This window comes from Psammomys obesus, unplaced genomic scaffold, assembly GCF_907164565.1.
Source record: "Psammomys obesus unplaced genomic scaffold, mPsaObe1.curated_primary_1811, whole genome shotgun sequence".
Classification (NCBI taxonomy): Eukaryota; Metazoa; Chordata; class Mammalia; order Rodentia; family Muridae; genus Psammomys; species Psammomys obesus.
The window spans coordinates 1,599,983-1,669,528 of NW_026596345.1; the positions used below are offsets into that span (position 1 = coordinate 1,599,983).

Below are 69,546 nucleotides of genomic sequence, written 5' to 3' on the forward strand. Positions count from 1 at the left end.
ACACACACACACACACACACACACACACACACACACACACACACACACACACAAATTACAGTCAATTAAGGAATGCTGAAAATGATAGAAATGGTCTTCCTCAGGGAAGAACACACCAATGAATTTTCCAATACCAAATGGTCAGCAATGAAAGCATACATAGAAGTAACGGTGTATTTATGTGCTTAGGAATATATATACATGTACATGTATGAAATAACAATTAATGCAAATACAAAGCCACGATTTGAAAGAGAGCAAGAAGGGATATATGGGATGGCTTGAATGGAGAAAAAGGAAAGGAAAAATGGTATAATTATATTATAATCTCAAAGACAAAATAATAAAAATAGCCTTATAATAATAGACAGTTAATATTTAGGACCATGTTTATATAAAGTCAATATACTAGCAAGAATATGATAATAGTCATTCATTTTTAAATGTATGTCCTAACAGAGGTATTGATACATGTATGCACACAGTTCAAACTACAATTGTGATGTAAACTATAAATGCCTTTTCTCCTGGGGATCACTTAGTAAACTCAAATTCAATCATTAAATTGCAATCTCCCTTCAAAGGGTTTCTAGAGGAAAACAACTGGAGAATTGCTTCCATTAAGAATCTGCGAGAAATAATTAATCCACTAAGAGTAGAAGATGAAATCCCCACGGTGGCTAATGCTGCTTGCTCAATAAGAAGCTACTAGTGCTAGGACAAAAGGGACTTTTAGAAGCAAATATTTTACTACTTTCTTTGCCAAAACAGCTCAGTCTCTTAATTTTCCTTGGCTCTATGTCATTCTTCACTCTGTCCCTATTTATATATATAAATCTGAAACCTGAAACTTAAAGGTATTTTCACAGTTCCCTTATTTCACTGTGAAAAATTTTTTCCAAGGAGGTTAATTTATAAACCTATTGCTTAGAACCTTAGAAGTTTCTGAAGAAACTGTACTGGACTTTACTAAATCTTATGCATAGAACAGAGTGCTGTTAAAATGCTTGTTGACTAATATATCAAATCATTGTATTTATAAACCCTTTATCCTAAGATGCATTACAGTAGTTTATTGAATTTCTTTAATATCTCCAAATACGCTACAATTCTTCTCTATTTAACCTTTTCAAGTCAACTAATTTTGACAAAAGGCCATTCTTGTGGCAGCTTATTTTAAAGCTTATTTTTTGTTAGTTATTAACACTTTTCTTACAGTTTGTTTTGTAAACTTCTTTTAAATTTTAATATCAAAACATACTTTTGCATCCAAAATAATCTTTAATTCTAATGATATTGTCTTAATTGTAAATACTAATAAAAGTTTACATTAAAATAATATATAAATACACGGTGAATCATAGCTTACCTGCTTTTTATTTTTCAGTATCACTTGTTTTTAATTTTCTTAGATGTTGATAGCTACACTTGTACATGTTTATTATGCACAATATAATGTTTTGAAGTAAATGTACATTTTCAGTGGTAAAATATAGTTAATTAACAAATGTATGATTATACACTTATCATTTTTATGGTAAGAACATTTAACACTGCACTATTTAAGGCTATGGTTTACTGCAATTGAGTGTAGGAAGCCTACTATACAATAATTCTCTTGAACTTATTCCTCCCACGTATAATTATGTGTCCTTTGACCAACAATTCCCTATCACCATTGTTCCTTAATTCCAGCAGCTATGGTTCTCTTTTTGTTTATGTTTGTGTAACTTATTTCATTTTCCCCCTGTTTCTATACAACAATTTTCTCTTCTACAAAGTTTGGACACATGACACATTTTTCTGGTCAGGTTGAACTGACCAGAAAATTTTCATCAATTTACATGACTGTTTCCATCTATATTAGACTAAATCAGTCACCTCTGTTTTTTTTTTTTTTTTTTTTTTTGTTGTTCAAACTAAAAACAAGTTGTTAGAGGCCAAAATATAATTTTTCAAAAAACAAAAACAAATTTTGTGCTAGATATCAAATGTAGACATTATAGAGGTGTCTCCTACTGGAAGTTCTTCTGTAGGACTTCTTTCATCTGAACTAGATAAAAGGTAAGACTGAGAAAAATCTTGAACCATCCATGGGTAGTTGTGTGTAGCCTTTGTGACATAAGAGCAAGGTGTATATTCATACATTCACTTTGAAGCTAGAGATTCTATGGGAACAGGGAGGAACTTCTGTCCTCAACATGTCCTTAACATACATGGTCAGACACAAAGTTCATAGCATGTCTCTATTGATTGAATGGTTGAAAGAATGGGCATCTTTTCAATGTGCAATTTCAAAACTCTCTAGAACTTATCATTGAAGCTTCTTTCAATATCTGGCTTATCCTCTATCCCTGTCTTGTTTTGTCAGACTAGACATTCAAATAGTTATTTGACTGATTCATCCTGATTATAGCTACAAAGAGTATAATATATAGCCAAATCTCACCATGAAAGAATGTGTTTCTTCTTCTGCACTCCAAAAAAGAAAACCTTTAATGTGTGTGATAACTCAAGGGCAGTAAGCAGCCCTCCTTCAAAGGAACTCCCAGCAAGGTGGGAGGTGACAATGATTTCTCAAAATTGTGCATATCATTTTTAAGCTACATTACTGTATTTGGGAAAGAATCATAGTAGTTTTACATCTCTAGAATGATATCAGAAAAATTTTTATGGAAGGCCATCAGATTTGTGGTCGGATGACAACGTATTTACTGTAACAGACTTTTGGCTACTTTGTGGGTTCTTCTTTTTTCCACCCTTCTTCACCTCTTCTTTTCTTTCAATCCCCTAACACTAAATACGAGGGAGGGAAACAAAACAAAAGATAGAGAGAAAAAGAGCAAGATCCCCAAATAAAGACTACTTCCTGCATATTAGGGCTGTCTAGCCCCTTAGGGCAAGTTTGATCTTCGCTGTCAGGATATCAAACTTGTTGTTGTTGTTTTTTTTTTCTTTGCACATGACTACCGAACAAACAGCAACCAACACTGCCAACATCCCACCCGGGCTCTTGGAACCCTAGCCCCTATATACCTTCTGAAAAGTCCCCAGAATTCCAAATGTCACACAACGGCAGAAACTATCTGCAGCCAGTAAAACCACACCTCTGCTAGAGCAGGTAAATTACTGGAGATGGGGTCTGGGACCAAGCAACAAGTTGGGGGGCATAGATGAGGAGCAGATTGTTTGTGAGGTCCACAGGAGATGTGCACAACGAGAAAGGAATGCTGCAGCTGGAGTTCTGCTGCGGTGCTGAGGATGAGCCTGGGGGATTGAGACTGAAAGAACAGAGAGAGAGAGAGAGAAGCTGTGTGAACAGCCTCCCTGGTTTTCTAGCAGGCACGGCCTGTGGTTTAGTAGGGAGTGTCTCCTGGGGTTGGAGGCTGGGATACTGTTGTACTCCGCTATTAAGATCGAAGTTTGGCATTACTGGAAACCCCCTGAGCTTGGTGCCAAATGATGGATTCCCCTCCTAACTAAGTTCCCTCCTCTCTCCCTGACCTGGGGAAACGTCAGATGCTTTAAGGAGTAGCCAATGCTCTTGGTTGCCCAACAGAACTAGAAGGTAAGATCCTATGGCTAAAGATACATTTTTGGAACACATAGCATAGATAAATTAATCTGGAAATCAAGTGGAAGATTCCTCCATGCTGGCTAATTTCCAGTGTCTGAAGATGTTATGCAGGCTGCTAGAGGAGAAAATGGTCTTATCCAGCTGTATACCTTGTATGGTATGATACTAACCTGTAAGAAGTGCCTACTGGTTCAATAGTTTCATGACTGATACAGAGATAATCAACTGCTTTCTGGTTGGATTTGAGATCATGGGGAAATCTTTCCTGGCACTGGACACCTTATAAAAAGAAGGCCACATCTATGGAGGTTATAGGTTCTAATGGAAGCCCACCACTGATGCTTTGCTGAACGAACATGATCTCAAACTGCCTTTATCTATGTTCATGCCTATAGTTTACTGCTGCTCTCAGCCTTGGTCAGAGAAGACATTTTGGTAATGTTATAGGTGATGCAGAGACGCACAATATTCAGGGAACCATGGACTGGGCCTGGGCTGGCTGCCCTGAAAGTCACGCATCGTGGATTTTTTTCAGGTTAGAGTCCATGGCTCCTGGGACACAATGTGTCTTCCAGTTGCTGGGAGACAGACACACTCTCTCAGGCAGCGAAGCTTTGAGCCCACTTTGTGTTTCTCAGTTTGTTATCTCAGTAGTCAAGAAAGCATGGAGCTTGTCAGGACAGTTGGTCTTACACATTAACCTTATGTACCCTGTGTAGTTTGCATACACCATTGTATTGTGGCAACTACGACTGTATTGATCCTGGCAATTGCCATTATGTTCTTTTTCTGATAAAGTTATATTAAAAAAAAAAAAAACCTGATTGCTCTCAATGAATTGTCACAAGTTGAAACTCACTTTCAAATTGCTCTTATGACTGCTAAAATATTTGACCCATTCTGGATATTTTATATAAACAAGCGAATAGTAACTCACTTTTGTATCTGTGACAGGCTAGAAGCTGGCCCAAGTGATCGAGCAAAGGAGAGAGTCAAAGTGAGAAGGGAGAGACTTGGATGAATCCCCAAATCTATACATTTCTTTTACATTTCCCAACCTTCTCTTATAATGCTCTGAATTTCTTTGATGTCTATTGTAATGTTTCCTTATTTGTACCTGATTCTGTTAACTCAGGGCATGCCTTTCTTCTGGTTATTTCTTGCTTTTCTTTTTGTTGTTTTAATACTTGAGTTGCATCTTAAAGTCATTATTTGTGCTTTTTGTGATTTTTTTATTTAAACTTTTGTTTTTCATATTCATTAGAGTTTATTCAATTTGTATCCCAGCTGTACCCCCTCCCTCATCTCCTCCCAATCCCACCCTCCCTCCCTCTTATCCTTCCATGCCCTTCCCCCAGTCCACTGATAGGAGAGGTCCTCCTCCCATTCCATCTGACCCTAGTCTATTAGTTCTTATCAGGACTGGCTGCATTGTCTTCCTCTGTGGCCTGGTAAGGCTGCTCCCCCCTCAGGGGGAGGTGATCAAAGAACAGGCCACTGAGCTCATTTCAGAGACAGTCCCTGTTCCCCACTTGGACACTGAGCTGCCATGGGCTACATCTGTGCAGAGGTTCTAGATTATCTCCAAGAATGGTCCTTGGTTGGAGTATCAGTCTCAGAAAAGACCCCTGCACCCAGATATTTTGGTTCTGTTGCTCTCCTTGTGGAGTTCCTGTTCTCTCCAGGTCCCACTATCTCCCCCTTTCATAGGATTCCCTGCACTCTGCCCAAAGTTTGGTTTAGAGTCTCAGCATCTGCTTTGATACACTGCTGGGTAGGGTCTTTCAGAGGCCCTCTGTGGTAGGCTCCGTCCTGTTTCCTATTTTCTCCCTCTTCCGATGTCCATCCCATTTGCCTTTCTGAGGATTGATCATTCAACCCTGAGTCCTTCTTGATTAGCTTCTTTAGGTATACAGATTTTAGTATGTTTATCCTATATTTTATATCTAATATCCACTTATAAGTGAGTATGTACCATGTGTGTCTTTTTGTTTCTGGGATACTTCACTCAGGATGGTCTTTTCTAGATCCCACCATTTGCCTGCAAATTTCATGATTTCTTTGTTTTTAATTGTTGAGTAGTATTCCATTGTGTAAATGTACCACAATTTCTGTATTTATTCTTCAATTGAAGGACATCTGGGTTGTTTCCAGGTTCTGACTCTTATGAATAAAGCTGCTACAAACATGGTTGAGGAAATGTCCTTGTTGTGTACTTGAGCATGGGTTTTGTACCAACAAGAAATGTTTGTGGTTTTAAGTTTTATTGTAATTTTTATAGCAATGTGGTCAAATAGGATATATGGAGTTATTTCCATTTTTTTGACTTTGTTAAGACTCTGTATGTGAGCTATTTTAAAGAAGGTTCCCTGGGCTGCTGAGTAGAATGTGTGTTCTTAGTGTTTGGGTTCAATAACCTATAGATATCTCTAAGGTCCATTTGATGTATTAGGTCATTTGAGTATGTGTCCCAGTTTGTTTTGTCCAGATGAGCTATCTATTGGAGAAAGTGGATTATTAATATTTCCTACTGTTATCAGGATGGGGCTAATCTGTGTCTTTAATGCCAGTAGTATGTGTTTTATGAAACTGGTTGCACCAGAGTACAGATATGCATAGATGTTTAAGATTGTAGTATTTTCTTAGTCATTTGTCCCCTTGATTAGAATGAACTGTCTGTATCTCTTCTAATTGGTTTCAATGTGAAGTCTATTTTGTCAGGTATTAGGGTAGCAGCACCTGTTTGCTTCCTGGTTTTATTTGCTTAGAATACTTTTCTGCATCCTTTTGCTTTAGCATAGTACGTATCTGTAAAGCTAAACTGAGTTTCTTGTAGACAAAAAAAAAAAAAAAAAAAGTGGATTTTGTTTCTTAATCTATCTACCCGGCCTGTGTCTTTGGGTAGAGAGTTAAGGCCATCTTTGTGTTGCCTGTAATAATTTTGTTGTGTTCTGGCTGTTTGTATTCTTCTTTGTGTACTTTGTGTTTCAGTAATTATAGATTCATTTCTTTTCTTGCTGTAGTCTTTTGGCTATACCTTGCTCTTCAGTGCAAGGTATTATTTCTAGTAATCTCTGTAATGTTGCTTTGGTGTGCATTAATTCTTTTAGCCTGTTGCATTGTGTAAAGTTTTTCTTTCTCCTGCAACTCTGGTAGATAGTTTTGCTGAGCACCATACTCTAATTTGCTGTACACAGTCTTTAAAACTTGGAGAATTGCTCTGTGTATTCTTCTGGCTTCAAAGATTAAGAAATTGGCTGTTATTCTGATGAGTTTTTCTTTATAAGTGACTACTTTACTCTCTTGATGCTCTTAATGATCTTTTGTACTTTATATTTAGTGTTTTTAATTTTTATTTAATTTTTATTTTGTGTGCATTAGTGTGAAAGTGTCAGATGCCTTGGAACTGATGTTACAGATAGTTGTACACTGCCATGTGGGTGCTGGGAATTGAATCCGGGTCCTTTGAAAGAAGAGGGAGTACTCTTAACCATTGAGCCATCTCTCCAGCCCATATAGTTAGTGTTTAAACTATGATATGGATGAAGAATTTCTTTTCTGATATTGTATACTTAGTGTATGTGTATTTGTATGTCTTTCCTTAATTTGAGAAAGTTTCCTTCTTTTTTGTTGGCTTGTTTTGTTTTGTTTGAGACAGGTTTCTCTGTATAGCTCTTGCTGTCCTGGAAATCACTCAGTAGACTAGGCTGGCCTCAAATTCAAAGATATAACTACCTCTGCCTCCCAAGTGCTGGGATTAAAACACATGCACCACCATCTCCTGGTGAGGACGTTTTCTTCTATGATCTTGTTGAAAGGCTTGTCTATAATATTGAACTGTAATTCTCCCTTTTTATGCTTATAATTCAAAGATTTGGTTCATCCATGACACCTCACAGTTCCTGCATATGTTTTAATGTTTTTCATATTGTTTTCTTGTGGTCTAGTTCCTCTACTTTATCTTCAAATCTTTATCTTATATCTTCTACTTAATCCATTTTACTTGCACGGTTTTCTGCCTGGCTTTTCTAATTGTTATTGAGTTTTTCTAACTTCTACTCTTTTCCTGGCTTCACTGATTATCTGTCTGATGTAGTGTCGGGAGCCGTGACTCCAGCGGCCTGCTTTGATATTTAAATCTCAGCGGAGAGACTGCTTTTACCAGACCTTCTCTAAAGGCAGGGTAGAATTTGCAAGTCCATCTCCTTTTGTTTGTGACAGCAGGTAGGATAGCTTGTGAGGATCACACCTCTTCCTCAGGCTCCTCATGGAATTTAAACCATTGTTCTGAGATGTTTCTACTCTGGCTTAGAAACTCTACAATAAAAAGACAGGCCGACAGTTACTGCTGAAGAGGGCTGGAGGCAGAGGAGGAGGCAGAGACTTGAGACTTGCTGCCTGCTGCAGCAGCCTGCCTTTTGCTGTGGCTGTCGAGTCTGGACCTTAAAAAAGGTTTCCTGTGTGCTGTGTGTTTATTTTATTAATTTTAATCCTCACTCCCGACTCAAGAACCGTTCGACTCTGCTGGCTGGCTCCGGCAATGTAGACAGAGTGGGTTGGGCTGGTGTGTGTGATGTACCACTCAGCCTAAATATAGAAGTTGGGAAAGGTTCAGGCAGTACTTGCTTATCTGGTCCAGAGCCATGGTGTTAGGACTAAGTTAGTCAGACTTACCAGGCTGGGCCAGAGAACAGGATGTGCAAGTCAGGCTGATTCTAGAAAATACGGACAAAATGCCACAGGGCAAGTAGTTTGTGGGCAGCTGTTCCATGGAGCATGAATAGCCTGTCTACATGGCTGTGCCAAGTGAGTGGCTCAGGAGATCCCTCATGAAATGGAGTTTGTGGTCTGATGAGTGCCACAAAGGGGGTTCAAAGAGGTCAAGATTGTTGGCAGGCAGCTGGGTGACCAAAGTGAGAGTGGATGTTCAAGGCAAGCAGGTAGTGATGAGAAAAGTAGTAAGCAGCCATGGACAGACACCCACTGGTGGTGAAATAGAAAACAGTTGTATAAAAGATTAAAGAGGTTAAGTAAAACAAGAGGGTTAAATTGAAGTGACTCTAACGACATTTGGAAAAAGTCATAGGGAATCTACTCAAGGACATTTCTATTAGTGCAGAAACTTTCTAAACTGTGTATACAACACGTGTGTGTGCATATGTATGTATGTATGTATGATGTAGCTAGTCTGTGATGTGATATCAATGAGCATACTAGACACCACAGGGTAAAAAATAAAAAGCCCAGGGATAGAAGTGGGTTTCCTTTTGGGGAGCTGTTAGCCAGTGGGTTCGCATTGCTCCCTAAACATTACAGACTATTGCCAATGCTATTGATTGTGCTTCAGTACTTAATAATAAGGGCCTAATACTGAATAGCAAGTACACTTGACTTACAGAGTATGGACATATTGGGCTGGGGCTGACTTGGAAGTTCCATCCTGCTAGATCGCTTTCACAGTGCTGGAAGGTGCAATGCAGGCTACCAGAGAAGAAATGCAATCATCAGTGTTACCACCTATGGACTCTGTGAGACATGCCTCCTGGTATATAGTAGCATAAACCTCTTGGAAGTAACCAACCACTTAGTTTTGTATTTAAGTCCTGAGCCACAAGATGAGCCTGGCAACACTGTTGAGCTAAGAGCTTGTAGCTAGACAAATGAAAGACCCTAGGGTATAATCTACTACTATTATTCTGCTAAGTGAGCATAGTATTAAAGTGATTCTTAATTGCTTGCTGCATGCCTATCCATTAATGTATCTCTCAATCCTGCTTCTATTGGCAGTAGATAGTTATTAGCACAGAACGCAGAACTAATCAGAGCTCCAGAAGTCTTGGAAAGCTGGGAGCAGAAAGAAAGGCAAATAGAATCTGTGTTGATAGGGTAAGAAACCAAAGTTACAGTTTTTGCTGAAGAAGTTGCAACAGCTTCTAGCTGTTGGCCAGTGGCCTGAAAGTCAAGCTTCAGGGCTAGAGCTGAGCTGAAGGAGTGAGCTGAAGGGAAAGTCAGGACCAAGTCCCAAGGAATTGGGCAGACAGAAAGATATTGGGTCCAAGTGGACAAACGAGAGGATGGTGCAGATGGCAATTCAAGTAGGCCATGTCAACAGCAGGGACTAAGTTGAACTAAAGTCCTGGACAATTCTCAGCTTGTCCTTCTTTGACACATACATCAGGAAGTCATGTTAGTGGCAGTGATTGCCATCATAATGCTAAGTGTAATCTTTATGGGATCCAAATGAGAACATTGCAAACTTTCCTTAGTTTGTTAATACAGAAAGTTCTTGGGCCTGGATTTCCTGATATGATTCTGAAATTGTTATAAGCCCCTCTAGTCTCAATTTACTCCCAGTAAGTTTGAGTTTCCTTTCTACTTCCAGGAATAAGCCATTTGTCAGTCTAAGCTTCATGGATGTTGCCAGAAAACGGGTGCCATTGAAATATCCACCTAGGTGCAGAGTCATCTTCCACCTTTAAAACGAAATCTAAAATGGCTGAGAAAATGAAGTGTTTCGGGGAAAGGCACAATATGAGAAAACACTGGTTTACACAGCATGAAATAGCTTAGATTGAGGCACCACCTGATCTCAACAGTTGTCAACTTGATTGATTTTGGAATCAATTAAGACACAACTCTTGTGGGCTTCTGGGGGTAATCTTTAGAAGAATTAAACAAGGTGAGAAAAAGCTTCCTTCAGAGAGTGTAGTACCTACCAGCAGCAACCTAGATATAAAAAGTTATAGGAGAAAAAAATTATTGCTTTTACCTGCCTGCCTTCATGGCTTGCTGGTGAGCACGTCTACCTACTGTTATCATTGCTGCTATTATTCTTCGGTGCCATCAGAACCCAGCTTCTTTAGTCTTCAATGTTCAGTGTTCAATATTGACTAAGGACTAAGAATCCTGCAGGCCTTAGGTACCAATTCAAGGTTACTAAGACATCTACCCTTGTGGACTGAATAGATCCTGTGTTCTCTACCACTTCTGGACTGCCCAACACATATTGCAGTCCATGTGTAAGTCAATATAATAAATATCATTTGTAATACATATTAATTCTCCCCTTTTGTTACTCTAAAGAGCCTTAATTAAAAAAAAAACACTACCAAATTCATTCTACAAATACAGAATTATTCTGTGTATTGGTTACCTTGTCTGATGATATAATAAAATACTATCACCGAGGCAACTTGTAGAAGAGTTTATTTTGTCTTAATTTCCAGAGGAAGAGTCTATAATGGTGAGGAAGAAATGGCAGCAGGTGCAGAGAAGGAATCTGAGAGATATCTTCAAGCACAAACACAGGTAAAGAAAACTGGACATGAGACAAAGCTATAACTAGTAAAAGCCCACAAGTAATGACATACTTCCTCCAGCAAGTCTCCACCTCATAAAGGTTCTTTAGTCTCCCTCAAATAGCACCACCAACTGGATCCAAGTGTTCAAATACCTGAGTTAATGGGAACATTTCCCATTCAATCCACCATCCTGATAACAAAAATAATACACAGCAAAGAAAAAAAAAACTATAAACTAATTTTTCTAATGCATATAGATTTTTTTAATTTAATAAAATTATGACAAAACAAATTAACCAAAAGAAAGATACAACCTAAGTTAAGTTGGAGATAAAAAAGAAAGACACATATACATAAATTTTTTTAGAGAATTGTATGGACATACTATAAAAATCTGGATTCCCCCAAACTGAAAAATTTAAAAGAAGTAGATGATAGGTAAATAGGTAGGTAGGTAGATAGATAGATGATAGATAGATAGATAGATAAGTATATGTAGATATATCAAAGTTAAATCAAGATGAAATAAACAGCTTGAACAGACCTATAAACCTATAAATTGAAAGCAGCAATGAAAAATCTCTCAACTAGAAAATAGTCAGGGTCAAACAGATTGAGATAGAATTTTATCTGACCTTCAAAGAACTAATGCCAGTACTCCTCAAGTTATTCTGAAAAATAAAAATTGAAAGAACATTTCCAAGTTTTTTTTTTTTGCCTGTTTTTAAATTCTCTCATACAACCCAACCACAGCCTCCCCTCCCTTCACTTCCCAGTCCCCCTCACCTCCCCTCTTCCCCAGACCCAGTATTCGCAAGAATATCAATCGAACGTAACATAACAAGATGCAAGATGTAAGACGAGACACAAACCCTCATGTCAGAGCTGGATGAGGCAACCCAGCAGGCTGTGTGCTTGGTCGCATACAGTCAGGAAGTACATAAAGAGGAAATACGTAAGAAAGTATGCTTGTGCCTGATTGGACAAAGGCAGGAAGTAGCCTTTGGAGTTTGCCTTTACAATCCCCAGGCTAAAGTAATTCAGGAATGTATTCTGGGGATTTCCAAGTCTGGTTCTAGCGAGTACGTTCCTGGCCAGTATTTAGTGACGCTTGCTTCAAATTTGTCTCAAAAATTGTGGTAATGGTCTTACCCTCACCAAGTAGGGTTAATATTTTCTAGAGGCCTTAGTGAGAGCAGACCACCTACTCTAATTCTAAAGCCAGACCTCACTCTGGGACTCTGAACTGAAGGGCCGCCTCAGGGGGTGCTCATCTTGAAACACTCCAAGCTCTGAGGCCAACTATCAGAGTATACCATGGTGCTAAGAAAAAGCAGCAAGCACCTACAGAACATCCCTGTTAAGGCATAGTAATTTTCTGCTACATCTAGTTTTGGAGGGGATCCTGATCTTGGATGACGAGGGGCTCTAAGAAAAACCAATATTCCCCTGTACCAGGCAAAAAGCAAGGGGTTGCACCACCCACCTGAGCGTTTGGGTCTGGTTTTGTGTCTTGTTTGTCCTGCCTTTGTACATCTTGTCTTTGGTTTTGTATTTACTGTCTCTGTCTCTTGTACTTTCTGTGTTCTGTGTTTATTGGTTTTATTTTTGCTGTCTCTCCCTCCACTTGCAATGGCTATTTTGGTGGCCATGGCTCAGAATTGCTTTGTCTTTTTTCTTTTATTCCTTTTCTTTCTTTCTTATTACTTCCTTGTGAATTTCAAATCATGCACCCTGATCCCACTCATCTGCCATACCCCTCATACCCACCTTCCACCCTTAAAACCTCCTTACCAACGGAGAAAAATAGATTGCTATAGAAGCAGTAGTGTGTCACAGTGTGTCCCACAGTAGACCCTTTTGTCCACACTCCTTTGCTTGCAAACGTTCATTGCATTGACTCATTGGTCTGGTACAAGACCTCTGGCTTCTGCTACTCTGTCAACACTGGAACCTCACTGGGACCCCTCCGAGTTATCCTCTTGTTGCCCTGTGTCATTAAGATCCTGTAGGTTTAAATCTGTAGGACTGGTGCTTTCATGCACTTCAGCAGTTCTTTGATGGGGTAGATGTTGGGGTGGACCAGTTCAAAGCCCTGGATCTAGGCCTGATAGGTATTTGAGCTGCTCAGTCCACCAACTTTCCCACCCTCACACTCTCAGGGCCTGCTCAGCAAATACCTGCAACCAGGGCCAGCTCTATCCTCTGGGTGCAGGGCCTGTTCTCCCCGAGTGTTGCACCTGGTGAGAGACAGGGTCAGTTCTCCCACTCTCATTACCCATTGGCCAGCTCTCCCCCATCATGGATGGCTAGAAACAAGAGGAAGAAAGAGGGTCGCTCTCTTCTCTCTCTCTCTCTCTCTCTCTCTCTCTCTCTCTCTCTCTCCCACTCTGTCTCCTTACCCTGCTCCCTGATGCCATCACCCAGCAGACAAGAAAGTTCCAGATTGATTTTCAAAGTGGTTGTACAAGTGTACATTCAAAGCAGAGGCTGAGACTCATAGCCAAACTTCGGGCAGAGTGCAGGGAATCTTATGAAAGAAGGGGGAGATAGAAAGACCTGGACTGGACAGGAGGTCCACAAGGAGAGCAAAAAAAAAAAAATCTGGGCACAGGGATTTTTTCTGAGACTGATACTCCAACCAAGGACCATTCATGGAGATCCTAGAACCCTTACACAGATGTAGCCCATGGCAGCTCAATGTCCAAGTGAGTTCCCTAGTAATGGGAACAAGGACTGTCTCTGACATGAACTCAGTGGCCTGCTTTTTGATCACCTCCCCATGAGGGGGCTGCAGCCTTACCAGGCCCTTACAGAGGAAGACAATGTAGCCACTCCTGATGAGATCTGATATAGGAGGATCAGATGGAAGGGGAGGAGGACTTCACCTATCAGTGGACTGAAGGAGGGGTGTGGGTAGAGAAGAGGGAGGGAGGATGTGATTGGGAAGAGATGAGGATACAAAGTGAATAAACTGTAATTAATAAAAAAAATAAATTTTAAAAAAGAAAAAACTTTTATGATATTTAAATTTTAAGTCTATGGGACATTTTAAGTTTATAAAACATTTTGTGCTATGATGTCTTTATTAATATATAATTGTTATAGCTTGCTATTTGAGAGAATGTTTCAGCCATCTTTGTATTCAGCTTCCATTTTGTTTCTAAGGTGAAATTAAGTTCAAAATGTTAAAAGTTTTCAACTCTGCTTCCTGGTTCATAGCTGACCTCATGATTCAATAGAGTCATAACTCATACTCTGTTATCTATTCACTTGGCTACAGTCTGGACACACCCTTCTTATCTATATACCTGGCTACACTTTGGATGTACTCTAGAAGACCCTAAGCCCTGCCTCACTTCCCTCACTTAGAACCAATCAGCTTAAAGATTAGCTGATAATACTTTGTCTAGTTAGCCAAAAATCTAATATGACTTTGTACATTTAGCCAAAATGTGTACTGTTCTCCCCATGTCTTTTGACTTGGTTCTTTCTGTAAAAACCCTGCTGTGGAAAGATGTCACAGTTAGGCTCTCGAGTCCTTACTGCTGCCCTGGATATCAGCTTGGAAAAGGCATTTCAATAAAACCATCCATATCCCACTAGGACCAGAGGCTGTGGTGTGTGCAGCTATTCTTATACTAGAACAGTAATCTTTGAAAATAAATAAATACAAGTCTAAAGAGTTAGGTAAGTACCAAACACTAAACACTAGATACTGGGATATTTGTATTTTGTGATGCAGCAAGACAATGACCTAAGTAGTCTGGCAAAGAACGCACAGAAGGAGAGTGGTTAATATGCATACTGGCATTCCCGTGAAGACAACTATTTTCTCTTTCTCAACATCTATCAGTTGAAAACGGCTTCTTGATTAAGGGTGGAACTTTGTGTCCCCTTCCTTTCTCAGTACTGAAATTCTGTTTGGGTTGAAGCTGTGCAGGTCCCATGCATGTTGTCACAGTTTCTGTAAGTTCATGTCATATGTGTGTCAACCTTGTGTCTGGAAGATACTGTTTCACTGAAGTCATCTGCCATTTCCAGCTCTGACAGTCTTTCCTTCTCCTCTTTTTCATAGATCACTAATCCTTGCAGGGAGGGGTTTGATAAAGACTGAGTGCTCCAAAGTGTCTCACTCTGCACAGGGTCCAGTTGTGGGTCTCTGTATTGATTTCCATCTATGCTAGCGTTTCTGTGATTTAGTTTAGTGATGTGCTGATCTACAGGTGTAATAGTCTCTAAAAGTCATTTTATTGCTATGATCCTTTAGCAAAATAATTGTAGTAGCTTTCCCCCTAAACCAATTACCTATCTAGTCTTGGGGTACCGGCCACCTGAACAATACTCAGGTATGGTTTCCATTTCATGAAGTAGATCTTAAATCTAATTTGAAAAATGTTATGGTTTCAATGCAGCCACTCCTGATGAGACCTGATAGACTAGGATCAGAAGGAAGGAAAGGAAGACCTCCCCTATCTGTGGACATTGAGGAGGGGCATGTGTGGAGAAGGAGGATGAAGGGAGGGATTGGGAGGGCAGGAAGAAACTACAGGGGGGATACAAAGTGAATAAAGGGTAATTAATAAAAATTAAAAAAAAACAAAAAAAATGTTATGGTTTGTTACTTCCATAACATTTGCACCAGTAGGAGATTTTTTTTTTCTTCAAATTAAAGGTGGTTATTTCACCAAGGGCCAGTATTTCACAAATCTCCTCAGTCTTGTTGAACTCTTGTGTGTGTCTGTTTGCCCTACCCCTAAACATCCCTGAGAATTGACCATCTATCACATCCTTTCCATTTGCATGAATTATGAATCACCCAGACTCCTCAGATTGTGAAGTCAAACTCCTGCCAGTGGGATGAAACACAGTCCTGCCTGAATTAAACTAAAATCTCAATGAGTTTCCTGCCCCAGTGTTGGTTTTCTAGCCTTATTTGAGTCACGGCAAATCCATTTTCATAAAAGAAGTTACCGTGTTGGTTTACTTTCACTTTGTTCATGTGATTCTTTACACAAAACCAAGAATGTTATTTTGCAATAGTAATCAGTTAAATGCTTCTCTGAAGTAATAATATCTTAAAAACAGTTACAAGAAACAACTTAAAGATGAATCATGCAGACAAAGAAAACCAAGATAAAGGAGGAGGATAAATGGACTGGGCAGGTCACTGTGAAAAGAATTAGTTTTATTCTAAGTGCATGAGTCATCCTGGAGATAGCAAATAAGTATATAAAAATGTTTTCTGGTTCTTGTAAGAACAGCTGTTAAAGTTGAATTATTTTAATTGTATGTGCATGAGGATATGCCTGGGTACAGATGCCGTCAGAGGCCAGAAGCATTGGATCCCCCGGGAACTGGGCTTAGAAGTTGTGTGAGCTGCCCATCATGGTTTCTGGGAACCAAACACTGATCATCTAGAAGAGAAGTATGCACTATTAATGACTGAGTCATCTCTTTAGCCCTTGTAAAAACACTCTGACTGCTACTCGGATAATAGACTGAAAAGGAAGCCAATTAGAGTTAAGGAAATATGACAGAAAGTAATTGGGTAAATGTGTTTGTGAGCAACAGTTGAAATGGATAGAAGAACTGGAACAGTGAGACAAAAGTAGCAACAGGTTTTGAAACCAAAATGACAGTAAATGCTAATATCACTTAAAGCACAGAATAAGAATAGGGATAACTGATTCCATGTAACAGGAATAAAGACTTCTATATTAGGTATGTTCAAATTCATGTTTTTGTTACACATCGAAGTGTGAGCGCAATGAGATTGAATTACCTTTTTGATGCTTAATTGAAAAATGAAATAATTTTGAAATGTATTAAATATATGATGGAATATAATATTGCCTAGGAAGAGAACATAAAAAGAGACCAGCACTCCTGATGAAGGAGTAGGAATGTCAAAACTCTATATTTTTAAAATTTCCAAATAGAACAGTTTTTTACTATGAAGCTAATTGTGCAACACCAATAATAATCTCACTGTATTTGAGACAAGGTCTCAGCACACATCTCTGGCTAACCTGGAACTCCTGAAGTAGACAAAGCTAGCTAAGAATTCACAGAGATCCACCTGCATCTGCCTCCCACGTGTTGCATGCAGCTAAAGGCATACCTGTTTGTTTCATTTCAAAATGCTTTCTTAAATAAAGGTTATAAATAAAGCAAGAAAGAGACAGGAAACAGAAAATGAACAAGAAAATGTGTTTAATTAAAGGAGTTTATAAAGGAGTTCTAAGTCTCAAGTAAAAGCACTGTGTCAGAACCTGGGTTCACCAGTTAGAACACTGTCAAAGATTGACTTGAAACTCTTAATGACTTATCTCTAATTTCTCCAAAGTATCAAACCTCTGGGTACAGTTACAGAAAATAGAGAGTGACAGAGAGAGAGATAGGGAGAGAGAAAGAAAAAGTAAACCACTGTGCTTATCAATGTGATCAAAATAAAAACGGTGTGCAAGATAGCTTGAATTCATTTTGTCCCTCAAACAGAAATGTAATATTTTCCTCAGGCAGACTTCCATTATGAAATTAAACTTTAACTGTTATGCCATTTGTAAAGAAAGACCGTGGAATGTTCCTGGAGAAAAGAGGACACATGACTGCAGCACGTCAAAGGGAAACATGAACAGGTCAAGTGCCCAACTACATAGAGGCTAGACAGACGAACCACTGAATTTATATTTCTTATAGCAATATTCCTGATGTTGCTTAAAGAGTACATGTACAAAAATATATATACTATAAATGAAAACCTAGGGGAAGTAGAAAAACATTATCTTGAGTGTTTTATGAAGTATTGGTATCAGCTTTCTCCAAACTGATAAAAAGTAAACACTACTGCAGCAGAAGGCGCCTCAATGGGTTGAAATCAGAAAACACTTTTATTTCCACAGTCACTATGTGCTAGTCATCAGTGTATTATTATCTATCTCAAACTTACTAAGTCTTTATACTAAATCTTTAAGGAATGTTCTTTCACAATCTAGATATTGAGATAAAGCACAGGGAGATAAGCAATTGTCTCAAGTTTATATAACTGATCATGGGAATCACAAAGACTTGAAGCCCAAACTCTTTCCCACAACTGATCCATGTAAGCAACACACTGTAAAATGGCCACTTCCATGCAGAGGAAAATAGTTTAGGTTGTTTTCTTGTTCAGTGACAAAAAGCCATTCACATGTGATCATTGGCAATTAATTTGTGTCATTTTATTAAAGTAATTCTTAGTGACATGGAATTAGAGTTCAAGGAAGATAACATTGCTGATGATTACAAACTAACTCATACAACATCTTTAGAGCGCTCACTTGTCCAGCACCTTGTGTTGAAATAAGTGTCCCATGAGACAACAAAACTAACAGTAATGGGCATGATGTATTTAATCATACCTCATGATCACCAAGACAACTGAGTGGAAATGGAAATATAATGAACCTGAACTTGCTGCTTGGGGCTTTGGAGCAAACACCTTCTCTTTCAGGAATAACAGTTCCAAACCTGGGTGTCTGAGGCAACTACTGAGACATAGAAGAGGGAAAGACAGATTAAAATGAAAATGCAGTACACTATCTAAGTGAATCTACTCAAAGCAAACTTACTTCTATCACCAGTGTGTTCTGTCACGGTAAGGTCATTTCATACAGTTAATTTTTGTCAGAATCTTAGTTTTCTTTTTTAAATATTTTTTTATTTTTAAATAATTTTATACATTCACTTGTATCCCAGCTGTAGCCCTTTCTTTCTTTCCCTCCCAATCCTCCCCTCCCTCCCTCATCTCCTCCCTGCCCCCTTCCGAGTCCACTGAGAGGAGGTGTCCTCCTCACCTCCATCTGGCCCTAGCTTATCAGGTATCTTCAGGATGGTTGCAATGTCCTTATCTTAGGCCTAGCAAGGCTGCTCCTCCCTCAGGGGTGGGGGGAAGCTCATGAGTTCATGTAAGAAACAATTTCTGTGCACCTTTCTAGGGAACCCACTTGGATACTGAGCTACCATGGGCTATGTCTGAGCAAGGGTTGTAGGTTAGATCTATGCATGGTCCTTTGTTGGATAAACAGTCTCATAGAAGACCCCTGTGCTCGGATATATTTGGACCTTGTGGGGCTCCCTGTCCCCTCTAGGATATACTAATTCCTCCTTCCCTCATATGATCCCCTACACTCTGCCGAATGCTTGGTTATGAGTCTCAACATCTGCTTTGATACATTGCTAGGTAGAGTCTTTCAGGTGCCTTCTGTGGTAGGCTACTGTCCTCTTACTTTCTCCTATTTCCAATGTCCATCCCCTTTGTCTTTCTAGATGAAGATTGATCATCTTACCCCTGGACCTCTTTCTTGTTTATCTTTTTTAGGTGTACATATTTTAGTATGTATATTCTATCTTATAGGTCTATATAAGTGAGTATATACCATGTGTATCTTTCTGCTTTGGGGATACCTCACTCAGGATGAGAATCTTACTTTTCAAAATGTCCATAAAGGGAACACATTTTATTTGTAATGCATTCATAGCCTAAATGAAATAATTCTGAAAATACATCCTTTAATCGTCTGTCCTTCAGCTTTCCTGCATGCTATGCAAGTTTTCCACCTTAAAACGTCTTAGTGAAATATCAAGGTGATTGTGCCAGTGTTCCCTTGGCTAGTCTGTCCCCAGCACCTCAGGAAAGTCAACGGAAGGCTGGTTTTTCTGGGCTTTCAGAAAGATTTTACTCAGTGTTTATGCTGGATTATCTGGCTGGTTTCCACATTTCTCTCCAATTAAAATATGTTTCCATCTTCATCTAAACATAAAAGAATCAAGGGGAGACTGTGACAGCTGCAGCCCTGGGCTGGCGTCACCTGCAGAGAATCCTGAGGCAACTCCACCATCAAGAGCTTCCTCACAGAGACCCAGAGATGGTGAGAGAGCTGCAGCCCTGGAGAGGAAGCTCTAAGTGGTCCCGCTCTCAACATCCTGGACCCCAGAGGTAGGACGTGGGGGTCTTCTCCAGCATAGTGATGTGAATCTCAACACTAATCCGGGAAAATAGTATTTCTTGGTTGCCAAAAACATCTGAGAAGTAAAATGAAATAACTCAAATTGTTTAAGGACAGCCTGGTCTACAAAGTGAGTCCAGGACAGTCAAGGCTACACAGATAAACCTGTCTTGAACAACCCCCCTGAAAAAAAAAAAACTCAAATTGATGTGAAAATATTCAGGCTTCTATCCAGAAGTCTGAAATAAATATTGATAAATATTGTAAATATCTACAGAATCTATTCATTATTACAAGAGAACAAAAAGCTATATCTTAACTTTTTGTTTCATACATTTTGACACAGCAGAGTGTAAACAAGAAAGGCGGATTAAATTTAAATGAAGAATATATTTCATTCTTGAAAAAATGTAGTTAGACAATATTCAGCTTTTTTAATCCATTTATAATTCACGCTATGTGAAATACTAAAAGTTATTCTAAAGTTGTATGTATATTTTTTATTTGGCAGGAGTATTTTTTTGCTCCTTTTTTTCATTTTTTTCTTTATTAATTACACTTTATTCACTTTGTATCCCCCCCGTGGTTCCCTCCCTCCTCCCATCCCAATCCCTCCCTTCCTCTACCCTCTGCATGCATGCCCCTTCCCAAGTCCACTGATAGGGGAGGACTTCTTTTCCTTCCTTCTGATCCTAGTGAATTAGGTCTCATCAGGAGTGGCTGCCTAGTCCTCTTCTGTGGCCTGGTAATGCTGCTTCCCCCTCAGGGGGAGGTAATTAAAGAGCAGGCAAATCAGTTCATGTCAGAGACAGTCCCTGTTCCTATTACAATGGAACCCACTCGGATACTGAACTGCCATGGGCTACATCTGTGCAGGGGTCTTAGGTTATCTCCATGCATGGTCCTTGGTTGGAATATCAGTCTCAGGAAAGACCCCTGTGCTCAGATTTTTTTGGTTCTATTGCTCTCCTTGTGGAGTTCCTGTCCTCTCCAGATCTTACTGTTTCCCACTTCTTTCCTAAGATTTCCTGCACTCTGCCCAAAGGTTGCCCATAAGTCTCAGCATCTACATTGATAGTGGCAGGAGTATTTTTATTCTTCCTAAATTCATCTCTGAGTTATAGTAATAGTGAAATGTATTTTTAAAGTTGACAGTATGAGATGGACTTCAATTTTAAGAGAACGTTCGCTAAGAGGGTGAGAGAAGTCACTGTCAGCAGGGCCATAAAGAACACACAGACCAGAGCAAGAAATCTATGCTCAGCTGCAGTAACCAAAGCTACAGCTCTGCTACTTTCATAACTCGGTGTATCATAACCCAGCAGGGGAGAAAACCTTTGTTACAGCAGCAGGTGACACAAGCTCATGTCCCATAGCTTGTCCCAAAGATAGGATTCTATGCAATTTGCATGCATCACACAGTCAGGGTTTTTCTTTTGGAAGTCAAACTCTCAAACACAAGTTCTTTAGCTCCGTATCACACCGGCTTTCAGTAGGAGCTATGCGTATACATGGCCACCGATATAGAAAGAATGTACGAATGTGTGCTACCATGTGCCTGTTAAACAAGTTGAACATGAACAGGTTATCTAAAAATAAAGAAAAGTAATACACAGAGGAAGAGAAGATAGGGTTTAGATTAAAATGATGTTTGAAATGCTTGAGAAAAGAGAAGCCCAACAGGGACTGTACAAATTGTTATGGAAGGTAAGAAAAATGAGGCTTACACAAGTATCGAAGTATGCAGGTCTACCAAGGTAATCTTTTAAAATGAGAGTACTTCTAGAATAAGTTGGTACATGTTAAACACATGGATGACAAGACCTCAGTGAACCTTAATGATAGTGTGAAGGCAGAAGACAAGAACTGACACAGGGTATCATACTAGTTTCAATTAATGTGATAATGGCTGAAGTACTTTAAAATGAGAAAAATAAAATATGCATTTGTACTCAAATATATCAGATTTAAAAAGAAGAAAGGGCATATATAGGAAAAGATAGAGAAGTCTAAGAAAACTTCTAGGTCACTTACATAATAAACTGGAGCACCAAGGCTCTCTTAGAAATGCAAAAAGAAAAATGAAGAACACTTTTACTTTTAGTCTGACGTTAACAGAACAGCTAAACTTTATACACGACTTCACTGACCAGGTTGGACAGTATCTTCACTATGTTCTAACAAACTTGATAAGAAATCAAAAGGTCCAAAGTGCAGGAAATCTTATGAAAGAAAGGGGAGATAGTAAGACCTGGAGAGGACAGGAGCTCCACAAGGAGAATGACAGAACAGAAAAATGTGGGCACAGGGGTCTTTTCTGACTCTGATATTCCAACCAAGGACCACCATGGAGATAACCTAGAACCCCTGCATAGATGTAGCCTATGGCAGCTCAGTGTCCAAGTGTGTTCCCTAGAAATGGGAACAGGGACTGTCTCTGACATGAACTCAGTGGCTTGCGCTTTGATCACCTCCCCCTGAGGGCAGAGCAGTCTTACCAGGCCACAGAGAAAAACAATGCAGCCAGTCCAGGTAAGACCTGATAGGCTAGGGTCAGAGGGAAGGGGAGGAGGAACTTCCTATCAGTGAACTTGGAGAAGGGCATGGGAGAAGATGAGAGAGGGAGGGTGGGATTGCCAGGCATGAGGGAGGAGGCTACAGCTGAGATACAAAGTGAATAAACTGTAATTTATAAAAAAAATAAATAAATAAATTTTTAAAAATTTAAAAAAGAAATCAAGGGCCATGTTATTTTACAACCCTAACATTTCAAAACATTAAAATATGCACATGAAGAATGCCAGACCCTGAGATCAGAGTCAAATCTTCAAGATCACCTAGATGAAAAGAATAGTATAATAGAAAACTCATTTGCCAACAAAGAATCCTCAACAAGCACAGGACAAGTTGACTATAATAGCCACCCTGCATTCATTAATTCTTTCTATTATTAACTATTTTTCCCAAAGCTAAGTTTGTATTTTACCAGTTATTTTCATAGCCTACACTCACAATTTATTTCGTGTTCTTCTTCTCACCCTACCTGCTAGTTTCCTCTACCTCCCTCTCCTTCTCTTCATACTGCAGAATATAAATACTGAAAGACTATGGACACAAGCAACTACAGTGCTCTGCATGTGTTTATCCTGCTTGGCTTCTCTGACCACCCTCAGCTGGAGATGATCCTCTCTGGAGTTGTCACCTTCTTTTACATTATTACCTTGGTGGGAAACACAGCTATCATTCTCGCCTCCCTCCTGGATCCCCATCTCCACACACCAATGTACTTCTTCCTCAGGAACTTATCCTTCCTGGATTTGTGTTACACCACAAGCATTGTCCCTCAGATGCTGGTTAATCTGTGGGGACCTGAGAAGACCATCAGCTCTGTGGGTTGTATTGTGCAGCTTTATGTATATATGTGGCTGGGCTCCATTGAGTGTCTTCTCTTGGCTGTCATGTCCTATGATCGTTTCACAGCCATTTGTAAGCCATTGCACTATTTTGTAATCATGAATCCACGTCTGTGTATCAGAATGATTGCCATGGTCTGGGGTGTTAGTTTGGCCAACTCTGTAGTGTTATGCACACTCACTGTCAATTTACCTCGGTGTGGACACAACCTTCTGGATAATTTCTTGTGTGAATTACCAGCCATGATCAAGATCGCTTGTGTAGATACCACAACAGTTGAAATGTCTGTTTTTGCTCTAGGAAATGTCATTATCCTTCTGCCTCTCATCCTTATTCTTATTTCCTATGGCTACATAGCCAAAACTGTGTTCAACATGAAGTCAAAGGCAGGGCAACAAAAAGCTATGAACACCTGTGGATCTCATCTCACTGTCGTCTCCATATTCTATGGAACTATTATCTACCTGTATCTACAACCTGGCAACAGGGCCTCCAAGGACCAGGGAAAATTCCTCACCCTCTTTTACACCATCATCACTCCAAGTCTCAACCCCCTCATTTACACCCTAAGGAACAGAGATATGAAAGATGCACTGAAGAAACTTGTGAAGTTTTACTACAGATTTGCAGAAATAAGGAGAAACTAGAAGTCATAGAAAAGTATTGGAGAGGATAAAGCAATGATAGAAATTCTCTGATTTAGATTTCAATGAGATGAATAATCCTTGGATCACACAGACCAATGGCTGAAGTAATTCTTACACACAGATCTTTATGGATGCAAACAACTTGAAGACCATGAGACAGATCTTTCAGGTTTCTAACCATTGGCATACTCTCAAAGAAAACATGCCAGTAAGAATCTCTGTTTGCTAAAATGTAATACAAAAGGGCTCTGGATATAAACATGAGTGAGTTTTAATTTATTTGGCATCCCCATGAAATCTGTTTTCTTTCTTTGTATATTTTCAGTGGTGGTGCTTACATATCCAAAATATTGGCCCAGGTGATTCATGTGCAATATATTTTGTACATTTAAATAACAATCTACAAGTAATTTGAAGTATGCATATGTTTGTCTGTTTTTGAAGCAGGTTTTCATGAATTGAAGTTGGTCTCAAATGCCTTGTGTATCTGAGGATGATCATACTGCCTAAACCTCCAAAATGCTGGGATTACAGGCATATGCCACCACACAAAGTCTGTGTTACAGGCATGTGCCACCCTGCCCACTCTGGGTGTTGTCAGGGATTCAACACACAAGGCTTCATACATATTATGAGCACAATCTACCAACTGTGTTATATCCCTAGCCCTATGAATAATTTTAAGTATTTAATCCTTTGTGATCTCATCTAAAGATTTATCCAGATTTGGCTCAGATAATGCAATATGTAGGGCAGCATTCATCTCAAATCCCACCTAAACAGTGGCCTCTTTACTCTTTGTTTATTGAAATTTGGTACTAATATCTTGTGCAACTGTCTACTACTTTCTCTGAGATGAGAGAATGAAATGGCACAAGTTAGTGAGTTTTAAAAGTGATGACACAGAGCTGAAGAGACATCTCAGTGGTTAAGACCATTTGTTGTTCTTCCAGGGGACCTAAGTTTAACTCCCAGCACCAACATGGCAGCCAACGACTGTCTCTAACTCTAGTTCCGGAGAATGTGATCTTTTGGCCCTCAAGTGCAGCAAGCACCCATGTGGTGCATGTAATGCCAGGTTCACGGGACCCTCAGAGACCACCAGGAGACGACTCGATGCAATAGCAAGAGAGCTTTATTACGAGAGTGATCGAACTCGGGACCCAAGTCTCACTGACGCAGCAGTAGAGATGTGGGACTCCGAGCTCTGAGTGAACAGGATTTTTAAAGGGAAAGTCTGTGAGCCGGGGGTTTCCATGGCAGCAAGCAGGGGGTACAAGCCTTGGCGTTACAGAATTGGGTGAAATGATGGGCGGGTGACCTTCTCTGAGGCACACAATCATAATGGCTAAGGCATATAATCACAATGGTTATTTTTCTAAACCACATCTGAAACATTGGGAAGAATTTTTCCACCTGATTTCCAACCAGTTCCCATTGATTATTGTCAGGGAGTTTGTCTCTATTTTCTATGAAGCATTTATTCTGTTATATTTCCTGGAGGCTGTTGCTAGGAGAGTTAACTTTGTTTTCTGCCAGTTGTACATTCTGTTGTATTTCCTGGTACGTGAATTCAGCTCCCAGTCAAGATCTTTATTTCAAAATGGAGTTATATTCAGGCTAACTTAAACTCTTCAGTGCACAGCAATTATTCAAGCAAAACACCAATACATCTAAAGTAAATTTAAAGGTGACAACACAACCTTGCTTATTTCTCACCCATTTATTAAAAATATATTCCATGGGTATTGTAACTTTAATTAAAATGGAATATGATGAATTTTAGACCAGTCCCACTTTTGACATATGTTTATGAAACTTGCAGAACTATTAAAAGCTATAGTAATGCTTGCATGGGATAAAATTTCACAAGGTAAATTAAATTCTTATTTCCATGTATTTAGCCTTTATGAAAAATAGTATTTTATTTAAACTTTGATATTTTCTGTTATCATATATCTGTCTCCAAATGATCTATTTTTAGCAAGTTATATGAATCAAGGTAAATTTAGCAGGATACCTTGGTACAATCTAAGTGTCATAATTGTTTTTCTTCCTCTGTTGCTTTATAGTTCTTGAAATGTGACGAGGGAAGGGTCATTGGGTTATAACTTACTTAGCCAGTCAGATGATACTATAACATCTCAGGTAAAATTTTAATTAATATTGTCAATTTCTTTGTCTTCCTCTTCATACCTCTTTTAAAGATGTTTTCAAACAATTTACCATCCGATAAAATAAATCGTAAGTTCTGTGGGATGGATGTCGCTGTACTCAGTATTCTATTTTTCTAAGTTTTCTCTAACCTTTGTGAGGTTTTACTACCAATTAGATTCAGTTATATAGGGATCATTTCGTAGCTTCAATAAATTAAGTCTAAAAACATACAACAGTTATAGACCTCCAGAAGAGTGGTACACTGCCTACCTAGAATTGTTTCCGTGTGTGTCTGATTTTCATTGCCCTTTAGATCACCTTTTCTGCATTTAGGCTAGAAGTTAAAACAATTTTGTTTATCTGAATTTAGATATAAACTTAGATAATTGCATGATGTTTATCTTTTGAATTATTATTAAAATGTTGAACTTCTAAGAACTAAAAATGCCTTGAGAGCTAATCAACCTGATTTCATGCGAATAACCTAGGACTGGAGATGTAAATGACATTAAATAATAATGATGATAAATCAACTGGATTTTCAATTTAATAAAAAGCTTCTTTAAGCAAGGAACCGGGTCAATATTCATGAGATTCGCCACATTGGCAAAAGCTCCACACAACTGGATCAACACTTTCCAGTGATTAAAGGAGAAAGTAGAGAGGCTAACCTCAGATATTTCCTCTCCCTCCATTCCTCCAAATCTCATCCCCCAGTGTCCTCCTCAGCTCTGCAGAAGAACATCTGCTGGAGCCTTCTCCCCACCTCATCTCTTCTGGATCCCACAAACCTTTTCCTCCTAACCTCCTCACCCTCCCCATATGCTTTGCTTTATTCTATTCATCAGCTCTAGCAGGAAGTCCTTCCTACTCCATCACAATCCCTTCCAACACCCCAGAAAGTTAGTGGGGAGGGGAGACATTGTTTTCCTTAGCTACTTCCTGCTGGTTAGGGATGTAGTTCCTAAGGACAAGTTCAGTCTTCCTTTCAGGATATCTCCACGTTCTTTTCACACTGCATCAACCAGGAGCAGTGAGGGCCTGGGTAGCACCAGCAGCATTCTTATTCTTTAGAGCCCCCTCAGCACACTCTGGGCTCTGGCAGTTATTCCTTCTCCAGAATCCTCAGATTTGAACTATCTGAGGCTAAAAAGAGCCTCTCTTAGAGCCTCATGAGGCAAAGAGTTTGCTTCTGTAGACAATCTGTATCAGTCTCATATCCCACATCTTCAATTAAAACAAACTCATGTTTGCATATCATAAACCAAAATTTCCACATTTCTCCCTTTCCATTTAAAAAAAAAAAGGCTTTTCTTTTCATTTGAATGAGACTTGCTGTTGCTTTCTTAAAAGGAGAAGATCAAGGAACCAAACACTTTTTGGATCAATACTTTCTGCTCTAACTGGCAACTCTCAGCTGCTCTTGTCTAAAACGGATTGTACTTTTTGTTGTTGAGTCTCAAGCTAGGACTCCAAAGCTGTTTCCTAATGCCAAGGAGCTACCTCATATGTGTCCTTTGAACATGCAATCAATGGTCAAAAGACCTCGTTTATCACAGTCTCTACAAACTCTGCTTCTTGCTGAAAACCAAGTGCTGCCAAAAATGACTCGTTCACTTCTCAGATTTAACACACTAGCAATTTTGAGACCTGAGGCTTTTAGAAGCTTGGTCATATCTCTTTCCTCCTCCTCCTTCTTCTGCTTCTGCTGCTTCTTCTCTTCTTTCAAAATGGCTTTTATTGAGACACTTTCAGAGCTTCCACATGATTTCCAGTTGAAAAGCCATTTCCACGATGGCTAAACCCCTTTTGGTGCTAAGGTTTCACACCCATCCACTTGGCAAGATATCACCCAGACACTGCTTGCATGTCCAGGCAGCACAAACCCTATCTCACTTCCATGTTATCTGAACCAGTTTCATTAGATTCATGTAGATCTTAGGCTAAATTCCCATGAGTGAGAGGTGGCGTAAACATCAGCCAGTACTTCTGCCTGGGTAGGTGTCTGTAGCATGTGGACCCTTCTCAGGTATACTCAGTAATGAAGTGTGAAAACCGTAAGCTGGTGACTCGTGAATGTACAGAGGAAGAAGCAGTTCATTACCTACTCGCCTTCCCAGCATTTCTTTCCCTCAGTAAGATGTTTGGTTGGATGCCCTGGAAAGCCTTAGCCCAACAAACCAAGTAATCCAATTTAAAAAATGGGATACAGAGCTAAACACAGAGTCTCAACAGAGGAAAATTGAATGGCACATAAACACTTAAAGCAATGCTCTAGTAAGGGGAACAGGAGCTGTCTCTGACTAAAATCTAAAATCTATAAAAATCTATAGCCTATAGTCCTCAAGAAGGCAAACAACAAGGAGGACCCTAGGGAAAAGGCTGAAACCTCACTCAGAAGGGCAAACAGGATAGACATTGGAAGCAGGAGAAGGAAAGGAACCTTCCACATAGGACTTCCAAAAAACTCTACCCACCATGGTATCAAAGATACTGAGACTCATAACCAAACTTTGGGCAGAGTGCCAGAAACATTATGGAAGAAGAGAAAAACAGAAAGACCTAGAGGGGACAGGAACTCCACGGGGAGACCAACAGAGCCAAAAGACCTGGGCCTGGGGAAGGGGGTTGCCAAGACCGATGCATGGAGAGGACCTAGACCCCCTGTTCAAAGGAAGCCCATTGGCTGCTCAGTGTCCAAGTGGATTTCCCTAGTAAGGGGTACAGGGGCTATCTCTGACTTTAACTCAGTGGCTGACTGTTTGATCACCTTTCCCTGGGGGTGCACCCTTGCCAGGTCATCAAGGAAGTCAATGCTGCTAGCCTTGATGAGAACTGATAGGCTAGGGTCGAATAGAAGGGGAGGAGGTCCTCGGCTATCAGGGAACTAAGGAAAGGGCATAGGAGGAGAAGAGGGAGGATGGATGGGACCAGGAAGAGATTAGGGAGGGGCTACAGCAGGAATACAAAGTGAATAAATTGTAATAAATAGATAAATAAAAAAATAAAATTTAAAATTATAAATAAAATATCTCAGAGAGATCAAGCATAGCTGAGTAACAGGAATACCATTCTAAATTTCTGTTTCAAAATCTGCCATCAAAGAGTAATTAAAAATATTTTAAAATTTCAAACAAATATTTTATTGTGTTTATTCATTTTATATTATGTGTGTTTTCTCTGCTATGTGTATGTGCACTGCGTGAGTACTTGGTGTCTGCAGAGGCCAGAAGAGAGTATCATATCTCCTGGGACTAGAATTAGGGATGGTTGTGAGGCTCCCAGTGAGTGCTGTGAACCAAACCTGGTACTCTGCAAGAGCCATGAGTACTCTAACCACTGAACCATCTCTGCACCCCCAACTTAGATGATTTTAAACACAAAAGGTGAACAGTTATTTTAGATAAGTGTAGTTGATATGCTATTTTGATGTTATTAGAGATTAAAGAGATTCACAAGATTAAAGAGGTCACACGAAACCTAAATTCCATTTGGTAATCTAGAAAATGTTGAAAAGATGCACCCTAAAACACTGTAAATAATGCAGATGGTTGACTCTGCTGCTTGATGTGTGGTGGCTGTAGCCTACCCTGAGTACACCCAGAAGCATGGCTTCCATTTGACTTACAAAGTTTAACTCGCTTGTTTTTATTGTGAGCACAACAAGCTTTTTAAACAATATGTGATTTTCTCAAGTCTATGTAAGATACTTGTATAAAAAAGTTTTAGGTACCTTCTTACCAGTTTTCATTTCATAGTGGCTTGTTGTAACTATAGTCTGACAAGTAAAAAAGAGCGATGCACCGTGGATATGCTACCTCTAACCATCTCTGGATAGTTCAGATGTATGTTCTTGTGAGCAGTGTATAAGGAATTTGGAAAATCCCTAATTTTTAATTTGTTGAAAATTTTGCAGTGGAAATTGATGACCTAAGATTTGTTAGAACAGTTGTGTGTGTGCTATATATGTGTCTGTATGAACTACCTCTGTAATATATAATTTCATTCATCCAAATCACACAAAGTATTTGCCAGTATAAAATCACTACAAAAATGTGTATCCATTGATTTCTGTGAATGTATGCCTAGACTTCACAGTCTGTATTACTTTGAAAAATTACAACTATATTTTGCATACAGAATTATTAAAGTTGTAAACACCTAGACATATATACTAAAAAGAAAATTACAATATTATGATTTCACATAACAGTACAAAATGTTACAAATTCGACCACCAAAACTGTAACATTTATTTGATAATAGATATTTTAATAAACAGGATTTCTCCATCTGTAAGACCCTGACAATGCCTTTAAGAAAATCATAGAAAAATAAAATACAATTTAAAAAAGCAGAAAATATTTTCAACAAACTCATAGGAGAATTTTTTTCTAATTCCTGTGGGCAATTTCTGAGGATCCACAGGCCAGTCCTCTCAGAGAAGGTCGGCTAACTGCTCATCTCTTCTCACTTCTCTTCCATTCCTTCAAGCCCAATCCCCAAGTCTAATCTCTGGCTCTATAGCAGACTTTCCCTAAAAAAGGAGATGCTTATCAAAGCACAAGAAACATACAGAACACCAAATACACTGAACCAGATTAGAAAGTCCCCTCAGCATAATACTAATCAAAACACTAAATGTACAGAACAGAGAAAGAATATTAAAAGCTACAGGGGGAAATGACCAAGAAACATAACAAAGGCAGACCTATTAGAATTACACCTGATTTCTCAATGGAAACTCAAAAAGCCAGAAGAGCCTGGGCAGATGTTCTGCAGACTGTAAGAGACCACAGATGTCAGCCCAGATTACTATACCCGGCAAAGCTTTCAGTCACCATGATAAGACATTCCATGATAAAACCAAATTGAATCAATATCTATCTATAAATTCAGCACTACAGAAGGTGCTAGAATGTAAACTACAACCTAAACAAGTTAACTACATATAAGAGAACACAATGAATAAATAACCCAGATCAACAAACTCAAAGAAGTGTATGCATGCATGTGTGAACACACACACAACACACATACGCACACACAAAACAACAAAAACAAAATAACAAAATATCAACAATCACTGTTGATTGATATCTCTAAACATCAACCGTCTCAATTCCTCAATTAAAAGTCATAGACTAAGATACTAGATGCCAAAACAGGATCCAAGAAACCTTGTTGCATCCAAGAAATACTCCTAACCATCAAGGATAAACATTACCTCGGGATAAAGGGATGGGAAAGATATTCCAAGCAAATGGACCTAACAAACATGCTAGTATCTTGTTAATATTAAATATTAAAATATGGCACCATTTTAATATCTGACAAAATATACTTCAAAACTAAACAAAAGAGATAGAAAAGAATACTACACACTAAGCAAAGTAAAAATTCATTAAGAGGATAGTTCAGCATCTCTGCCCTGAACACAAATATCTCAAGAGTATCCACAGAATCATAAGGACATAATTTTTAAATGTGTACTCCATCAAACTGGAAAATCTAAAAAAAAAAAAAAAAAAAAAAAAAAGGGTAATTTTCTCAATAAGCACCACTTGCCAAAATTATATCAAGGTCAGATCAGTAATTTAAACAGACCTATAACCACTAGTGAAATAGAAGCAGTCATTAAAAGTCTCCCTACCAAAAACAAAACAAAACAAAAAATAAAAAAAAAATAAACAGGATCAGATGGGTTTGGCAAAGAATTCTACCATGTTTTCAAATTAGAGTTAATGCCCATACTCCTCAAATTATTCCACAAAATAGAAACTGAAGGAATGTTACCTAATTCATTTTATGAGGCCACAGTTACACGGATACATAAACCACATAAAGACTCAAGAAAGAAACAGAAATCCAGACCAATTAACTCACGTTTGAATGTTTGGTGATGGGGTAGTGGCATGGCTTGCCAGGAATTAAGAGGTATGGACTTCTTGGAGTTTTCATGGCCTCTTGGAGGAAGTATGTCATTGGGTGTGGGCCCTAGAGTTTCAAATGCTCAAGCCGAGCCCATTGTCTCTCTCCTTCCTGCTGCCTATGGATCCAGATGTAAAACTCTTAGCTACTGCTGCAGTACCATGTCTGCCTGCATGCTGCCGTACTTCCCACCATGCTGATAATGGATTAAGCCTCTGAAATGGTAAACAAGCTACAGTTAAATGCTTTCCTTTATAAGAGTTGTTGTCGTCATGGTGTCTTGTCATTAATTATTAATATTTATTATTGATTTGTCTTTTAGTTAAACAGCAGTTATTCGTAAACCAGCTGTATACCCAAATCACCACACAGTGACTAGAATTTATTTAATTAACCTAGAGCACAATGCTGGGCAACACTTACTCCATCCTAAACTTCCAACCGCCATTTTCTTCCATTCAGGTTTCCCACATTATGCTTGCTTTTTAGTCATATTTTAGGTCCAGTTCATCTCTCCTCCTGGTTTCACACCCTCTCCTGCCTATTTCTGCTCTCCCAACTCTTCCCACTCACTTCTTTCTCCTCCCCTCCAGACCAGGATGTCCCACCCTATTGTCTCCATTGCACCGCATTGGCTGGTTGTTTTATTGAAAATACAGAGTATAAATGGTGGCATGTTTACACAAACTTGAGACAGTTGATGCTTAGAACAAACATCACAATGCAATGTCCAGACTTAAACCAAATAGTGGGGTAGAGAAATCAGCATTTGAATGAGCAAGGGTGAATTGTACATATTCCACAAAAACATTATACCAACAATGTCTCTTCACAACAATAGAACATTAACTAAGACAGAAGTTTGTGCCAGGAACTGTGGTATTGCTGTGACAGGCCTGACTGTGTTTCGTGTTTGTAGAATGTGGACTTTGGATTAGGAAGGCAGTTGAATACTTTAAATAGAGCTTAATGGACCATCCCAGGAGGAGCAAGACTGTGTTGCTGAGAGCAATGTAAATTATCACAGTCCAACTCAAGAAGCTTCAGAGAAGAGTATTAATAAGTAGCTTAGAGGTAATTCTTCTGATGGGTAATGAATGTGGCTGATTTCTGCCTTTGTCCAAAAAACTTCCTGAAGCAAAACTGAAGAGATTTGGATTAAATAGCATTGGCAGAGAAGATTTCAAGGCAGCCTAGTATTGACTGTGTCACATGGCTTTATGTCTTCTATAGATCTATAGTGAAAAAGAGTAAGCTGAACCAGGAAAAATATAAAATACACAGTTTGAGAGGAAAGGAATAACCAGGACATAGACTAGAGCTAAGTCCAGTGCTCAGGAAGATGAAAAGTTAAAAAAAATATATCTGATCCTACATGCAATAAAGGGAATAGTAACATCTGGACAAGATCCCACTGAGATAAGCATCTAATTCATGAAAAGGAATTTTTAAAAAGCTTAAACAGTAAAGGAAACCATTGGAAACAGGAAGCTCATAAACATGTATTCAACCCAGGGAGCCATGTTCAAGCCCCAGCAAGCAAAAACTTGGCAGCTTTGGCAGCATGGTTCTGGATAAAGTCAAGAATACAAGAAAACATTACTTACTCTCTCTTCACGACTAAAGAAAGCCACTGAAGCCAGATGTGTGTCAGATGTGTTCCTGCATGGAGGCCCAGAGGAGCCTTTGTGTCAAGCTGTGAAAGTAAATCCGAATTACTTTGGAGACACCAAAATGCTAGAGATGCCAGAGTCATGGGATACCTGCCAAGGACTGGTGTGGACCAGGTGTGGAACCAACCCAAGAGAGAGGAGAGTATGTAGTCACCAAACTGAAAGCAGTTGGATATCTGAAGAGCCTTTTGACATCAGACACGGATATGCAGAGTTTGGAGTCTGTCCAGCTGCTCTTCAGTATTGTATTAGTCCAATCTTTCTTCACTATGCTCCTTCTCATTCATTTTTGGAATGGTAGTGTATATTCTGTACCATTGTATGTGGAAGGTATGTGATCTGCATTTTTATTTTAAAGAGGATTACAGTTAAGAGATTGCCATGAGTCTCAGAAGAGACATTAGACTTTTAAACAAAGCTAAGACTGTTATAGACTATGGTGACTCTTGAAGTTAGAGCAAATGCATTTTTGGACTATGATATGGCTAAAAGCCTATGAAGGCCGGGGAGTAGAATGTGGTGGGTTGAATGGGAATGACCTCCACAAGCTCACATGTTTGACACAAGTCCACAGGGATTAGGAGGTGTGGCCTTGGAGTAGGTGTGGCCTTGTTGGAGTAGGTCTAGCTCTGTTGGAGGAAATGTGTCACTGGGGATGGACTTTGCAGTTCAAATGCTCAAGCCAGCCCCCTCGCCCCTCTCAAAGCAGGTCTGTCTCCTTCTTGCTGTCTTTGGATCCAGGTGTAAAACTCTCAGCTCCTCCAGACCCATGCCTGCCTGTATGCCATCATGTTTTCTGCCTGCTCGTAATAAACTAAAACTCTGAAATTATAAGCAAGCCTTAACTAAATGCTTTTCTTTATAAGAGACATAGTGTCTCTTCCCAGCAATAGAACATTGACTAAGACAATGAAGATAGATGCAAAAATACTCAATATAATACTTGCAAACGCAATTCCAGAACACATCAAAAAAATCACATACCACGATCAAGTAGGCTTCATCCCAGAGATGCAGGGATGATTCAACATACATAAATCGATGAATGTAACTCACCACAGAAGCAACCTGAAAGACAAAAAACATGTGATCATCTCATTAGATTCAGAGAAAGCCTTTGGCAAAACTGAACACTTCATAATAAAAAGTCCTGGAGAGCCAGGCAGTGGTAGTGCATGTCTATAATTCCTGCACTCAGAAGACAGAGGCAAGCAGATCTCTGTGAGTTCGAGGCCAGCCTAATCTCTAGAGTGTGTTCTAAGACACCCAGGTATACACAGAGAAACCCTGTCCTGAAAAACAAAAACAAACAAATGAAAATGCGAGTCCTGGTCCCAAAGAAAGTCTCAATCTGTACAAGAAAAGTGAAATGACACCATGTATGCTCTTAGAACACCATGGATTAAGGCTGGAGTCCAACAACTGAAACAACAGAAAACCTGCATGAAACCTTCATAGAAACTGAAAAACTCTCCACTGAATGACCCTTAGGTCAAGGAAGAAACAAAGAAATTAAAGACCTCTTGTAATTCAAAGAAAATGCATTCACATCAGTCCAAAACTTATAAGACACAATAAAAGCAATGCTAAGACGAAAGTTCAAAGCACTAAATGCTTTCATAAAGAAATTAGTGAGATCTCCTACTAACAACTTAATAGAACACCTAAAAGTTCTAAAATATAAAGAAGAAAACACACCCAAGAGAAATAGAAAGCAGGAAATAATCAAACACAAGGATGAAATAGAAACAACTTAAATGGAGGGAAAGGCAAAACAATTCAATTAAAATAAGAAACAAAACAAAGGATGTCCACTCTATCCATACCTAGTAAATACATTACTGGACATCTTAGCTACAGCAATAAGACAACCAAAGAAGATCAAGGGAATACAAATCGAAAAAGAAGTCAAAGTTTCTTTATTTGCAGATGATATGATTGTATATATAAGTGGCCCTAAAAATTCCATCAGGAAACTCCTACACATAATAAACACATTCAGCAAAGTAGCTGAATACAAAATTAACTCACAAAAAAAACAATATTTTTATTATACAAATTACAAAAGATCTAAGAAAGGAATCAGGAGAACAACATGTTTCAAATTAATCTCAAATAACATTAAATATACTGGAGTATCTCCGACCAAGTAAATGTAAGACTTGTATGACAAAACTACAAGTCATTCAATAAAAAAGCTGAAGAAGATGCTGAGCAGAGGTGGCACACACCTTTAGTTGCGACACTTGGGAGTCAGAGAAGTCATTCTAGAAGAGCCAGAGCTGTGCAAAGAAGCCCTATCTTAAGAAAAAGAAAAGGAGGAAGAAGAGGAGTGTAGGAGAAGGAGGCGAAGAAAAAGAAGAAACCAAAACATGGAGCACTCTCCTATGCTCATAGACAGATGGGAAGAATTAACATAGTAAAAATGGCCATCCTACCTAAAGTCGTCTTTAGATTTAATATAATCCCCATCAAAACTCAAACACAATCCTTCACAGATCTTGAAAGGACAGTTTTCAGCATAATACAGGGGAAAACATTGATAGTTAAAACAATCCAGAATAATAGAAGAACTGCTGAAGGTATTTCTATCTCCAATTCCAAGTTGTTCTACAAAGCTATAGTTACAAAAACAAACACATTGATCAATGGAATAGAATTAATAACCCAGACCCTATAAACCTATAAATCCAGTTAGGGATTTTTTTACACAGAGGTCAGACATACACACTAGAAGAAAAGACATCTCAAAGAATGGTGCTGGTCACACAGGACCAGCACATGTAGAAGAATACAAGTAGATCCATATTGTTACCCTGCACACAACTCAACTTCGGGCAAAACACGGAACAGTAATTGTGGAGTAGACTTGAACTCACTGGCAGAGGGAAACACTCTCTCAATAGAACACCATTAGCACAGGCACTAAGATCAGCAATTAATAAATGGGACCTCTTGAAACTGAAAAGCTTCTGTAAGGCCATGTACACTAACACTCAAAGTGGCACCAACTCCACATGGAGGGCTAATATCCAAAATATATAAATAATTCAAGAAACAGGATATTGTAAAAACAAATAACCTAATTTTTAGAACGTGTTACAGGACTAAACAGAATTCTCAATAGAGGAAAACAAAATGGCTGAGAAAAAGAAATGTTCAACATCCTTGGCCATCAGGGAAATAGAAATAAAACTACTTTGAGATTTCATCTTACAACTGGCAGAATTGCTAAGGTCAACAAAACAGAGGGCAGCTCATGATGGTGAGGATATGGAATAAGAGGAATACTCATACATTACTTGTGAGAGTCCAAACTCAAACAGACACTCTGAAAATCAATATGGCAGTTCCTCAGGAAGATGGGAATCAATCTACCACAGACCCAGGTTTACCCTTCCTGGGCATGTACCCAAAGGATGCTTCATCCTATCACAAACACACTTATTCAATCATGTTCATCGTTGCTCTCTTCATATTAGCCAGAAATTTGAAACTACCTACATGTCCATCAAGAGAGGACTGGATAAACAAAAATTTGGTACATTTACACAATGGAGTATTATTCTGCCATTAAAAAGAAAGAAAAATACACAACACCATGAAATTGTCAGGCAAACTGACAAAACTAGAAAAAAATCATCCTGAGTGAGATGGTATCCCATACCCAGAAATACAAATATGATTAGAGCCTGTTCAACTATCATCAGAGAATCTTCCTTCTGCCAGAGAGGGGAGACCCACAGCCAGAAATCACACAGAGAACGAGAGACCTTGAAATACTCAGCCTTAAATTGAATGTCTACATCAAATCTCTCCCCTCAGAGTTCAGTGAACCTTGTGGAGGAGGAGGTAGAAAGAATGTTAAGAGTCAGCAGGAAAGAAGGACAGCAAGAAAAAAAAGCCCTCTGAATCAACATGAGCAAAGCTCATAGGAACTCACAGAGACCGAAGCAGCATGCACAGGGTGTATGTGTCTGCACCAGGTTTTCTGGACCTAGACTATTGCCTTCCAGTTTAGTGTTCCTAGGGGATTCCCAAGTGTGCAAATGAGTTGCTCTCAGACTCCTGGGCTCTTTTCCTTCTGTTGGTCTGACTTGCCAACTTCACTGTGATAGTTTTTGTTTTATCATATTTAGTTTCATTAAAAAAAAAAAAGCAAGGGAACAAATAAAAGAATGTTCAAAAGTAATAATATAAACCTATTCACTAAGGTAACAGTTACCAATAGTACTGTCGTTTGTGCCTGCTGGGGTAGTGAAAATCAGCTTGGTCCAATCGAATAGAACAGGGGTAAATCAAGCACTCCAGAGCAAATCTCATGTTTAAAAATAGTTGACCAAAAAATGATGGATTCACAGTTTTTTTGTGTGGTGCTCTTAGTTGATTACAGTTTGGTGGCTTTTGTTGTGGTTGGTTGGCTGTTCTGTTTTGAGGTAATGTTGTATTTTGTTTTTTAGGTTTCTGGTGTTTTCTTGTTCTACTGGAATTTGAAATTTTTTGTTCTGTTTTGCTTGTTTCTTTGTTTGTTTAAGACCTTAAAGTTGAGTGGGTAGGGAGGACGACGAGAGGACCTGAACGAACTTTTGGGAACAGAAGAATATAATCAAAATATATTTAAATTTTAAAAGTGTTTTAAATAACTAAAAAATTAATAAAAAGCAAAGAATCTAACAAATGAAAAGGGAATGAATAAATATATACATACCATATATTAAAAAAATAATGGAAAGGGTTGATGTTGAAAAAAATTATCTCAGGTGTTTAATCAAATATTGGTATCAGCTTTCTCCAAACTAATAAAAAGTAAACACTATTCCAGCAGAAGGCGCCTCAATGGGTTGAAATCAGAAAACACTTTTATTTCCACAGTCACTATGTGCTAGTCATCAGTGTATTATTATCTATCTCAAACTTACTAAGTCTTTATACTAAATCTTTAAGGAATGTTCTTTTTCAATCTAGATATTGAGATAAAGCACAGGGAGATAAGCAATTGTCTCAAGTTTATATAACTGATCATGGGAATCACAAAGACTTGAAGCCCAAACTCTTTCCCACAACTGATCCGTGTAAGCAACAAACTGTAAAATGTCCACTTCCATGCAGAAGAAAATAGTTTAGGCTGTTTTCTTGTTCAGTGACAAGAAGCCATTCACATGTGATCATTGGCATTTAATTTATGTCATTTTAATAAAGTAATTCTTAGTGACATGGAATTAGAGTTCAAGGAAGATAACATTGCTGATGATTACAAACTAAGTCATACAACATCTTTAGAGTGCTCACTTGTCCAGCACCTTGTGTTGAAATAAGTGTCCCGTGAGACAACAAAACTAACAGTACTGGGCATGATGTATTTAATCATACCTCATGATCACCAAGACAACTGAGTGGAAATGTGAATATAATGAACCTGAACTTGCTGCTTGGGGCTTTGGAGCACACACCTTCTCTTTCAAGGGCAACAGTTCCAAACCTGGGTGTCTGAGGCAACTACTGAGACATAGAAGATGGAAAGACAGATTAAAATGAAAATGCAGTACACTATCTAAGTGAATCTACTCAAAGCAAACTTACTTCTGTCATGGTAAGGTCATTTCATACAGTTAATTTTTGTCAGAATCTTAGTTTTCAAAATGTCCATGAAGAGAACACATTTTATTTGTAATGCATTCATAGCCTAAACAAAATAATTCTGAAAATACATCCTTTAATCTTCTGTCCTTCAGCTTTCCTGCATGCTATGCAAGTTTTCCACCTTAAAACGTCTTAGTGAAATATCAAGGTGATTGTGCCAGTGTTCCCTTGGCTAGTCTGTCCCCAGCACCTCAGGAAAGTCAACGGAAGGCTGGTTTTTCTGGGCTTTCAGAAAGATTTTACTCAGTGTTTATTCTGGATTATCTGGCTGGTTTCCACATTTCTCTCCAATTAAAATATGTTTCCATCTTCATCTAAACATAAAGGAATCAAGGGGAGACTGTGACAGCTGCAGCCCTGGGCTGGCGTCACCTGCAGAGAGTCCTGAGGCAACTCCACCATCAAGAGCTTCCTCACAGAGACCCAGAGATGGTGAGAGAGCTGCAGCCCTGGAGAGGAAGCTCTAAGTGGTCCCACTCTCAACATCCTGGACCCCAGAGGTAGGACATGAGTGACTTCTTGAGCACAGTGATGTGAATCTCAACACTAATCCTGGAAAATAGTATTTCTTGATTGCCAAGAACATGTAAGAAGTAAAATAAAAGAACTGAAATTGACACAGAATATTCAGGCTGCTGGGAGGGGTATGAGAATAAATACTGTAAATATCTACAGAGATATCATTCCTGTTTGTCTATGTTATAGAGGAAAACGAATCAATTAATTTTTACAAGCAGAGAATACAAAGCTATCTCTTAACTTTTATTTCATAGACACAGCTGAAGTGTAAACAAGAAATGTGATTAAATTAAAATGAATTGAAATATTTTGTTCTTGAAAAAAATGTAGTTTGGTAAGATCCAAATTTTTTATCCATTTATAATTCTTGTGATGTGACATATACTAAATTATTTGAGGTTTGTGTATATTTTTTTATTTGGCAGAAGTACTTTTATCCTTCCTAAATTAATCTCTGAGCCATAGTGGTAATGAAATTTATTAAAGAATTGACAGAATGAGATGGAGTTCAGTTTTAAAAGAATTTTCATTGTTTGTGACAAGTATGCCTGTCATAATTAGTGTGTACTGACTAGTCATTCCTCTGTTGAGACAGTTTGAGCTGCAACACATCTCAGATAATCAATTTTCTTTCTATCCAAGTTGACCAATAGCAGAACTCAGGCTTAGTCAACTGTGAAAAGATAATGCCCAAGAAATTATGAAATGACTCTCTCAAAATAACTATTTAAAGCACTACAACAAATTAGTTAATGCACCTACTTTTGAATCAGGGCCATAATTTAAAGAAATTTCTTAATAATCTTCATGAAAAATATTTGAATGGTCATAGCTAAAAAAAATTGCAGAACTTTTATATTGTATGTCTGCAGAGAGGCAGTCAAGGACACCCACGGAGCCAGCAGTTTTACATTTAGCTGGAATTATTTTTAACAGAATACTTTATATATTTTGTCTTGAATGTCAAGTATATGCCCATGAGGCGATATCCATAACCTTTGATGCAACCCTATCCATCATCTTTAGAAGCTGCTTTCTGCCATCTGTACAGGTCACTATTGGATGTGTGATATGCACTGTCAAAGGCCTGCCTTATCACAGTTGTGATAATACAGTACAGTATGGTGCAGTCATTGTTATTATTTCTTCAGAAGCAAATTATCTCTACATAACATCAGACAATGGACGTTGTTCAGCAGCTTGTCTTTTCTATGTGTTGGCAGTTCTTAGATGCTTATGGATGTGTAAGGGAGTCTATCTCCAAGTTCTATTGAATCATGCTGAGTTCACTGGTCCTCTAAGTACAGAGTAGCATTAGAAATTATTTTGAGCAAGCTAAGTAAGTATTGTGTAGATAAAAATATCTTCTCAGTCACCTACTACTTATGATCACCCAACTTAAGTAATGTCACAAAATAAACAAAATTTTAAAGGGAAAATAGGACTCTTCATGATTTTCTAATGTAATTTAGAGTGTGTTTTTATTGAAAATAGATGCTTCTCTCATAAAATACACTGTAACCACAGTTTCCCCTCCCTTTGTTCCTCCTAGAGTATTTTTTGTTTATTAAAACACACAGATAAATGTATTGGGGTATGTGTTAGATGTGCTGGATAGAGAAAAGAACTTCAGAGATAATGTCTGCTTTCTTGGAGTTTTTCCAGTGTTTAGGAGAATGCTAGACAATCTTAATGCACATTTTGTATGATTATAAAATACTTTTATTCCAAGTCTTGTGCACCAGAGTTATTCTAAGACACTCACATTTTTTGTTCATTTGATTTTTAGCTCCTGCAATAAGTGTTTCTATTGTTGCCAATTTGTGTGTGTGTGTGTGTGTGTGTGTGTGTGTGTAAAACTGAACTCAGCAGTTTTAATACATTTTTCTGGTATAACACAGTAAATTATTGAAATAAATGACACATTTTTTAAAAAAGATTTCTTTTTAAGGGTGAAACTTAGGTAGTACCATCTTAGGAGAAAAGAAATCATCATTGAAAAAGCATTCTACCCTTGAGTGTCTTTGAAGTATTGTCTAGAAGTGAGCAGCATCCTTACAGTTTCACAGCATGGTGATAAAATTATATTACAAGTCCTGTATACAATTGGATCAGTGCAGATAATATTCGTAATAAAATTGTGATAATAGTACAGCTGCTCAAAAAAAGCTTCTCCTCCATCCTCCCAAAGAAAGTAACAAAACCTATGGGATAAGGAGAATGTTTAAATACATAGCAAGAAAGGAGACTCAACACACCAGGCTTAAGGGAACAGAAATGGATGGTTACAGCTAGGCACTCAGAGACAAGTAATTTCCATCTTCTGCTTTGAGGTTCATGCATCACACTACAAATTCACACTGATAAGAGGACAAGAGAAGTCACTGACAGTGGGGCCATAAAGAACACATGAACCAGAGCAAGCAATCCATGCTCAGCTACAGCAACCAAAGCTTCAGCTCTGCAACTTTCATAACTCAATGTAACTTTCATAATAGCAGGGGGAGAAAACCTTTGTTACAGCAGCAGGTAACACAAGCTCACCTCCCATAGCTTGTCTCAAAAGTAAGATTCTGTGCAATTTGCATGTGTCACACAGTCAGTATCTTTTTTCTGGAATTCAAACTCTCACAATTTCTTTAGTTCCTTGTCATCTTGGCTCCCTGTAAGAGCTACAAATACATAATCAATGAGAGCGTGTACATATGAGTTCTGATATGTGCCTATTAACTATGCTGAGCATTGACAAATAAATTTTTAAAAAAACAATAAAAATTTTTCCAAAAAAAGAAGATGCAGAGTTTTACATAGGAATGACCTTTGAAGCATTTGAAGAAAAGGAAGACCAACAGGGAACGTGAAAATTGGTATGTAAGTTAAAATAATGAGGCTTGCACAGATACCAAAGCATGCAGGTCTACCTGCATTTTCTTTTAAATGAAAGTACTTCTAAAAGCAGCTGATACATGAGAAGCACATAAGTGACAAGACCTTAGTGACAGTGTGAAGGCATAAGGCAAGAATCAAGACAAAGTATCAAACCAGTTTCAGTGTTAATAGTGGCTGAAATTTTTTAAAATGAGATCTATAAGGTATATTTTGTATTGTAGTATATTCATAATAAAAACATATCACATTTGGTAAAAAGAATGGCTGAAGATATGAAAAGAAAAAGAGGCCTGGGAAACTTCTAGGTGACTTACAAAATAACCTGGAGCACTAGTGCTCTCTTAGAAATGCAAAAAAAGAATGAAGAACACTTTTGCTTTTAAGCTGACATTAACAAAACAGCTAAACTTTATACATGACTTCACTGACCAGGTAGGAGAGTATCTTCACTATGCTCTAACTACCTTGATAAGAAGTCAAAGGGTCATGTGATTTTATAAGCCTATCATTTTCAAACATTAAAATATGCACATGAAAAATACCAGACCCTGAGATAAGAGTCAAGTCTTCAAGGTCACCTAGATAAAAAGAAAAGTCTAATAGTAAACTCATTTGCCAACAAAGAATCCTCAACAAGCACAGGACAAGTTGACTATAATAGCCACCCTGCATTCATTAATTCTTTCTATTATTAACTATTTTTCCCAAAGCTAAGTTTGTATTTTACCAGTTATTTTCATAGCCTACACTCACAATTTATTTCTTGTTCTCCTTCTCACCCTACCTGCTAGTTTCCTCTACCTCCCTCTCCTTCTCTTCTTGCTGTAGAATATAAACACTGAAAGACTATGGACACAAGCAACTACAGTGCTCTGCATGTGTTTATCCTGCTTGGCTTCTCTGACCACCCTCAGCTGGAGATGATCCTCTCTGGAGTTGTCACCTTCTTTTACATTATTACCTTGGTGGGAAACACAGCTATCATTCTCGCCTCCCTCCTGGATCCCCATCTCCACACACCAATGTACTTCTTCCTCAGGAACTTATCCTTCCTGGATTTGTGTTTCACAACAAGCATTGTCCCTCAGATGCTGGTTAACCTGTGGGGACCTGAGAAGACCATCAGCTCTGTGGGTTGTATTGTGCAGCTTTATGCATATATGTGGCTGGGCTCCATTGAGTGTCTTCTCCTGGCTGTCATGTCCTATGATCGTTTCACAGCCATTTGTAAGCCATTGCACTATTTTGTAATCATGAATCCACGTCTGTGTATCAAAATGATTGCCATGGTCTGGGGTGTTAGTTTGGCCAACTCTGTAGTGTTATGCACACTCACTGTCAATTTACCTCGGTGTGGACACAACCTTCTAGATCATTTCTTGTGTGAATTGCCAGCCATGGTCAGGATAGCTTGTGTAGATACCACAACAGTTGAAATGTCTGTTTTTGCTCTAGGCATTGTCATTGTCCTTCTGCCTCTCATCCTTATTCTTATTTCCTATGGCTACATAGCCAAAACTGTGTTCAACATGAAGTCAAAGGCAGGGCAACAAAAAGCTATGAACACCTGTGGATCTCATCTCACTGTAGTCTCCATATTCTATGGAACTATTATCTACCTGTACCTACAACCTGGCAACAGGGCCTCCAAGGACCAGGGAAAATTCCTCACCCTCTTTTACACCATCATCACTCCAAGTCTCAACCCCCTCATTTACACCCTAAGGAACAGAGATATGAAAGATGCACTGAAGAAACTCATGAGGTTTCATCACAGATTTGTAGAAATAAGAAAAAACTAGAAGTCATAGAAAAGTATTGGAGAGGATAAAGCAATGATAGAAATTCTCTAATTTAGATTTCAATGAGATGAATAATCCTTGGATCACATAGACCAATGGCTGAAGTAATTCTTACATACAGATCTTTATGGATGCAAGCAACTTGAAAACCATGAAACAGATCTTTCAGGTTCCTAACCTTTGGCATACTCTCCTGGGAAACATGCCACTAAGAATTTCTGTTTGCTAAAATGTAACACAAAGGGGCTCTGGATATAAACATGAGTGAGTTTTAATTTATTTGGCCGCCCCATAAAATATGCTTTGTCTCTGTATATTTTCAGTGGAAATGCTCACATATCCAAAATATTGACCCAGGTGATTCCATGTGCATTGTACTTTACACACTTGAATAACAATATGCAAGTAATTTGAAGTGTTCATATATTTTTCTGTTTTTGAAGGAGGTTTTCATGAAACCAAGATGGTCTCGAATGCCTTATGTACCTGAGGGTGATTCTCCTTCCTCAACCTCCTAAGTGCTCGTATTACAGGCATATGGCACTACACAAAGTCTGTGTTATTGGCATGTACCACTACACCCACTCTGGGCAGTGTGAGAGATTGAACACACAACACTTCATACATGCTATGTAAGTACCCTATCCTGCACTATATCCCTAGCTGCCCAGGACCAGCCTCAGCTTGGCCTGGTCCCACAGAAGAGATAAGGAGTTGGTGAGGAAGTAGTGAGTCAGGCACCAGGGTTGGGAGACTTTTGCATCCTGACTGACTGGCAGTTAGACTGCTTCTTTATTGATACAGAATTCAGTAGGGAGGGATAATATGCGTGTTGCTCTAATACATAGATCATGTTATTTTTGTCACCCGACAAATGTTTTGACTTTCTCTTGGTCATAAGTTTAGCCATCATTGATAAACCATGACAGAATAAGTTACCTTTTACAATCATTTTCCCTTATCAACGTCACAACCTAACTTTTCAAAAATCTTGTAGTTTCAAGGGCATATTTTGCGAAAAGCATGACAGCCTGTTTTCAGGCTGGTAGTTTTTACAGTTTCAAGGACACTCGACAGAAAGAAAATCTCCAAGACAGCCTGGGCAGATTATCATGTCCCAAGTAGTGTATTATCAAATTTTAATAGTCAAGGTACTAATTGTCATTAGTCTCAGAAAAAGTCTTCAGGCCAAAGCTGCTGGAAGTATTATCAACTTCTGCCATAATACAATATTTATATTTTACATATTGGTAGAATTTATTTATATGTCTTATCTTGTTATTCTTTTGTTTTTTGGTCACACAACACCATAGCTGCCCTGTATGAGTTAACTTATTCTAAGAAATGGAGTTCTTAATACTTTATTCTTTTATCATTTATTCACACCATTCTTTGTCCATCAGTAGTGGGAAGAGGCTTTTAATTTGATCTGCTGCCAACTTCTCTAGGCCATTAAATCTTTTTTTTTGTCTTTTTTAAAATTCTTTATTAATTACACTTTATTCACTTTGTATCCCCCCTGTGGTTCCCTCCCTCCTCCTGTCCCAATCCCTCCCTTTCTCCCCCCTCTGCACGAATGCCCCTCCCCAAGTCCACTGATAGGGGAGGACTTCTTTTCCTTCCTTCTGAGCCTAGTCAATTAGGTCTCATTAGGAGTGGCTGTGTTGTCTTCTTCTGTGGCCTGGTAATGCTGCTTCCCCCTCAGGGGGAGGTATCTTGTTTACCTTCTTAAGTTTACTTTTTCTGATTATCTTGTTCTTGAGTAAGTGCTGAGACAGATGTTCCGAGAATATCTTGGAGTTAGAGCCTTGTAAGGAAGTCTCTGGCATCTTTATTTGAGTCACAACCTTCAGTGCTTAAGGAAGACCTTCAAGTAGAGCCAGATAAGGATATCTCTGAAAAAGTGGGAGGGGCATTATGGTCAGGACATTCCTGGGAAACCTTAGAAGCAGTACTCCTGGGAGAAGGTGTAAATGATTCATAAAAAATTTTCCATCAATCTAATATCCAAAGTTGTGTAAATATTAAAAGACCCTCATGCAACACATGGAGATCATGACCAAAAGTGGAAGACCACACCATAGCAATTGTATCATTTGGCTCAGTTTTGCTGGGTCCTTGTCAGGGAGCTCTGCTGGCTTTAAGCTGTTCCCATTAAATTTGGCTGTGATGCCTAGCCCTATAAATAATTTTGTATATTTAACCTTTCGTGGCATCATCCAATAATTTGTTTACATTTAGATCAGATAATGCAGTATGTCGGACAGCAATTATCACAAACCTCACCTAAAGAGTGACTTCTTTTATTCTTTGCTCAGTAAAACTTGGTTCTAATATCTTTTGCAACTGTCTACTACTTTCTCTAAAATGAGAGAATGAAAGGGCACAAATTTAAGTGTTTTAAAAGTGAGAACACAGAACTGGAGTGATTCCTCAGTGGTTAAGAACATTTGTTGGTCTTCCAGAGGAACTGAGTTTAATTCTCATCATCCACCTGACAGCTCAGAAGTGACTGTAACTCTAGTTCTAGGGGATCTGATGTACTCTCCTTGCCCCACAAGGGCACAAAGCACATATATGGTTCACAGTCATCTATTCAAGCAAAACACTAAAATATATAAAATAAATTTAAAGGTGACAACACAATCTTTTTATTTCTCATTCATTCATATAAAACATATTCCACGGTTATTGCAACTTCAATGAAAAGAGAATATGATGGATTTGATAGCTGTTAAACTTTTGACATATGTCTGTGGAATTGCGGGACTCTTAAAAGGTATTGCAATGTTTGTACTGATGAAATTTCACAAAATAAATGAAACCTTATTTGCACATATCATGACACTTAGTTTTATTAAAAATAGTATTTCATTTAAACTTTGCTACTTTCCATTATTTTATATCCTTCTCTGAAATATAAGTTCTTTATAATTTCAATGAATCATCCCAGCAGTGGTCGTGTACACCTTTAATCCCAGCACTCAGAAGGCAGAGGCAGGAAAATCTTTGAGTTCAAGCTAGCCTAGTCTACAAAAGAGTACCAGGACAGCTAGGGCTATACAGGGTTTTGAAATCCTGTTTCAAGATAGATAGATAGATAGATACATAACTTCACTAAATCAAGATGAATTTAGCAAAATAACTTGGTGAAATCTAAAAACGCTATGATATATTTTTTCCTCTATTGCTTCATAACCCTTGAAATGTGAAGAAAAGTCATTGGATGGCTACTTACTTGGCCAGTTACATGACACTATAGAAATTCATATAAAATGCAGCTAATACAGGATGTTGTGAATTTCTTTGTCTCCCTCTTCATATCTCTTTCAAAGTTATTAAAAAAAAATAGTTTGCTGTCCCACAACAGGAGACTGCAAGATCTGTGTGATGAATGTCATCCTACTCAATATTCTATTTTATAAATTTTCCCTAATCTTTGTAAACTTTGTGACTAAGGAATTTCAATTATATAGTAATCATTTCCTAGTTTCGATAAACTAAATGTATAAAACGTATAATAGTTATAGACCAGGCTGGAGAGATGACTCTGAGAGTTCAATTCCCAGCAACCACATGGTGACTCACAACCATCTATAATGAGATCTGGTGCCCTCTTCCGGCGAGCAGGCCTATATGCAAGGCATAACAATGTATGCATAAAAAAAATAGATAGATCTTTTTGGCTCTGTTGCTCTCCTTGTGGAGTTCCTTTCCCCTCCAGATCTTACTATTTCCCACTTCTTTCATAAGATTCCTTGCACTCTGCCCAACAGTTGGCCATAAGTCTCAGCATCTGCATTAATAGTCTGCAGGGCAGAGTCTTTCAGAGACCCTCTATGGCAGGTTCCTAATTTGTTTCTTGTTTTCTTTCTCTTCTGATGTCCATCCTCTTTACCTTTCAGGATGGGGATTGAACATTTTAGTCAGGGTCCTCTCTCTTGATTAGTTTCTTTAGATGTACAGATTTTAGTAGGTTTATCCTATATTATATGTCTATATGAGTGAGTATATACCGTGTGTCTTTCTGCCTCTGGGACAGCTCACTCAGGATGATCCTTTCCAGGTCCCACCATTTACCTGCTAATTTCATGATTTCCTTATTTTTCATTGCTGAGTAATATTCCATTGTGTACATTACCACAATTTCTGTATCCATTCTTCAGTTGAGGGGCATCTGGGTTGTTTCCATCTTCTGGCTATTACAAATAAAGCTGCTACAAACATGGTTGAGCAAATGTCTTTGTTGTGTACTTGAACCTCTTTTGGATATATGCGTAGGAGTGGTATGGCTGGATCTTGAGGAAGCACTATTCCTAGTCTGAGAAAGCGCCAGATTGATTTCCAGAGTGGTTGTACAAGTTTACATCCCTGCACAGATGTAGCCCATGGCAGTTCAGTGACCATGTGGGTTCCATAGTAATGGGAAGAGGGACTGCCTCTGACATGAACTGATAGGCCTGCTCTCTGATCACCTCCCCCTGAGGGGGGAGCAGCCTTACCAGGTCACAGAGGAAGACAATGCAGCCACTCCTGATGAGACCTGATAGACTAAGACCAGAAGGAGTGGTGGAGCTCCCCTATCAGTGGACTTGGAGAAGGTCAGGTGTGAAGAAGGGGAAGGGAAGGTGGGATCAAGAGGGGAGGAAGGAGGGGTTTATAGGAGGATACAAAGTGAATAAAGTGTAATTAATAAAAGTTAAAAAAATATTTTTAAAAAATTAGTTATGGACCTCCAGAAAAGTATTACACTGCCTACCTAGAATTGTTTACAGGTGTGTTTAAGTCATTGCCCTTTGGTTTGCCTTCTCTTCATATAGGCTAGAAATTAAATTAATATTTCAAATACTTTTAATTATCTGAATTTATATATATAGATTATTGCAGAAATACCCTATTGAATTATTATTAAAACATTGAACTTCTAGGAACTAATCAATGCCTATAAGAGCTAATCAATCTGATCTCACATGAATAACCTAGGGCTGGAAATGTAAATGTCAATAAATAACTATGGTGATAATTAAATAGAATTTTTGCTTTAATAAATTGCTTTGGGGGAGCAAGGAGTCATGTCAACATTTATGAGATTTGTGACACTGGCGAAAGCTCTGTGCCATAGAATCAATACTCTTAAAAGCATATACAGCAATTAAAGGAGAAAGGACGGAGAAGACAAACACTAGATTAGAAATCAGATCAGATTTGAATCTCAAGTTTTCCTTGATTTAAAAAAAAAAAATCTCAGCTATAGTACATACTTGCCATACTAGTCCTCGGTTGGAGTATCAGTCTCTGCATGCCCCCAAGGCCCAGGCATTTTGGCTCTGTTATTCTTGTGGAGTTTCTGTCCCCTCCAGGTTTTTCTATTTCCCTCTTCTTCCATAAGGATTCCAGCACTCTGTCCAAAGTTTGAATATGAGTCTCAGTATCTCCTTTGATACCCTGGTGGGTAGAGTCTTCCAGAGGTCCTCTGTGGAAGGCTTCTGTCCTGTTTCTTGTCTTCTCCTACTTCCAAGGTCTATACAGTTTGCCCTTCTGAATGAGGATTAAGCATCTTCCCTAGGGTCCTCCTTGTTGTTTAGCTTCTTTAGGACTATAGATTTTAGTATGTTTATCCTGTATTATATGGCTAATATCCACTTATAAATGAGTATATATCTTGGAAATCAATTTGGCATTTTCTCAGAAAATTTGGAATAGTGCTCCCTCAAGATCCAGCTATACCACTCTTAGGCATATACCCAAAAGATTCAGTTAGGATATTTGTTCAACTACGTTCATAGCAGCTTTATTCATAATAGCCAGAATCTGGAAACAACCTAGAGTCCCTCAATGGAGGAATGGATACAGAAAATGGGTACATTTACACAATGGAATACTACTCAGCAATTAAAAACAAGGAAATCATGAAATTTGCAGGCAAATGGTGGGAACTAGAAAAGATCATCCTGAGTGAGGTATCCCAGAAGCTTTCAGCATTCTTTACTTGACCATAGTTCTTTGTTTAGAGGTGGGACTCTGTGGGCTTGACCCCTTCTGTGTTAGCATATATCTAGCTATCACTCTTGTTCAGGTTCTGGTTAGGCAGGTCCTGTTCATATCATGGGTTTAACTTCCCTGACATTTCTAGGAGGCACAGTCTTATGGCAGATGTCTTGCTCCTCTGGCTCTTTCCATCTTTTCATCCCCTCTTCTCTGATGTTCCCTGAGACTTAGGTACAGGAGTCGTGTTATAAATGGGTTACTTGTGGCTGGGAACACCATGATCACTTGTTCTTTGTATTTTGGCCAGTTGTGGGGTTTTTTATTATTTATTCACTTTACATCCCAATCATAGCCCCCTCCTCTTCTCCCTGTCTCACTGTCTCTCCCTCTTCCCTGCCATTTTCCCCTATTCTTTAAGGGCAGTCCCACTCCGACCCCAGGACATTAAAAGGTGAATCAGGAGTGAGACCTTTTCCCCTGTGGCCTGGCAAGGCACCCAGCCAATGGGGAGTGATCATGAAACAGGCAACAGAGTCCATGGCAGAGACAGCCCCTGTTCCCTTTACTAGGAACCCAATTTAAGCCTGAGCTGCACTTCTGCTACATTTGTGTAGGGGGCCTAGGTCCAGTCTATGCATGGTCCGTGGTTGGTGCTTCAGTCTCCATAAGTCCCCCTGAGCCCTGGTTAGTTGGCTCTGTTGGTCTTCTTGTGAAGCTCCCGGAACCTTCTAGTTGTGATATTTTGTAATGCTCTCTATCTACTACAAAGAGAAGTTTCTTTGATAAGGAATGAGATCAACAGTTATCTGTGGGTATAATGACAAGTAACTCAGACGCAGTTAGGAATTTTGATGATTTAGTAAAGTAGCAGTTGCATGTTCTCCTCTAAGATCTATGACCTCATAGCCCTGAGAAATGGCTAGGTTTACAGTAACAGGTATGATTTCCTTCCTGTTGAGCTGGCACTAAGTACAAATAGACAGATGTTGGGTTAGCATCAAGATATGAGAGCCACTAATACACTCTTAGGAATGCCCTCTTATCAGTGCCCTCTTGCCATGCTGATCACTGTTGTGGACCATAGCCTTCACAACTAGGTGAGACTATTGCTTCCTTCCCTTGAAATCTTTCATAGCACTTCTAGTACTATAAAGTTAGTCCCGCGGTGGGGGGGGGGGGGATTTAAAATCATAGCCAACCCCAAACGTCTGAATACTGAGTTTCTGCAGCGATAAGGACTTACCTTCAACCTCTTGGAGGAAACAAAGGGCAACAGCAATCTCTTACATTGCTTGGAAGGTTTCTCCTGCTTTGTACTGGGTTTTAGTTAGTCTGTGGCTCTTAGGGATAACATTGTCAGCCCAACTGGTAAAACTTCATTTAAACCGTGTATGTACATGTATACACATAAAAATATATGTATAAAATGTATATTATATATTTATATTATATTATACTTATATAATATATGATATATTAAAATATATACTTTATATATTTACGTACTTGTAGGTAAATAAAAAATAATTGTTTTGGCTGGAGAAATGGCTTAAACATTGAAAGCTGGGCTCATAATGAAAAAATATAAGAAATAATAAATCCTTATGGCTTTCTCAATATCTCTACTGTTATTTTTTCCTTTTATATTAAACTCTCTGTTCCCTCCAGAATTAAAATCCCCTCCTGTTTTTCCCTTTTTCTCCTTTATATAACCTATATCCTCTTCCTATCTTTATCCTAAATGTGTCATAATTTTGTTTTTATATAATTGCATGGTATTCCACTATGTATATAAACAATATTTTGATATGTGTTTGTCGATTGTAGGACATTTAGGTTTTTTTCTCTCAATTCCTACCTATTTTTCTCCCATTTCACAAACGTGAATAGAGCAGTAACGGACATGACTGAACAAGTATCTGAGGAGTAGGAAGCTGAATCCTATACACTTATGCCCAGGAGCAGTATGGCCGTGTCATATGGCGGCTGCACCACTTTGCAATCTCACCAACAGTGGATGAAAGCTCCCCCATTCCCACATCTTTCCCAGCACTTGTTGTCAGTTGTTTTGTAGATCTTCACCAGTATGGCTGGAGTAAGGTGAAGTCTCAAAGTTGTTTGGGGGCATTGGTTTGTTTTGGTTTTGAAAGAGGGTCTCTCTATGGCACACAGACTGTCATGGAACTCACTACATAGCTCAAGATGGCCTCAAGTTCACAGAGATCCAACTGTCTCTTCCTCCTGAGGCTGGCATTTATGATGTACAGGGTCATGTCTGGCTCAAAGTTGTTCTGATTTTCATTTCCCTAACTGCTAAGGATGACAGACACTTGGTCTTTTCTTTGCCACATCTTTCTAGAACTCTCTGTTCAGATCCTTAGGCCATTTTTTAATGAGACATCTCTTTTTGTTTTTTTCCTTTGAGTTCTTTATATTTTTTGAATATTAATCCTCTAACAGATGTACATTACCTGGCAAAGATTCTCTTGTACTTTTCAGGCTTTTACCTCACTTCATTGAATCTTTAGCTATACTAAAACCTTTCATATTTATGAGGTTCCACTTCTCACTTGGTATGATTAATTCCTAGGTAAATGCAGTCCTCATGTAGGTCCTTTCCTACACCTATATATAGACTATCATGCAGTCTGGTGCATATACAGGGTTATTTTCCCAGCAGTTTCAGTATCCAGGTTTCACACTTAGGTCTTTGGTCTACTCGGAGTTGAGTGTCCCTCTCTCTCTTCCTTTGCCTCTCGCTCTCCCTCTCCCTCTTCTTCTCCCTTTTTCCTCTTTCTCTCCCTTTTCCTTTTCTTTCCCTTCCTTCTTCTTCTTTTTTTTTGTCCTGTTCCTTTTATTTTCTTAGTTAATACATAATTGCAACATTTTCTCTTTACTTTTCTTCTAACCCTTTCCCCTTGATCCTTCTGGGAATCATGGTGTTTTTCCCCTTGGTTGTTATTGTTAAACACACACACACACACCTGCTCTCAATATTCTTTGCCTGTCTCTAGTTCCTTGTCTTGGAGTGGGGCCCCATGATATTTCCTCCATCTATGTTAGCATGTGTTCTGGTTCTAGATCTTAGGAAGCCAAGAAATCCCCGAGTGTCTGAAGTGGGTGTATGTTGTTGGCAAGGCCTCATGGCAGTTCAATGTCCAGGTGGGTTCCATAGTAATGGGAACAGGGACTGCTTCTGACAAGAACTGATTAGCCTTCTCTTTGAGCACCTCTCCCCAAGGGGGGAGCAGCCTTACCAGGCCACAGAGGAAGACAGTGCAGCCACTCCTGATGAGACCTAACAGACTAGGATCAGAAGGAAGGAAAAGAATACTTCCCCTATCATCGGACTTGGAGAGGGGCATGCTTGGAGAAGGGAGAGGAAAGGTCCGATTAGGAGGGGAGGAGGGAGAGGTTTATGGGAGGATAAGAGTGAATAAAGTGTAATTAATAAAAACTAAAAAAAAAAAAAAAAAAAAAAGAACTCCAAAGCTTCAGACCCTTAGGAAAATAGTAAAGCCTACCACTGTGGTAAAACTCAGAGTGATAGAAAAACCTTCCTTGGGGATTCATCTGTGGATGTTCTTAATGTGTGCAGAAAATGTCCACCATAGCTTTCTTCCAGCCCCCTGAATATTTATGGCCTGAAGACTCCTCCCCTACAGTGACATCTCCTTCTGGCATTAAATAAACCTGTCTCCTTGTTCAGCTGTAAATAATGACACGGCTTTCTTGTTTATCTTATGTATAAACCCCCTCAGGCCATGGAAAGAATGGAATCCAAGAAACGGATTTTCCTAAGAATCTCATGTTCAGCAAAGTAAAACAGTAAAGCCTGGTGCAAACGGAAAAGTTTGTGTCCTGAAGAGAGATTTCACAAAGTTCTGACAACGTGTCACATGACCTTGCAGGAGAAAGAAGCTGAGGTGATAATGCTGGGTTGGGCCACAGCCTGACTGAGACTGCAATAGCTCTGAAGACAGCTTACCTTCTGCTTAAAACTGAACCCCATGCTAGTAATAGAAGGCTGGGCTTGGGTGATTGTCACCTGAGATTCTTTGTTCCATTTCTAATGTGACCTCATTGAATCCATCTCTTTTATCTCATTTGCATTACTGCTTCTTTAATTGACCTATCCCTGCCCTGTGGCTGAGCCTTGTTAGGGCTGCCAGTGTCCAGGTTCTTATCCTAACAACCCTTTGGGCAACCACTCAGACCAAACCACAACTCAGAGATTCAGAAGCCAAGAATAGGGACAGAAGTTGACAGCCTCCTCACAATGACAGCTGTGAGCAGAGCAGGGACCTGATGCCACTGGTTCTCATGGGGTACGCTAGTGGTACTGAGGTCCTATACTATAGCCATAGCACCACTGTGTTCCTGGGAGTGCAATTGTCAACACTGGGCTGCATCTTCTATGTGCACTCTGACATGAACTCACTTTAAAATTTTGAAAGTTGAAGGCATTTTAAGAAGAGGAGCCTAAAATATAAACCCTAAATATTCTACTTGGATTGCAAGGGTGAGATGATGGATTAATGGAATAACAACAACAACAAAAAATGAACGTATTCGTGCTATCTTTAGACAGCTCAGCTAACATGAAAGATCGTAAAACATGACTCGTTGTATGTGGCCACTGCATGTGCTTAAACTCAGTTAAAAAGGTCAAAAGTTTTAATATTTGTTGTTATCTACCTCCTCTGGCTACTCCTTGTTTCTCTGTCCCTCTGTGTCTCTCTGTTTGTGTCTCTGTCTCTCTTTGTTTTTCTCTCTCTCTCTTTCTCTCTTCTCCATAACTGCTCATCTCATTGATCTGCTGAAATACCTGAGAAAGTCAGCTTAAAGAAGGAAGGGTTTATTTTGGCTCCCAGTTTTAACACACACAGTCCATCACAGTAACAACAAGAAGTAGTTGGTCCCATTGTATCCATAGCTGTGAATTTAAACATGGTGAAAGTTAACATTGTGCCTAAGAAAATTTTAAGTACATGATGAATGCAAGAGACATGGTCTTGAATGAGATGATTAAGCTGCCCATGACAAAGACCATTATTTCTTCAGCTCCACACTCTGGTTGAATATTTTTCCATTGAACTCACACTTTGGCAGAAGGTGTATCTCTTCCTATAATCCTCTTCACTGCATTCTTTACATCTTTGTTTCTTAAGGTGTAGATCAAAGGGTTAAGACTGGGAGTAACAATGGTGTAAAAAAGGGTGAAAAACTGACCTTCCTCATGGGATATGGTATTCTGTGGCTTCATGTACATATAAATGAGTGTTCCATAAAACAGGGTTACTACTGTGAGGTGGGAACCACACGTATTAAGAACTTTTCTCCACCTTGTTGCTGAGTTGATCTTCATCACTGCTTGAGTGATAACTCCATAGGAGATGAGGATTAGTGATAGAGGTACAAGAAGAAATATAACTCCAAGAGTAAACACAATAACCTCTATAACTCTGGAATAAACACAAGCCATCTTGACCAATGCTGGCATTTCACAGAAAAAATTATCCACTTCTCGGTTCCCACACCTTGGCAACTTCAAAGTCAAAGGACAAAGAATTAAGGCACTGCAAAGACCACCCAACCAGGCTGACAGCACCATCTTCTGACAAAGAACAGGATGCATTATCACTGTGTAGTGGAGAGGTTGACAGACAGCAGCATAGCGGTCATAGGCCATCACAGCCAAGAGAAGACATTCTGTGGCTCCCAGGTCCAGGGCAAAGAAGAACTGGAGTGCACACCCTCCATATGTAATAGACTTCTTCGGGCCCCATAGATTCACCAGCATCTGTGGGACAATGCTGGTAGTATAACAGAGGTCCACCAAAGATAAATTAGATAGGAAGAAATACATGGGGGTATGGAGATGAGAGTCCAGATAAGACACTAGAATGATGGTTGTGTTTCCTACCAGAGACACAATATAGAAGATGAAGACAACCACAGAGATGATGTGCTCCAGTTGGGGTCGACTGGAGAATCCCAGAAGGATGAAATCTGTCTCAGAGCTTCTGTTGTTTGTTTCCATTGCTCCTTAGGAAAAGCTAGGACACAAGAGTATAATAGCCAACATTTTCAGCCTTGTGTAGAAAGGAAAGTCTCTGGCTTTTGTCATCAGTGTTCAAAATCCATCATCCACATGTGTCTTCTTACTGAAGCATATTTTGAAACATTTGTCAATGGCCAGAGCTTCTCCATATATACTTATATGCAGTGATTTCACACTGTTGTGAATGCAGTCCCTGTACATTAGAAACCATTGAAGACCATGAATTTGTAGTGTCATCTCACCCATGGTTCTGTGTGTTTTGAGAGTATATACTGAGTATATACTGAGCATAAAACTGAAAGTATATACATATATTTGTGAATATGTAAGAATGTCTATGTATTTGTGAGGGTGGTATGTGTGTGAATGTGTGTGTGTGTGTGTGTGTGTGTGTGTGTGTGTGTGTGACTCATGGCTTTGCAGAGTTACCGGTGCTTGTCTTCAACAATCGTACCCTGCTAAAATGGAAAAGATATTAAAACTTTCTCATGGAACTATACTTTTTATCACTTGATTATGACAAATTTATCCTTTACGAAAGGAGCTGAGCTTCAAGCAAAATATTTTTTAAATTTTTAGAAACTCCACCACTTGATAACAGAATCACTTTTTCTCGTGTTCATTTACAAGTGCCTACATCCCAGCCATTCTAACTGTCTTAATCGAATCACCACAACCTCTTCTGAGCTTTTCTCTATTCAACATTATGGTCATTGTGCTTTCTGGTGTGCATTTTGCTGCTCACAAATACACATTTTTGTGATTGTCATTGATATAACTTTGCTCCAAGAAATAATAACTTCTCTAAATTATTAACCTTTATGTGTTTGTGACATTTTTAATACCTATAAAATGTCACGCTACACATTCTGCTAAACTTTACAGATTTACTTCAGGGATGAACATTGAACTAGTTCTAGAATCTTTTGGCCATCATAGACAACAGCCACTGTCAGCTTCTGTTCACTCACAACCCCCAGAAGTAGCCAGGCAGATGATCCAACAAGAGACAGGTCATAGGATAAGCAGTAAGTTGTCTGTCCTTACCAGATTCACCAATCAGCACTGGATTTTCTGGTTACTTTGCATCCTGTTAAGGAAAAACTATCACCTGGTTACCTTTAAAAGAGAACGATAGGGAAGAAAACCTTCATCACTCCTGATACATACATCTTGTAGTCTTAGCATAGATCTAGTGATCCATATCTTATTTGTCAGTGAGCTCTGACCATGAACTTCAGACCTAGAATTTCTTATATTTATAGTTGTTCTTAGGGGCATGAAAATAAAGCCTCATTTTCATTAAATTAAGGTGATGATAAATTATCTCAAGTAAATCTTTGTTGTATAAACTTTAGTTAGAGCATGAAAATATAGTGTTAAAAAAGGAAGACTTATTCACAAATTATATGGAGTTGAAAACATAGTTTTTGCTAGTAGGAGTGTGTTGATTTGACTGAGTATCAAGTTTTTATATTAGTAGGATGCCAACTAAGCCAAGCATAGTGCTTACATGAACTTGTGTTCCTTTTCCTTTTGGGGTGGGGGTGTTTGGGAGGAGTGGGCACAATATTTTGTGAGACTCTTACAGGCCAGGCTGGCCTTGAACCTGATGTGTAGCAAGGAATGTCCTTGAATTCAGATCTTTCTTGCTTCTCTGAAGTGCTGCGAGTTCGGGAACCACCATCCCTGATCAATTCCAGGCAATGTTTATGGTATTCAATCCCAGGCATAAACTGTTCCTAAGCTGTACTCTTGAATAGTAATTTACCCACTTGAATTCTAAGCTTTCCATATGTGAAGGTAATTTAATTATATTCCCTTCTTCAGTGGGAGCTTATGAACATTAGTACTCATGAAAATACCTAGAACCTGAGCTTATATTCAATTTTAAAAGACAGACTACACACACTTCAAACAAGCACTATTCTCCCTGATCCCTTCATTTTGTATAAATGATTTAGCTTGATGGTTTAGGGCTAAACTCAAATGTCTTGATTTTTCTCAACCTGGCTTCTAAACTGCACAAATGTACATCTGTGCACAACGCACAAGCATAGAACAATACCAATACTGTGCAGAGAAATGAGGGTCAGGAGACTTCCGTTCCCAAATGTTGTGGTTACAAATTACCTAGGGTCCTGTGATGTTGGTGTTCTGTCAGGAAGTTGTCTCTGGTTCCAATGAAGTCAAGATTCTTCTCCAATTTTTCTAACAGATTTTGTGTGACTGCTTTTATATTGAGGTCTTTGATCCATGTGGACTTTCTTTAGTGCAGGGTGATAAATATCTTGAATTTTTCTACATGGAGATATCCAGTTAGACCAGCACCATCTGTTGAAAATGCTATTTTTTTTCCAGTGTATGGTTTCAGCTTCTTTGTCAATAGTTAAGTATCCATAGGTATGTGCATTTATTTCTGGATCTTCGTTTTGATTTGAAACTGTCTTAATATTTAAAAACATATTAAATGGATCATTTATTAGTAATAATCCAAGAGTTACACTGTTGTTAACAAACAAAGTCAAAACAGGAAAAAATAAGGTCAAAAGACCTACTCTAAAATCCTGAGAGTAGATAATCCGTATGTCTACTGCCACTGGTCTCTGCCACTTCTACTGTGTGAACAGTATCAGGCTAATCAGGTTTTATGTGATTTGGTTTTTCACCCACAGTAATTTGAACAAGACCTCCTTGTTTTAACGTTTGGAGAAGGCTTAACTGACAGCAAATCTAGAATACCAGTATGAGCTTGGAGCCTAAAGACCATTCAAAATACACAAACTATCAATTTTGCATTTAGTCCTCTTTCTCCAATGCATCCGTATTACATACACTTTTCACACCTTTCAGAACTTTATATTTCTGTTCCGTAGAGGCCTACACTGTCTGTGATCTGGTTCTCGGTCTTGTCATTTTCTGTTGGACACAGCAGACAATACTCACCAGGAACAAGATGATTAGAATATGTCTCCATGCAGGGAGAGTTCAAAGGTGTCATGCTTTTCTCTAGTACAAATGTACTCATGTTCCAACGAAGATTATCTCTATTTTCATAGATAACACAGAGCAAGTTCTTGTCCAGAAAGATGTGAAAGCAATGAAAGTAAAGTTGGATTACCTACCAAACTTTCTTATAGCCATCCCCCAAACCCATTGAAACTTAACAGCAACAGTTGGACTAAGATTCAAGAGTAGTAGTATCTATTTAATTTGAAGGTTGTAGTAAAATTAGATATGAAAAAAATAATAAAATATTGAACCAAAGCCACTCTTTGGTTCAATATTTGAAATTTCTTATTTCATCCTTTTATTCATAATCATACCTACTGTTTTTCAGTAGGGCACTATGTTGTTTGGTTTGAACTCCAAAGCTACTTAACTGTAGTGAAGAAGTACTTATGCTCAACTCTAAGGGCTACTCTGTTGGTGTGGTTTAGGCCTGAGGGGATTGGTGTCTCACAGAGGTGATTAAGGAAAACTGTGACTAGAGTCAGAATCCTGTCCAAAATCATAGCAATTTTATGATGGGTTCCCTTAAGACAATGGTTTCACCTCTTCCTTTTATTTCACACTACAAAAGAAATTAATTTCATGGACAGTATTATATTAAGCATATACTGAAAATTAGAAGTAAGTCCATCTGTAAAAGTTAACATATAATTTGAAATATCTTATGACTAATGGAGAGCAGATCGAAAAACTTGTTATCTAAGTATTGCAGCTACAGAATAGGAAATAGTTGCTCTCTTAAAATACTGATGAAGTAAAATACTGATGAAGTAATCATGATTGTTAGCACATGGATTATATCAACACTGTTCTATTGTCAAATAAGTTAATATAACAGATGAAAATTTTTGAGGCTTACTTCAATTCAAGAACTGGAAATTTAACAATAGCTGAAAGGCTCCTGCATTTCCACTCTTCTGTGTTTCCTATGTGACTCATAGGAAATCATAGTGAGGAGTCATGTTCCTTACACACTCACTTAAAAAAAACCAGGTATATCATACCCCAGATTCACATGTGAGTGCGTAAATGTCATGTGTTCTTTAGCTTATGTGCTTCGAATTTAAACAAAAAAAAAAAAAAAAAAAGCTTATGCCACTCTGGGGGATTTTCGTTTTTCACTTAATATTTTTTATAAGATTCATTCAATACATTGTGTCAAGCTGTGGCTTACTGTCCATTGTGTGAGCATGTTGTTAGCATAGATCCCCATGTTAATAGACATTCATACATAGTTTCCAGCTTATGTGAGTGGTTCCACCGTGAATGACTTCATACAGGTCTCACTAAACCTTCAGTCAAGAAAGCCTTGCTGTGTTCCTTAAATACAAACTGCTGGCTTATGGAATAAGTTAGGAGTAAACTTTACAATACATTTCTCCCAAGTGAAATTTGTCAGTTTGTCCTACACTTATTACATATAGATTTTTCTACTGATCTACATATCCTGAAGCACATGGCGTTATAAATATTGAAGTTATTACCAGTAGAAATGATGTGGATGTTATCGACCTGTAGCCTTGTGTTGTGGAATTCTGATCAAAGAGTCGAGACACCAAGGTTTCTTCAGAGAAAAGGTGTTGACATGAATACAGAGACTTGAACTACTTCTCCCTCATATAGAACCTGAGTTACAAATACAATTAAAAAATTGCCATTTTTTTGCCCCTATATGATTTTTCTTCCTTTGTCTCCCTGAATTGTAATTCATTGGTTATTTTAAAACTGTAAAGAGGGATCTAAAGCTGCCCTGAAAGTAGAAGAAGGGAGGGCCACTTGGGGCATGAGGCAAAGTCTCATGTAAGTGAACCCCATGACAGACTCTCTGTCCTTTCTTCAAGATTTTTGGAAAGGCTTACTAAGTATGACAGGAGTTGTAGAAGACATGTGGTCGAGTTTAATGTGTATTAAAGAACTCTGCTTTCCCTGCAGGACTGTTTTTTGTTTTGTTTTGTTTTGTTTACCTTTTCCCTAGCTCTTAGGGCTCTTTCCCTCTTTTTGATGATTGAACCCCTGCAGGAACTAAGAATATTGTCCTGGCTTATATTTCAATAGCATCATCACACGGGTGCCTGGGTGTTTTTATTATTCCAATCAAGGCCTCAATAATGCTAGAGACATACTGTAAAACCAATGAAACGATGGAGGACAGGATCAAGTGGTCCCCCATTGCTAAAATTTATGGAGGGTTTGAAGACACCACAAATAGAAAACTATCCTCCAAATAAGTTATCTGGGTTCTAACCAAGTCTGTACAGGGACTAGAGCAGGGTAACACGATGCTGATGTACAATCTGTTGATGTCACACTTTGGGGACTCAATATAATGTGGTTGGACACACTTTTACATGTTAGTGTTTTGGGTGGCATCCAAGTGCCTTAAGAAATAAAGATCCTTGGACCTACCTGTCAGAGCCTCCACTACAGAGACTATGACATTTTGAAATAGTATCCAACTGACCGAGGGTAGGATCCCTCGGAATGTAGTGTCTCAGAGTGTGTGTGTGTGTGTGTGTGTGTGTGTGTCTATCCCTTCACTAGCATGGATAATTGAGATTGAAACATACATGATGACCCTTGTGTTTACAAACAAAATAGTTCTATTGTACATATGTAGCCCACTGAATCTCCCCTAGACTGGAAGCAGATATAGTAAACTAAGGTCCAGATGGTTCCCTCGTATGTCATGATAATATAGATGATCCTATGGACACAAGAGGAAGAGTCTGAAACTATAGTGGTGAAACAAATGGGAATATTGGTAACAAAATTGGCAGTAATATCACCTACACAAATAAGATATTTAAAGTGCTAAAAGGAGCTTTTTAGCACATTTTAATTCAACTAGAACTGAGGTAGTCAGACCTATGGCAAACACTGGGGCTTTTATGACAATAGATATAGTTCAAGGGTCGCAGTTCATAAGAGAAAGAAGCGAGAGCAATGTACTTGTTTCCCCTGGGTGGCAGTATTACCTGATTGTCAGCTGGGGAGCCTCTGGAGTAACCTGGGCAAGTCTAGAGTCACAGTTTAACCTCTCAAGATGGTCAGGCTGCATGGTGTGGATGGGTCAGGAACTCATTCTCTATGTGACTCCATTCTTTCACACTGGACCCAGGGGATCACCTCTGCCACCTTTAGTATAATAGGAGTGGGAAAAAAATCAAGCAAGCAAACATGTCCAGCAGGGGTCTTACTGGGGTCTTTATCAGTAACCTAGAGGGATCCTGTGCTTCATTCTCAGTGCTCAGAACTCAGCCTCACACTCTTACACAGATGGCTGATTCAAAACAGTGCTGCTGAAAACCTAAGGACAACTTTTTAGAACAGAATAAAACCTTGAGCACGTATTTTGATATCAAGAAATGTTAGCCATAGAGGAACTTGAATTTCTGCCAAGCAACTTCATTACACACAAAGGAAAAATTTAAGAGGTTTTGTCTTATTTGAGTCTTTGATAGAAAATGTCGCATAATTTTATAATCATTTTATATTTAGAAAACCTTTCTACATCTTTTTCAAATTTTAATTACAATGTAATTTTTAAGATCTTTACTTTCTGCAAGGCATGACAGCACATGCCTTTAATGAGAGCACTGAGGAGACAGAGGCAGGCCAATCTCTGTGTGTTCAAGGCCAGCCTGGTCTACAAAGAGAGTTCCAGTACAACCAGGGCTGTTACACAAAGAAACCTTGTCTTGAAAAACAAACAAAACAAATAGATTTCCTCTATTCTCTACCCTATTTCACCTCTTCTGTCTCCCACCAACTCCCTCCAAAGTGTACAGCTCTCCTTTACTTTAAGCACTGTTGTTACAAACACAAAAGAGTAAACTTGTAAATATGAGCTGTTGAGTGGTTTAGTGTTGACTGCACGTATATGTTCATAGGACTAACTACTTGGTATTGATGACCAAACAGAAGACACATCCCTGGGGAAGATTGATTCTCCTGCTCTCCACAGTTATTCATTGTTTGTAGCTATTCATCTAGGGGCGACACAGTTTCCCCATCTACAGTGGTATGTCAACTGTTGTTAGAATTTTCAGTCTCCTTCAAGCAATCAGGTTGTTGAGATTTCATGGATGAGGGCTCCCTATCATAGCAAGAACACACAATCTCACAGCAGACTTCTAGGTCCTCTGGCTCTTACACTCTTCTGCCCTCTCTTCAGTAATTTACCCTGAGCCTTTGGTACAACACTTATGTTGTATCAACTGAGGTTTTGTATCAAATGTTCTCTACATTTGAACTAGTTCTGGCTTTTCTTATGTTCTTGTTCTGTAGCCTAGGAAGCTCCTTTAATGAGGAGTAAGAGCTACACTTCTCTGTGGTATGAAGATAAGAATCTGGACTGCACTTTGGAACTACACTGGTGTAGAAAAATAGTAATTGTACATTCTTCTCAGGACTACAACATCTCCAGCCATGGGTAGCCAGCTAGATTTATGGTGACAGGTATGATTTGCCCACTGTTAAGCAGCTCTTAAATACAGTTAGATTTCTGTGGTGGTTCCCAAGATAAAAGTATCACTATTTCACCATTTTGAAAATGTTGCTGGTCCAGACACTTTATAGCTGGATAGGGCTGCTTGATGCTCCTCTCCCTTGGCAGCTTGCAAAGCACCTTCTGATACTGAAAACTAGTCCTCAGGGATGAGGCTTCTGGAACAGTTCCAGCTCAATTGCTGCAAGTCATTTGTCCAAAGTGTATCATCCTTTTAGCAATATGGACTTACCCTCAAGCTCTGCAAGGCAACAAAAAGTAACGGTAATAGCCTATATTATGTTGGGAAGGGTACTGTCTAGATGTACATCAACTTAACACAACCTAGGGTCAATTGGAAGAGAGACCTCAACTAAGAAAATGGCCCTACCAGTCTGACCTGTGGGTAACCTTGTCATGCATTTTATTGATTGATGATTGACCTGGGAAGGCCTACCAAACCATGGCTTGTGCCATCTCTGTGCTGGTTTTCCCAACTACTATAAGAAAGCAAGCTGGGCAAGCCATAAAGAGCAAGCCAGTAAGCAGCACTCCTTAATGGCCTCTACATCTTTGTCTACCTTCAGGTGCTTGCTTTGTGTCTCTGCCATAATTTCCTTTGAAGACGGATCGTGAAGTGGAGAATAAGCCCACTAAACCATTTCCTCCCAGCATTGCTTATGGTTGTGATCCTTATCATAGCAATGAAACCCTGAGACAAATTGGTATCAGGTTTGTGAAACATTACTGTGAAATATCTGGCCATGTTTGGATGAGGACTGTGAAAGGAGTTTGGAACTTTGGGCTGTAAAATCCATTGAGTGTTCAGAGTTTAATGAGCTGAGAAGATAAGAATGTTGAGAGAAACACAGATGATGGCAGCCTCACTTATGGTTCAGAGGAAAATTTGACAGCCCCTGAAAGACTATATCAGGACCATTTGATATGATATATGAAGAATCTGTGTTTCTGGTCAGTTATCTGAGATTAGTAATTGATAATGGTTAACTGGAACGAAGAAATCATCTGTGGTTAAGAGAAGACCAGTATCACTGAAGCAGTCTTCTAGGAATGATTTTCTCAGGGCCTTCATACAGAAACTGTGATCCAGATGGACCTGAGGCTACATCTCATGCTGGCAGCTGATTTAGGTAGTTAAGAGTCAACTGTGTGGTAGTATTGGTTTGAAGGCATAAGGGGGTCATGGAGAGCAACTGAGGTTTGGCACTGTGTGGCAGGGCTCCAGTCCATGAAGAGGGACTTGGAGAGACCATTGGTGAAGTTACAGCCCCAGCTGCAGTAGAAGACCCAGGACTAAAGCCATGGAGTACATTTGAAACTTGGATACATGTGATATTCTTAGTTTCTGGAGAAAGCCCATGAGAACCTACTGCAAAAGGGACGGTTCAGCTGCACTGCAGACCACTCCATTTTGGAAATGCCGTGGGACAACCAACAAGGACCACAGCAGCTGTGTAGTGGACCTGGCCTGATTCTATGAGACAAGCTGTATGTGCTAGAGAATGTCCCAGCCATTAGACACTGAGTTTTTTATGCTCAGCTGTAGTTTGTTTTGATTTGTTTAGATTGTGCCTGTGCCCTGATTCTCCTTCTTTTAGTAAGAAGGTATTAACTTATATTTTATTTTACAAAAGCCGACAGTTAACAGATTTTGGAATGTCATATAAATTTTAGATATTTTAGAGTGACTTTGAATGTTTAAAGAGACAGATCTTTTCAAGTACTTAAATTTTAAAGACTGTGGGAGTTTTAAAAGTTAAAAGTGTTTTATATTGTGATAGTAGTGGTAATATGAGATCGTGGAGATGAAGAAGAAAGGAAAGGTTACAGCTTAACAGTGACATATTTGTGTGTCAAGCTGACAAGTGATCAATTGTGATGGCTAGTTTTATGTCAACATGACTTAATCTAGAATCATTTGACAAGAAGGAACCACACATCAGAAAATGCTCCGAACAGATTGGCCTATGGGAAACCTTTGGTACATTTCTTGATTAATGTGGAAGGGTATTAAAAGCTGCACCGATCAATTGAGAGTATCTCTGAAGCATTGATGTATAGAAAAGGAACATAGCTTCTTCTCAAAACTAAGAACATGCTTGGAAGAGCCAGGAATGGCCAGAGGCCAAAGCTTGGGGAGATGCTGCTTTGCATCCTTAGAACACAAATCTTCCCACCTGAGCTATCAATGCCAAGGTCCCTATGAGCTCAGTCTGTAATGCTCCTGAGATGCCCTGTGTTCTCCTTGTGCAGCCTGGATTGGCTTCTGGCTTACTAAGTCCCACTATAAAGCAGGATAATGTAGAGTCTGCTGATTTTGTCACATTTCTCCCCTGGAAATAGTATGTAAGTAGCTATAGTTCTTAGGAACTGTGATTGGCATAAGACAGAGTTTGTGCAAGACATCTCAATGCCAAACTCTTTTTCTCATCTTCTATCCTTTTTATATTCTGATCTCCTGGTTCTCTATCTATCTATCTATCTATCTATCTATCTATCTATCTATCTATCTCTATATCTTTCTCAGTATTATTGAAGAACAATCTGATGGCCCACAACAAGATGCCACAGCACTCTGTACCTGATGCCACCCCTGAGCTCCTGGTCCTGGGTGCAAGAAGGCTAAACAAGCAATAGGGAGCAATCTGATAAGCAGTACTCTTTCATGGCTTCTTCATCAGTTCCTGCCTCCAAGTTCCTGTGAGCCAAAAACTTCCCCTCCATGTTGTTTATCTTTGTGTTCTTTATTACAGCAAGAAAACATTATCTGGCAAGAGATCTCTTGGACTCCAGTGACAAAAAAAAAAAAAAAAAAAACCACCTCTATGTAAGATTTCTCATGTCTATTTCTAGAATATATTAAGTCTATGGTTTTTGAAGTATTATTGCCCCAGTGAGTAATTTCTTTAAATTATATGTGTATGTACATGTATTATATGAAATTTTAAGTAAATATAAAATAATACCTTCCTGTTTATTTTTCAATTAATATTATTTATCTCTCCTTCCACCCTTTTAATTTGTATGTCTCTCTATTTCCCTTTCACAATTAACTTCGCATTTTTCTATTTTTCCCTTCATGGCACCTATGTCCTTCCATTCTTCACTCTAAAACTCCTTCTTCACACTTCCAGGCCCTTTTCATTTCCTTGTTTCTGTGGTTAATGTTTTACACATCTATAGTTCTGGAACTAAGAACCAAAAATGATAGAAAACATGCAATGTTTCTTTTCCTGGGTCTGGGTTACCTAAATCAACATAGTATGTTCTAGGTTCACTGATTTTGAAAGACTTCTAGCCAGCCAAAGTATCACTAACATGGCTCTGGCAGGCCTGGCCCTTCACCCGATTTTCCTCTGCTTTGATAAAAACCCTTAGATTACCACCCTGAAGTTAACCACCATGGTCTATTCTCTTATTTGGCCACTTCCTTCTCCTGAGGCTGAATACCAAGGTCCAGCTATGAAAGCAGTGGAGTCTAGAAAAAGAAAGTCCTCTTTGACTCACTTGGTTAACATGCTCACTTAACATTAAACACCTCATCCGAGCAGCAAGTTTCCCCTTCTGCCTTTATAAACTGTTATTTGCCTATGGGTCATGTCTGTCTCCTCTCTATCCAGAGAGTCCTTTGTCCCCATCTAGGAAAAAAAGCCATTACATTCTCCATTGTTCCTTTTCCTTACTCCCTCATTCTCTATCTCCTGATTTTGTCTCTTATTTCCTGCCCTTTGTTGCTCTAGGGCAAATATATCTCCTTTGTATTAAGAACTTGGTCTTGAGAGTCCTTCGCAGATACTGATCTCCTCCGATTTACCTGCATATTTCATAATTTTATTTTTCTTTACATTTGAGTATTTTGTCATATATTTTTCGGTTGTAGGGCATTTAGCTTTTTCTCCCTTTCCCATTTCCTATTCACAACTATGAATAGAGCAGTAACGGGCATGACTGAAAAAGTATCTGAGGAGTAGGAAGCTGAATCCTATACACTTATGCCCAGGAGCAGTATGGCCGTGTCATGTGGCGGCTGCGCCACTTTGCAATCTCACCAACAGTGGATGAAAGCTCCCCCATTCCTACATCTTTCCCAACACTTGCTGTCAGTTGTTTTGTAGAACTTCACCAGTATGGCTGGAGTGAGGTGAAGTCTCAAAGTTGTTTTGAGGGCATTGGTTTGTTTTGGTTTTGAAACAGGATCTCTAGGCTGTCATGGAACTCACTATGTAGACCAGGATAGCCTCAAGCTCACACAGATCCAACTGTCTCTGCATCCTGAGGTTGGCATTTATGATGTACAGGGTCATGCCTGGCTCAAAGTTGCTCTGATTTTCATTTCCCTAACCACTAAGGATGACAAACATGTGATCTTTTCTTAGCCACGTCTTTCTAGAACTCTCTGTTCAGAACCTTAGCCCATTTATTGAATGAGATATCTCTTTTTGTTTAACACTTTAGGGTTTTGTTTTGGAATTTTTATTTTTGAGTTCTTTCTATATTCTGGATATCAATGATTTACCAGATGTACATTAGCTGGCAAAGATTCTCTCCTATTTTTGGCCTTTTACTTCACTTCATTGAGTATATTAGCTATACCGAAACCCTTTAGTTTTAAGAGGTTCCACTTCTCACTTGGTAGGATTAATTCCTAGGTAAATGCAGTCCTTATATAGGTCCTTTCCTACACCTATTCATGCAGTCTGGTGCATATGCAGGGTTTATTCCCAGTAGTATCAGTGTCCAGGTTTCACATTGAGGTCTTTGGTCCACTAAATTCTCCCCTCTCTCTTCCTTACACTCTCCCTCTCCCTCTTTCTCTTTCTTTCCCTCTAGCTCTCCCTCCACCTCTCCCTCTTTTTCTTTCTTTTCTTTCCCTTCCTTCTTCTTTTTCCTCGTCCTGTTCCTTTTATTTTCCTAGTTAATACATAATTGCAACATTTTCACTTTACTTTTTCTAACCCTTTCCCTTCTGGAAACCATAGGGATTTTCCCCCCTTTGGTTGTTATTGTTAAATACACACACACACACACACACACACACACACAGACACACACACACACACACACACCTGCTCTCAGAATTCTTTAACTGTTTGTAGTTCTTTACCTAGGAACAAGGCCCATGAGAATTCCTCTGTCCATGTTGCATGTGTTCTGGTACTAGATCTTAGGAAGCCAAGAAAGTGGGTGTGTGTTGTTGGCAAGGCCTCAGCCATGTCAAGAACTCCAAAGCTTCAGACCCTTAGGAAAATAGTAAAGCCTTCCACTGCAGTAAGACTCAGAGTGACAGAAAAACCTTCCTTGGGGATTCATCTGTCAATGTTGATAATGTGTGCAGAAAATGTCCACCATAGCTTTCTCCCTGCCCCCGCATATATATGGCCTGAAGACTCCTCCCCTACAGTGACATCTCCTTCTGGCATTAAATAAACCTGTCT

At 38.9% G+C, this 69,546-nt stretch overlaps 3 protein-coding genes across 3 annotated transcripts; 2 read left to right on the forward strand and 1 right to left on the reverse strand.

Moving 5' to 3' along the window:
• Window positions 1-22,975: 22,975 nt before the first annotated feature.
• LOC129669139 (olfactory receptor 2W1-like) lies at window positions 22,976-23,929 on the forward strand. Its single transcript, XM_055597244.1, has one exon. The coding sequence runs from the start codon at window positions 22,976-22,978 to the stop codon at window positions 23,927-23,929; it is 954 nt and encodes a 317-aa protein (XP_055453219.1).
• Window positions 23,930-43,586: 19,657 nt separating this feature from the next.
• On the forward strand, window positions 43,587-44,540 carry LOC129669138 (olfactory receptor 2W1). The gene has a single exon (XM_055597243.1). The coding sequence runs from the start codon at window positions 43,587-43,589 to the stop codon at window positions 44,538-44,540; it is 954 nt and encodes a 317-aa protein (XP_055453218.1).
• Window positions 44,541-55,626: 11,086 nt separating this feature from the next.
• LOC129669137 (putative olfactory receptor 2W6) lies at window positions 55,627-56,571 on the reverse strand. Its single transcript, XM_055597242.1, has one exon. It carries the CDS (start codon window positions 56,569-56,571, stop codon window positions 55,627-55,629), a length of 945 nt encoding a protein of 314 aa, XP_055453217.1.
• Between the last annotated feature and the right edge of the window lie 12,975 nt (window positions 56,572-69,546).

What these genes read in the sequence shown, in the direction of transcription:
- LOC129669139 (XM_055597244.1), top strand. Translation starts at nt 22,976, where the DNA reads ATGGACACAAGCAACTACAGTGCTCTGCATGTGTTTATCCTGCTTGGC.
- LOC129669138 (XM_055597243.1), top strand. Translation starts at nt 43,587, where the DNA reads ATGGACACAAGCAACTACAGTGCTCTGCATGTGTTTATCCTGCTTGGC.
- LOC129669137 (XM_055597242.1), bottom strand. Translation starts at nt 56,571, where the DNA reads ATGGAAACAAACAACAGAAGCTCTGAGACAGATTTCATCCTTCTGGGA.